The 72,089-nt window shown below is 36.1% G+C and overlaps 5 protein-coding genes across 11 annotated transcripts in view; all 5 read left to right on the forward strand.

The window, feature by feature from the left end:
• Positions 1–6,493, forward strand: part of LOC106078890 (probable 28S rRNA (cytosine(4447)-C(5))-methyltransferase) — an 18,948-nt gene extending 12,455 nt beyond the window's left edge. Inside the window, exons 14-19 of one of the 2 annotated variants that reach the window (XM_013239954.2) lie at positions 339–428; positions 1,655–1,777; positions 3,005–3,102; positions 4,011–4,135; positions 5,042–5,122; positions 6,255–6,493. In XM_013239954.2, coding sequence (XP_013095408.2) covers positions 339–428; positions 1,655–1,777; positions 3,005–3,102; positions 4,011–4,135; positions 5,042–5,122; positions 6,255–6,427 — 690 coding nt within the window. In that variant the 3' untranslated portion in view covers positions 6,428–6,493. The remainder of the gene's footprint in view (positions 1–338; positions 429–1,654; positions 1,778–3,004; positions 3,103–4,010; positions 4,136–5,041; positions 5,123–6,254) is intronic. The other variant, XM_013239955.2, reaches the window with a different exon arrangement.
• Positions 6,494–12,836: 6,343 nt separating this feature from the next.
• LOC106078891 (uncharacterized) lies at positions 12,837–27,172 on the forward strand. 3 transcript variants are annotated; one of them, XM_056014672.1, is made up of 4 exons: positions 12,837–12,993; positions 15,200–15,423; positions 22,331–22,486; positions 26,964–27,172. In XM_056014672.1, the coding sequence occupies exons 2-4, from the start codon at positions 15,204–15,206 to the stop codon at positions 27,122–27,124; spliced, it is 537 nt and encodes a 178-aa protein (XP_055870647.1). In that variant the 5' UTR covers positions 12,837–12,993; positions 15,200–15,203; the 3' UTR covers positions 27,125–27,172. The 3 variants fall into 3 exon arrangements, with proteins under 3 accessions (XP_055870647.1, XP_055870646.1, XP_055870645.1); XM_056014671.1 differs by having other exon boundaries at positions 12,846–13,089; XM_056014670.1 differs by lacking the exon at positions 12,837–12,993 and adding an exon at positions 14,313–14,356.
• Positions 27,173–36,367: 9,195 nt separating this feature from the next.
• Positions 36,368–45,791, forward strand: LOC106078866 (uncharacterized). Of its 3 annotated transcripts, none has more exons than XM_056014863.1 (4): positions 36,368–36,475; positions 37,418–37,641; positions 43,794–43,949; positions 44,979–45,791. In XM_056014863.1, exons 1-4 carry the CDS (start codon positions 36,453–36,455, stop codon positions 45,137–45,139), a joined length of 564 nt encoding a protein of 187 aa, XP_055870838.1. In that variant the 5' UTR covers positions 36,368–36,452; the 3' UTR covers positions 45,140–45,791. The 3 variants fall into 3 exon arrangements, with proteins under 3 accessions (XP_055870838.1, XP_055870839.1, XP_055870840.1); XM_056014864.1 differs by having other exon boundaries at positions 36,369–36,544; XM_056014865.1 differs by having other exon boundaries at positions 36,379–36,504.
• A 6,156-nt stretch (positions 45,792–51,947) lies between these two features.
• LOC106078873 (uncharacterized) lies at positions 51,948–61,906 on the forward strand. 2 transcript variants are annotated; one of them, XM_056013449.1, is made up of 4 exons: positions 51,948–52,731; positions 56,506–56,710; positions 61,343–61,498; positions 61,729–61,906. In XM_056013449.1, exons 2-4 carry the CDS (start codon positions 56,515–56,517, stop codon positions 61,884–61,886), a joined length of 510 nt encoding a protein of 169 aa, XP_055869424.1. In that variant the 5' UTR covers positions 51,948–52,731; positions 56,506–56,514; the 3' UTR covers positions 61,887–61,906. The 2 variants fall into 2 exon arrangements, with proteins under 2 accessions (XP_055869424.1, XP_055869423.1); XM_056013448.1 differs by lacking the exon at positions 51,948–52,731 and having other exon boundaries at positions 56,221–56,710.
• Positions 61,907–67,708: 5,802 nt separating this feature from the next.
• Positions 67,709–71,930, forward strand: LOC106078872 (uncharacterized). The gene is made up of 3 exons (XM_056014497.1): positions 67,709–67,939; positions 70,220–70,375; positions 71,740–71,930. Exons 1-3 carry the CDS (start codon positions 67,738–67,740, stop codon positions 71,907–71,909), a joined length of 528 nt encoding a protein of 175 aa, XP_055870472.1. The 5' UTR covers positions 67,709–67,737; the 3' UTR covers positions 71,910–71,930.
• The last annotated feature ends 159 nt before the right edge of the window (positions 71,931–72,089 follow it).

Below are 72,089 nucleotides of genomic sequence, written 5' to 3' on the forward strand. Positions count from 1 at the left end.
GCAAAATGTTTAAAAGTAGAAGTCATTTCTATGTTATATGACTATATATCTATAGATATTTATATGATCCTGGCTTGTTAATATTGGATATCAAAGTTTCAGCCATCAGCATGACTCTTTTCTCAACCATCACTTGGAATTTGTAGTAATTAAAGCTCAGATGGCATTAGGTCCATTACAAGGCCATTCTTTCCTATTAGGTTCTACCTGTATCTATTCTATGGTTACTAAAAGTTTGTTTTGACATTAAGCTCCAACATTTAATCTTTTAATTTTAACTAAGTAGAGTTGATTTTTCATCTGAACATATATGTTGTTGTTTGTTTTCCTTGCCACAGGTGTTTCACAGTTTTGACAGAGTTCTGCTTGATGCTCCTTGTAGTGGTACAGGTGTCATATCCAAAGATGAAGCTGTCAAAATAAGCAAGGTACATTTTGTCTTTTATCTATAGTATAATGCAGAAATTAAGGTGTGTCTGTGTATGTCCCATTTGACCAATCTTGATTAAATTTGGCATAAATGTTCCTTAGATCATAATTTACTTAACACTTGGGAAAGAAAAATTCTTAGGAAAATATATGGTGCCATACAGGATGAAACAGGGTGGAGGACACGCACTAACCATGAGTTATATCAATTATATGAAGACCCACCAATAGTGAACGAAATAAAAAAGAACAGACTACGTTGGGCAGGTCACCTTGAAAGAATGTCAGACAACAGAGGGGCGAAAATCGTATACAGGCAAAAACCAAAAGGCAGGCGACTCAAAGGCAGACCCCGAATGCGATGGATAGATGACGTGGAAGCAGATCTGAAGCAGCTTGGGGTTAGGGCGTGGAGACGAAAGGCCCAGGAGAGATCTGAATGGAAGGATGTGTTAAAGCAGGCCAGAGCCCTCCATGGGCTGTAGCGCCACTGGGATGGATGGATGGTTCCTTAGATCATGACAGATCGTATTGTATGTTTCATGTCCCTAACACAACTTAAGGGCCCTAAAAATAGAAAAAAATACCTGATTGTATCTCTATTAGAGAACTTAACTTTTTAACCCCTTTTCACAGTATTTTATATTAAATGTGAATATGTCTACATTTATTTTCGTGAAAAAATTAAAAAAATTTGATTGGGAACATTCTCCATGTTTGACATAGATCTAAATTCATTCCTCTAGGTCAGTAATACCCAAACTAAGGCCTGCGGGTCCTATCTGTCTAGAGTCAAAGTAAAGTATTAGAATTCTTGAATCTGTTTTGATCTCTTGTACTCTTTGTTGCTTTCCTCATTATACATAACCTCAGCTAATTATTCCTTGGCCAAGTTGTAGTCAGACAGCTGAGTTCAGACCAGGAATTTCTTACATCATCTGTACTCTCTTCCTTCTGGTCTTTTTGTTTAGTTTTCTCGTCCAAGACATTGCCATATCTACACTTTAATGTCTCAACTTGTATATGATTATTAGCAGAATCCAGAAAGATATTGTTCCACATTCTAAATACTCATTTTTTAAAATGTAACAACCTCTGTGGCTTTAACTTTGCTTCTGGGCAATGGGATTCTGTAAAGGGAAAAGATTGTTTCCTGATATGTAGAATGCCACTGTACTGTTTTTTTTTTTCTATATTTTGTAAATATATTAATGTTTGTGTACAGGATGAAAAAGATATCTTGAGATGTTCCCACTTACAAAAAGAGTTGTTGTTGGCGGCCATAGATTGCTGTAATGCTAATTCCAAAACAGGAGGATTTGTTGTCTACTCCACTTGCTCGGTGCTTGTAAGTACAAAATTAAATAGGGATTTTTTAGGTGGCGTAATGGCTATTTCACAATGAGTAAATGTAATTATTTGTAGTTAGAGCATTATGAGTTAACTCAGTATGTACAAAATGAGTGGTGAGCTCACTACTGGCATGAAAAGAATAATAAACTTCTTCTTGAACTATTTTGAAGTCATTTGACTGACTTGGGATCAGCCAACTGTCAAGGTGGGTTTTACAGGTTTAGCTAGGGGAAGATATAATTAACTGGGTTACTCACCTCGGCAGACTAATGCGTTAGTAAGTTACTAACAAACTCAAAATACATGTTAAACAAACATTGAACCTTAAATAAATGGTAAATGTTTGTTTAACATGATAACATTTAAAACTGAAATATGAATGTATAATGAATATTAATATACATTACAAATTATTTTACAAATGTGACTGGCAATTCATATAATAATAATCATGAATAAATAACACACCTCAGACACACACACACTTAAACCAGGCCGCTGGGTCCAGGAACTTCAACAAGGACACAAGCAGAAACATGGCTCTGCACTAATCAAAGCCTGGCTCAACCTGTCCAAGACATGGCTCAATCATGTCTCAAAGTCTGGCTCAATACATGCCCTAGAAACTTCAGCAGCGACTGGCATACCAAAGTGATATTTATATCTGTTAAATTACATACTGGGAAACAGTGGACTTAGTGGCATAGAAAAACAAGGAGCCCAGCCATCTTCTTCACAAGAGGAAATACAAGACACACACAAGATTTGTGACAACAAATCATGCAAAACAAACAACTGATTCATGTACCAAAAAACACAATTATAAAAAAAGCATTCACACATGTGAAACCAACCATTTCTGTACATTCATAGTGTCTCATCCCTTCCATTCTTTGGTGTCACCTGGTTGAATGCATAGATAATGTTCATATCATAATAAGTCAGCCATGTACCCACTGTGATACCCCATTGAACTAAAGATCCTGCTTAGAGAGTCTGCATTTAATGTTTCCTTAAACCTTTTTCATCATATTTTTTAATATTATATATTGTATCTCATCTTTGTTCATTCTTTAAAGTATTCTTATCTGACCCTCTTCCTTCTCCCTCTCTCTCCCCTCTTTCTCACAATGTTCTCAAATTGAAATAGTAAAAAAAATGTTTTTACATTTGTTTAAGAGTTAACACCAACTTCTGTTTTCTTTTCCAAAATGTATTTAAGGTGGAAGAGAATGAATGGGTCATTGACTTTGCTTTGAAAAAAAGAAATGTCAAGCTTGTTCCCTGTGGCTTAGATTTTGGGAAAGAAGGCTTTGTCAAGTAAGTTTGGTCTGTCACACTTGTTTTACTTAATAGTGGGAAGCGTGGTCGAGAGGCTAAGTGCGATTGAACTTGACTTGGCTTGGCTACCTATAAAGGGTGCTCGAGGTTCGACACCCGACTCGGGCAGAGTTGTGTTTACTGAGCGCCTAAAGGCAGCACGGAAAAACCTTTTCCTATATACCCCCCTCCCCCCACTGGTCCACACATGAGATTGGACCAAAGCGCTCTGAGCATGCTATAAGCATGAAAGTAGCGCTATATAAAATCCATAATTTATTTATTTTAATGATTTTGTCACACAGGCTGTTGTTTTAAATGTGCTCATAATTGCTGCTACTTCTTGTTCTATCCTCTAACAGTAATATTAGAAAGCTTATATTAACTCTGTCTGGTAAAAAGTTGTACATGTCATTTCTCTCACAACTGTTTTCAGATCAGGATGAAACTTAGCAAAATTATACATTGTCATAGGCATAGACAAGACATTAATCAATAAAATATAAAATAAAAAAAGTAGTCAATTAATAACTGGCAATTCATTTTTTTGTTTGATACAAACAAGGGAAATCAATCATTCCACATTCACAGATACAGCTAATTATGCAGGGTTTTGTCCCCCTAGATAATTGAACATGTTTTTTCTTCCACACCCATTCTCGTATCAAATTGAAACTTTTGACAATTAATTATTTATTGTACCTAACAAAACTTGAATAAATTAAAAAAATTAACAAATTAGTCTATTAATTATTAGTAATTAATTATTTTGTTTGATATTCAAAAAGGAAAATAACTTCTACATTATTGAGGGTTATATTTGTAAGTGCGGAATTCTTTCACTTAGATAAACTTTGTTTTTTAAAAAAGGATTTAAAAAATTATTTTGCTTTTTTTCTTCTATGTAGCTTTCAGCAACACAGATTTCATCCCAGCCTCAAACTGACCCGAAGGTTCTACCCACACTCCCACAACTTGGATGGATTCTTTGTGGCCAAACTGAAGAAGTTCAGCAACAAGATTCCTGGTGCAGGTAAACTTCATCTCATTCAACTGGACTTAATAGGTCACTGAACTCTATGACCTCCTTCATTCAACTGGACTTAATAGGTCACTGAACTCTATGACCTCCTTCATTCAACTGGACTTAATAGGTCACTGAACTCTATGACCTCCTTCAGCCACAAATTGATTGTGAATCATCTCATAGAAATGAGATGAAAGCCTAGGCTTTAGCTATAGTTGGAATGATGCCACCCACACGGTAGTTCCCCACCTCTGAATACAGCTTATGTGTCCAGTGGATGAGTGCCATTGCCAGGGTGTAGCACTGTATGCTTCAAGTTGCTTACGGATCGGCTGCTCCAGATTTATCCTCATGCTAGACTACAAAAGCTTTTCTCATTCTTCCACGTCCCTGTCGATAATCCACGCGCCTTTCCTCTAGGGACCATTTCAATAATGGAGAGTCCTGCTCGGTTAGCTTGGTAGAACATAGGAAAATGGCGGAGGTTCCCAGTGTGCTTGACCTTCAGCCATGTGTTCTAGTCCATGTGCCTGGAGTGCCAGATACATTAGAAATAGGGATGACTTACATAGGCATTGTCTTGCACCTCTTGTAGACAATGGTTTGTTTAAAAAGGCTTACATGTCTTGAGTTCGAAGAGCCTTCGGATCAACTTTAGGTTAGGTAGCTAACCAAAGCAGAAAAGCCACTTCTCCCCTTAGCTTACTGGTTTTGGCTTCAGTTGCTTGCCTTAATAGCTGTAGTTTCAAGAGAATAGAATGCTTATTTGGCCACTATGTTAAATAATTATGAGTTGCTGAGAGATAAGATATACAAATTTTTTTTTGCTTGTGCACACTCAGAAATGATATTAAATGATTTCATGAAATGAGATCTTTATCTCTCTAAGCTTTACGTATTTGATTATTACAGAATCTAAGGAGGAAAAGACTAAAGAAACAGAGGAAACAGAAAAACAAGAAAATGAATCCATAAAGGGAGATAATGCTGAAGGTAGGACAATAGTTGTCAGCTTAGTCAGAAATAAGAACCATATGTGTCAGTTCAGTTATAAAGTAGGTCAATGACAATGCAGCCCAGTCTAATGATCTGCCAATTTTTATCAATTAAATCTGTACAAGTAAAGTATACAATATCTCAGTCAGAAGGTAAGCCACAGGAAGAACTTATTTTTAAGCTAGAACAAGAAAACTTCACCCTGTTTAGAAGAATCTATGATTCCACCTTTCTCGTGGACTGAAGGGAATCATGTTGAATATCTCTGATTTGAATCCTGTTGGCATTGTTCTTAGCTATAATTTTGTGCTATTGATTCTCATTGGTTCTGTGTCAGTATGGGATGAATAACCAAACTATATCATGTCTTTACCTTTTTAAAAAAATTATTTTTTTCTATAAATTGGATCACACTTGGTTATTTTAATGCAACAAAAGCCTGTGTTTGCATACCCTAAATTTACAATGGAGCTATGAGTCTTTTCAAATTGTGGATATTTAGTTCAGGCTTTTGATCGACATCAGGAGCTACAAAAATTTGTTTTCTTTATGAAACCGATATTTGAGATTTAAATCATTCCACTTTTAAACTACAATTTAAAAGCACTGCCTCTCTATATTCATAAGGTGGAGGTACTTATTTTATAGAAATATTAATTATACTCAAACGCATGAAAGAGGATGTTCATCTTCTTATTAAATAAATGGATTGTTAAAATCTTGTGCACTGTAAAATAATTTTCAGAAGAAGGCTTAAAGATTTTTTTTTTTCAAAACCCATTAGCTTATGAATGATATTTGACAGGAGAGAATATAATACAGTAATTTACCCCTAATAAGACCATCTGTGATTATTTTTGTCCTAATAACCAGCTGGTTTATAACTGTTTTATGTTTATAGTGAGGTCTAATTTAATAAATTTCATCTCCTTAGAATAAGACTATCTATGCATTACTGAGCTATTACCTTGCTATAAATGTCATTCATTTATTGTTTTTCAATTTTTAAAACTGATAGTCTTTAGAAATACAATTTTCCTTAGAAACTTTTGATCTTATCCAGGAAGCATATGCAGCATTAGCATTACCTACAGACTTAACTGTGAAATACTTTTTTTGTTTCATAAAACAGGAGATTCCAAAGTGGATGAGAAACAAGTCACACAGTCTGCCAACAGGCAAACCAAATTTAGCAATGGGCAACAGAAGAAAAGTGACTTTAATGGACAGAGGAAGAAATTTGTTGGACAGAAGAAGAAATTTATTGGTCAGAAGAAAAAAGGAAAATTTCATAAGAAATAATTTCTTTTTTCTTTTTAGTATGAAATATATTTTTGTTCTATAATGTGATTAAATTCATGTCTTTTACATCATTGCTTTGTTTTGTTTTTTCAATGGTTTTTTTTTGTTTGTTTGCGATACAATTTTTAAAAAATTAATTGAAAATCTTTACAAAACAAAACATTTCGTTTTTATTTTACTTAATAAATATAGCAAGGAATTTTTCAATAATTGTTAATTAAAAAAAAATGAATAATGATAAAAAAAATTGACGTCTACACAATCTCTTTGGCAAATAAAGTTTGACGTCTACACTATCTCTTTGGCTAATAAATTTTGATGTGTACACAATCTCTTTGGCAAATAAACTTTGACGTCTTCACAATCTCTTTGGCAAATAAACTTTCATATCTATACAATCTCTTTGGCAAATAAACTTTGATGTGTACACAATCTCTTTTTAAATAAACTTTGACATCTATACCATCTCTTTGGCAAATAAACTTTGATGTCTACACAATCACTTTGGCAAATAAACTTTGATGTCTATACCATCTCTTTGGCAAATAAACTTTGATGTCTATACAATCTCTTTGGCTAATAAATTTTGATGTCCACACAATCTCTTTGGCAAATAAACTTAGAGGTCTACACAATCTCTTTGGCAAATAAACTTAGAGGTCTACACAATCTCTTTGGCAATTACAATTTGACGTCTGCACAATCTCTTTGGCAAATAAACTTTGACATCTATACCATCTCTTTGGCAAATAAACTTTGATGTCTACACAATCACTTTGGCAAATAAACTTTGATGTCTATACCATCTCTTTGGCAAATAAACTTTGATGTCTATACAATCTCTTTGGCTAATAAATTTTGATGTCTACACAATCACTTTGACAAATAAACTTTGACATCTATACCATCTCTTTGGCAAATAAACTTTGATGTCTACACAATCTCTTTGGCAAATAAACTTAGAGGTCTACACAATCTCTTTGGCAAATAAACTTAGAGGTCTACACAATCTCTTTGGCAATTACAATTTGACGTCTGCACAATCTCTTTGGCAAATAAACTTTGACGTCCACACAATCTCTTTGGCAAATAAACTTTGACGTCCACACAATCTCTTTGGCAAATAAACTTTGACGTCCACACAATCTCTTTGGCAAATAAACTTTGATGTGTACACAATCTCTTTGGCAAATAAACTTTGATGTGTACACAATCACTTTGGCAAATAAACTTTGATGTGTACACAATCACTTTGGCAAATAAACTTTGATGTGTACACAATCACTTTGGCAAATAAACTTTGACGTCCACACAATCTCTTTGGCAAATAATAAAGTTTGACGTCTACACAATCTCTTTTGCAAATGAACTTTGACGTCGACAAAATCTCTGGCAATTACAATTTGACGTCTACACAATCTCTTTGGCAAATAATAAAGTTTGACGTCTACACAATCTCTTTGGCAAATAAACTTTGACGTCCACACAATCTCTTTGGCAAATAAACTTTCATATCTATACAATCTCTTTGGCAAATAAACTTTCATATCTATACAATCTCTTTGGCAAATAAACTTTTGACGTCTATACAATCTGTTTGTGAAATAAACTTTGACGACATCACAATCTCTTTGGCAAATAAACTTTCATATCTATACAATCTCTTTGGCAAATAAACTTTTGACGTCTATACAATCTGTTTGTGAAATAAACTTTGACGACATCACAATCTCTTTGGCAAATCATATGAACACAATCTGTTTGGTAAATAAGCTTTGACGTCTACACAATCTCTTAGGCAAATCATATGAACACAATCTGTTTGGTAAATAAGCTTTGACGTCTACACAATCTCTTTGGCAAATCATATGAACACAATCTGTTTGGTAAATAAGCTTTGACCTCTACACAATCTCTTAGGCAAATCATATGAACACAATCTGTTTGGTAAATAAGCTTTGACGTCTACACAATGTGTTTGGCTAATTTCTTTTTTTTCGTTCTCATTTTTTATGTTGGAGTATTCAGATGACTAGACCAATACATGAGATGAACTGCGCAGTGGTTTCCATCTATCTCTCTCTCTCTCTCTCTCTCTCTCTCTCTATATATATATATATATATATATATATATATATATATATATATATGTAGGCCTACCAGTACTATTATCTTGGCTCTTTTCATCTAGCGATGATTCTCACGCTTGGTGCGAGTAATTACTTTTGTTTCAATGTTGAATATTATTTTGAATAATAAATCAGTACTTAAAAACAATATTACTTTACAGTGTAGTAACTTATTCACAATATCGAATGACAACAATCGTCACAACATGTATAAAAACTCGTGAAGTCAACTCCTAATTAAAACTAATATTTAATATTCTATAAGGCATCATTGGCCACATTAAAATCATGTACTAAATGTAATAAGTAATTGATTAATTTAAATTAATTATGTACTGTTATGACAGCATGTATGTTTAATGATCAAATAATACATCTAGCATGAATAACATACAACAAGGAGAGAAATAGTTTTTCCCCCATGCTCAGCCAGACCAACCCGTTCCCGCCTCTGTGCATACTCCTGGACCCAACATCACCAGGCTACATGAGTTCAACATAATTTGTCTGTCTGTCATTTGTGTAGACTATCGTCTGTCGCTCCTTTTCTAGCTTCTATCTATTGTCAATGATTCCTATCATAAAAATACTCAGGCTTTCTTTACTGACTCAAGACTTCACGGACTCTCAAGGCTTTCCATCCAAAGACTGTCACTCTAAATAAAGAAAAAAAACAGGATATTGCTAACAGCTAGCCAAAGCGCAATGTCTATTTATTCTTCATCAACTACCCTCTAATGCAATAACTAATACAAATCATTTTCTTACTCTGGTCCTTTAGAACTACTTCCTACATGCTACAGTGTCTCTAGTACACGACACACGCCCCAGCTAACACTAAATGGCTCTCTTCCTCACGCCTAAAACTAACATTAATAATTGGATGTGTCTGTCCCGACCCATGTATCAGTCGCTCTACAAGACAAACATCTAACTGACATTGCCCTAACCTTTGTCTGGTCTATGTCAATTCTATCGGTGAGTCTTGATAACATCGATGAAACTAATTAATATCATTCTCTCTCTCTATCTTATACACACACACACAACAAACACACACATATCTAAATATGAACGCCCGCAGGATTTTTGCAGGGGGGTTCAATCTGACACCTATGGCTCAAAGTCGTAGCATTTAATACACATCTCCAGTTTGTCTGGTTTCACTTGCAGTCGTTATTTTAAGATCCGACAGTCAGTCAAAGATCTCAAAGTTGAGACTTAAAGCTCGAAAGGATTCGTATTTTTTTAGTTCATTGTCTCACACAAAAGAGGTAAATTTAGCACCAACGCTATCGCTAGTGACAGGAAAATAAATGCTAGCCATCACGGGGCAGCCTTGGCCGAGTAGTTTGTCCATGTCTAGACTGTACAATGACGTTAGACACATGCAGTACGTCAGTCAGAACAACAGGAACTAAGCCAATGAAGTCGAATACAATCTCAATTATCGAACGTTCAAAGACATCTGCCTGAGATAACTGCAGTTTCATCTCTAAACTACCCAGCCAATGCAGTTAATACATGATGCTGCTGCTCGCATGTTTTGGTTTGTTGCTGCTGCTCGCATGTTTTGGTTTGTTGCTGCTGCTCGCATGTTTTGGTTTGTTGCTGCTGCCAGCGCTCCGTTTATCAAAATCAAAGTTTTGACTCGGACGATGGCATGTGAAAAACTTTCTTTTCTCTCTTTTTGTTTTTGTAAACTGGTGGACGTGTTTCACCTGCCAATTTATCGAGCGCTGACAACGAGCGCAAGACGTAAATACACGTACACTCTTAACTTTTGTTCAAAGAAACTATAACATTCATCACATTGAAAGATAACTAGCAAGGATTTCTCCTCCAAGGCAAAACTCTCACACACACAAAAACGCATCATATTCTAGACCTTAACTAAATATTATAAAAAATAATTGTGGCATTTTGCGTCTCGAGAGACAATTTTTTCACTTTTCAACTTCTTGTGTGACTAAAGAGGCCAATCCTGTGTACTTTCACCCTTCTTTCTACAACTGTTGTGTATGACATTTGCAATCCAGGACATTTCCTTTAATGCTCGCTCTTCATGTGGATCTATCCAGTGCCACCTTTTCCTAGCTGTTAGTGTCGATTTTGAAGAGCTTTAAAGTCGCGTTTGCACACATCAGTATACCTTAGCAGTGGACGACCAGCGTATCTCCTGCCTTATGTTAAATCACCTTACAGAATGTCTTGTGAAAGTCGACCTTGTGGCATTCATAATAACTATAGCCAGTTGCGTCACTAGGGTGGGTGTTACCCGGTGCAGCCCTAAAAAAAATTCATATTTTTTGTCTGTTGAGCCATAATACACATAATTTATAATTAACTACATTAATTGATTGTTAAACAAATATAAATGACAATTTATCTATCGTTCAATTTTGCAACAATGCAACCTTACAATGTTTTTTTCTTTTCTGGATTTTAAACTTCTGAACGTATCAATCACATAAATTGATGTCTTTAACGATTTTATTTTTAATGAATGTGCTCGCTGTGAAAGTGTCGTCTGTTCATTGTCGAACGAGTTATGCTTTTTGGTAAAGAAAAAGTTTAATTAGCCACCACTTTGTCAATAGTTTAAAGGTAGGCCTACTCTTATGTATCTTTGGCCTTCTAGTATAACTTCCCCGCAAAAAGCAAAGATAGGTAAAATAAAAGACATCTGGCAACAGATCTTAAGCTGCGCCTCTAAAGGCTATAATGTTTTAACGAAAAAAATTTTCAATTGTACCAAACATTTTAGGCCAAAAGCATTTTCTGAAAAGAATGTTGACCATATAAATTGAATGTTATACACATCTATTAAATAACTTTTCTGTTGGTTCTTAAAATTTCCTATACTCCTTTATGGCTTCATACACCCAAGCTGCATTTATTTATATCCCTGAGCTCAACATATCATAAATTCAAGTTAATCCCCTTTCTAGACATTTAGACTACTATAACTAAGTAAACCTCACCAGCTTTTTTCTTTCTTATAATCTTATAACTTATGAATCTGATCAATGTGCACTATGTCAGGTGTACTGTCAAACAAAATAAATGTGCTGCAGTAATTTTAACTCTTATAAATATATCTTTTACGTCGTTTGCTAAAACATGTATACACTTTTCATCATGATAGATACACTTTCAGTTATGGGTTTTATTCACACAACATTTCCATCATCTTATGAAAATTCTATATTCAATAAAGACTAAATAAATGAGAATTGGACCAGCTCACGTTCCCATTACAAGAAAAACGACGCCTATGATAGGCCTAAGCTATCTCGACATGACCGACTCAGAACCAGACACAACAGAACGAGACAACTTATGTTCCAGAAACTAAAAGTAGGAGGATCGTCAAAGAATGCTGACCATGTCCTTCAAAGTTGCATACTATATCAAGAGGCCAGAATAAAACTCTAACCCCAAAACCCTCCTATGGTGTAAAAACTATAATTGATGGAAGGATGACATGTTTGCCTCTGAACTATTCAATTACTTAATAAATAGAAGGATTTTAGTCTATTGTTTGTTTAATTTTTTTTGCAACTACCTTCTTCTTTACACAAGGCATATCTCTCCTTAGAAATTGACAGTTTATATGTAAAACAAATGTAATCAATTACCACTGAATCATTAAATCATTAAATAATTGTAAATTTTTTTATGTATTCATGTGCTGTTGTCGACAATGAATTCTTGTTTCAACTTGATTCAAGAATGGAAAAAGAAAATAACGCGTACAAAACGTAATAAGGGAAATAACTTATCTTATTTAATACAGACGTTACTTAAAAAAAAAAAAAAAAGATGATGATTACATCCTACACGTCATGCATCTTGTTATGAATGTTAACCAATGACGTAAATAATTTTGCCAAGTCCCTGGTTTTCCTGGCTGGCTCAGGCAACCCATTCCATGCTCTAATAGCACTAGGAAAGAAGAAGCATTTGTGCAAATTTGTCCTAGCATATGGAACGAGGAATGTGCCTTTATCTTTGTGTCTTTCTGAGTATTAATGGAAACATATACAGCTACATCTCCCAATAAGTTATAATTTATTTCCAATAACTAAATGACTAAGTGTTGTATCTTTTACCCATCCAGACAGACCGAGTGAGTTTTTTTTGTAAATTGTTAAGAAAGACTCGCGCAGGTGCAAGCGTGAGACAACTCAATGGGAACCGTCGAAGTTTAAAAGGCTATGTAGCTTGATTTATGATGCGATTATATCTATTTAATGTGTGTTAAGGAGCGCAGGTATTCACTTGTTACAAGGAGGAGTATAAGATACTTGTCTTGTTTTCATCCAGAAACGTGCCCCCCATCTCCCATTATATCAAGCAAGCGGAATTTACAATTTACTTTCATTATTACTTTCATGGAATTCTTATAATAATTGGAAAATTCATCCCTGCATGGTAGGTTGACTCACATGAGGTGTTCAGGTGACAGAATCACATTTTAGTTAAGAAAGGTAGATCTAGTAACAAGGATTAAACTACTTGATATTAAACGTATGTAAACAATTTATATATAAAAATTATATGCAGTTTGTTTTTCAAAGCGTGAAGTCTCTTTTATTTATTTTTATTCTTGCTAAAAAATTATTATTATTTTTAAACTCATTTTTTTAAAATTTCATCCAGTTTTCTCCAGATTCTAAGTTATTTGATAGATTCAATTTTTTTAAAACACTTGGAAAATATATAATAGTGAATATATATATAGATCTATATTTTACTTATTTTTCTGCACGACTTCTGTAGGTAAAGTTAAATTATTTATTCATTATACATTATCTATAATCATGTTCTTGTCATCTATATCAATTTAAATATCTGTATCAGTAATTAAAGAAATTTCTATTTCACAAAAACTCATTGATACTTATGAAATATTTATATATATATATATATAGGCCTATATATATATATATATATATCGAACTGTAGGCAGAGAGAAATTTTTTCGAATCGTTTGGCTGCTCATAACGTCAGTTTATATTGTTTACACGTTTAATACTAAATGGCCTTGTAATTGAAATGTCTCCTTCACAATGTCATGGTTGATCCGCTCGCGCCCACACTTATACACACGCAATGTCCATAAACTCGAAGATAAAAGTCCAATCTTCGTCCTGTTAAGGCGGATTCACAACAGCAACAGGCAGTTTGTCTCTGCTTCAGATTTACAGTCTGTCTCTGCTTCAGATTTACAATTTGTCTCTGCTTCAGATTTACAGTCTGTCTCTGCCTCAGATTTACAGTTTGTCTCTGCTTCAGATTTACAGTCTGCCTCTGCTTCAGATTTACAGTCTGCCTCTGCTTCAGATTTACAGTCTGCCTCTGCTTCAGATTTACAGTTTGTCTCTGCTTCAGATTTACTTGCTTTTATTTTAGTTTTAGAATGATCTTCGTTCTTTGCTGATGGCTGTCCTCTTTCTTTGCTGACGGCTGTTCTATTTGCTAATTGCTGTCCTCTTTGCTGATGGCTGTACTCTTTGCTGACGGCTGTTCTATTTGCTAATTGTTGTCCTCTTTGCTGATGGCTGTCCTATTTGCTGATGGCTGTCTTCTTTATTGATGGCTGTCCTTTTTGCTGATGGCTGTCCTCTTTATTGATGGATGTCCTTTTCTGCTGATGGCTGTCCTCGTAGCCTTAAATACCAACATTCATGACTGAACGCCACGTGAAGAGGCCCTAGTCGTGGACGTCAACTTAACATTGTCAGAGGGACCTCTTGAATCTGCTCATGGAAATAAGTAGTCTCTCGTTTTCTAGGTATTTTAATACACGATCTCAATTTCCAGGTATCGAAAATGAATAGAATCTATGTTTAAAATTCTGTACGTCTTAGTACACAACGATTGTATATGAAGTCCAGCCCTCGCCTGAAAATGATATGGACATGAGTTGAGTCTCATTTAACCTGTTTTCTTTGGGTTTTAATTTTTATTTTTTCTCTTTCACTCCGTTGTTGGCCATTTTATTTATTTATTTTGAAAACCATTAAATATTCACAAGCTGATTAAATTATTTGGTGAAAACTAGTCATAGAGTTATTAAATTTTGTATCTTTTACGTTAATAACCTTCCAAAAGACATTCAGTTTCATATCTTTCCGTAGAAATACTGTTGGAAGTCGCTATTCGTGTCGTGTCGTGTCCCAGATAAACGTTTGTGAAGGATGCATATCTAATTTAGATAACTTTTGTTCGTCGCGTCTGTCGTGCTGTAGCATGCTCAGTGCCTTCCATCTCTGTTGTGGACCTGTTGGAGTATCTAGGTTCTAGGAGAAGGTTTCCGTGCTGCCTTTAAGCGCTCAGCAAACACAACTCAAAATATATGAATTAAAAGTCTACATTTAAACTCTAACTTCCTTGTTATGCAGCTAATCTGTTCGCAGTAGGCCTACTAAACTTGAGATTTTGTGTCTGTTAAATGATGTCAGTCTCTATAACACCGTGTCATATACAAGATTTGTAGGCCTACAGTTAGAGAAAGCAGTTTTTCGCTGCTTTTTTTCTCATCTATTAGGACCGACCTAAAAAGCACACAGACTAACAACGTTTTTATTCGGTTGGATTTAACAGGTGTGTTTCTTTTATATTTGTTCCTTTTTAGAATCATGGGCCTGCCAGGTGGTTTCAGCGTCGTGCACTGTGTTGGGACAGTTCTACTTGGTATTGGATTGATACTGCACATAGTGGGACTGGCCACCCCAAGCTGGGCGTCTGGAACACGTACAGATTCAAGAGGTGTCTCTGTTACCAAGATGTACGGACTGTGGAAACTGTGCGATGGATCAGAGTGTAAAGATTTGTCTGACTATTCAACTAACATCCCAGGTATTTTTTTGTTAACACATGTTCAATGTTTTACATAAGGCATAAAGTAATCGATTCAATATATCCAATAGTAATGACTTGAGGTACTGTCTGAGGGAATTCATATGATTAACTCTTTCTCTCCGTAATTATTTACCACATTCTAGTGGAATCAACGTTGGTATCGTCATTTAGGGGAGAAAGAGTTAATAGAACAACTACAGAAGGTAACGTGGAATTGGAAAAAAAGCACATCGTCTTCTTAAAGTATGATACCTACTCTATTATTATAGCTTTTATATAGCGCTACTTTCATGCTTATAGCATGCTCAGAGCGCTTTTGGTCCAATCTCATTTGTGGACCAGTGTGTGTGGGGGCGGGCAGGGGGTATCTAGTTGTTGGTTTTCCGTGCTGCCTTTAGGAGCTCAGTAAACACAACTCTGCCCGAGTCGGGTGTCGAACCTCGAGCCCCCTTCTAGGTAGCCAAGCCAAGCCAAGTTCAAGCGCACTTGGCCTCTCGACCACGCTTCCCATAGACTGGGTGCAGATTTGTACCTCGGTATTTAAAAATGTATTCCGAATTCCATAGTTCGAATTTTTTTTTTCCCACCCATGGTAGACTTACTTAGGACTTAGATCCACCCGCGCCGTTCAGCGCATTGGGCGGCAAGCGGTCTCCACAAAGATCTGTCACTGGCAATGTCTGAAGCCTTTTCCCACCTGGTGTCCAGTGTTCTGAGGTCCTACATGAAAGTGTGGCGCCAAGTTATACTAGGACGTCCCTGTTTGCGCTTTTCTCGTATTGGCCTTCATGTCATCGCAACTCTTGGTATGTGTAATTTATTTTGTCGGAGAACATGTCCTACAAACCTTATGTGACGCTCTGTCACATCCTCACTAAGTGGTCGACTCCCAGTTCAGCATAGGATTTCCTTGTTTGGGACCCGATATCTATAACTGACTCCTAAAATCCGTCTTAGCCGTCTTTCATGAAATCAGTGGGCAGGGCATTTATTCTTCCCAGTATGCTATTAAATTATATCTCAGTTAAAAAAGAGCTGATGGCCTACACTGCTCCGTTTCAGTCACGGTCCTGGCCCTGTTGTGTTTTTTTGTTTTGTGGTTTTGTGATTGTAATGCCATCTCTTGAACTATCCTGTCAATGAACTTGTGTGTAATACGTTGTCCAGCTGAGAGAAATAATTTATTTCAAACCATAAGAAAACTATCATCTCACAAGATTCTTTTACCTTTACCTATCCGTCTGTTGGACCGTTGGGGCACCAGGCAAGACTTGTCGACCGTCTTTCTCCATTCCTCCCTTTTTTTTTTACCTTGTTTAGAACCTCTCTCAATGTCAGGCCCGTCCATTCTTTAATGTTGTCCTCCCATCGCTTTTTCTGTCTGCCTCTTCTTCTTTTACCTGGCACTGTTCCCTGAAGGCAGGTCTTTGCGAGCCCCGTAGATCTTGTAATGTGGCCATAGGTTTTAAGCTTTCGTCTTTTTACAATAGTTAGCAGGTCGTCATGGGCTCCGATTGCTGCAGTAACCCTGTCTCTGATTTCTTGGTTTGTGATGCGGTCTTTGAATGTGATGCCTAGGATCCTTCTGTAGCATCTCAATTCCATTGCTAGGATCATCCTCTCTAGCTTTGCATTCAACGTCCACGACTCGCAAGCATATAAAAATGTGGCCATGACCAGGGAGCGCATAAGTCTGATTTTGGTGCCGAGGGCTAAGTCCTTGTCTTTCCATATTTTTTAAGTTTTGAAAGGGCTGCTGTGAACTGTGCTATTCGGGCCAATAGTTCGGGTTTTGTTCCCTCATCTGAGACAATAGCTCCGAGGTATTTGAAGCTGTTAACACTAGTTAGCTTTTCACCTCCAATACTGATGCCTCTTTTAAAGCCCTGATGGCTATTGGTCATAATTTTTTTTTCGGCATTTATTTGCATGCCATATGCTGCGGAAGTCTTGATACTTACACAAACCATACACAAAACTTAGGCTACAGTACACAAACAACCGGAAACACTCTTTTTGATGCTAAAATTTTAATATAGAATTAAATTTTTGTCTGCTAAATACAATGGAGATACATTTTGAAATAAATTAGGACTTCTTACGTGCATTTACTTTACTTCAATAGTATTTGACTATCTGTAGAAACTTTTCAAAATTAATGTATATTTGAAAGGAATTATGGCAAATGATATGTCAATGATGAAGTTAGCTTTTGGATCCGTTACTCTGCCTTTAAGTCAGTGACACTGCTATTGTGTCGCTGGCGTCGCCTTTGAACGCATAATTATTTTTTTAACAAGCAAGATTGTAAGAAATCCCCACTAGAATTATTTTTTCATCGTAACTTCAACTAAATTCTATGTAACTTCTCTTTAGCGATAACTTGGAAATAATGGGTAAGCATTAAATACATGATAAGGCTGGCTAGTCGTTGATAAATCTTTTGTTAAAAATTGTATTTTTTTTTACCAAGAAACTAACCCATAATTCTGCATCTCTTCTGTACCGAAACTGTGTACAGCATAACAAAAAATACGAAACTGAAAGAAAGCGCATGCGCAGTCAAAGGATCATTCTGTTAATTATAAATTGCGTTAGCGCTGACATTACAGGCAGTTACACCAGGGCCGGCTGTAGATTACTGGAGGCCCCTAGGCAAAGTGAATTAGTTTGCCCCAAAAGGAATAGAAAAATAAATAATAAAGAGTGAATAAATAAAATTGTGCAATTTATTTTAAACATAGTGTACTCAACAATAACAATCGGCTCAAGTTTCGCTATTTCTTCTATATAATTTTTTTGCGAGGTCCCCCACATATCAGAGGCCCTGCTTAGTTTGTCTATGCCGGCCTTGATTACACAATCGAAAGGAAATGTTTTTTTTTTTAAAACTGCGAGCTAAATATTTCTTTATGTTATGAAGTTTATTGCTTGAGACATAGTATAAATATGTAGCTTATAAATATGTGGTTTAATAGAGGAGAATCATTTTCCTTTTTATTAGCTTCCTAGTAGTATAGATCTCAGCGCTACGTTTGTACATTTAACCACTTAACAACTAGAATTAAACAATAACTCGGCAAGTAGGCTACCTCGTTGTACTATTTAGAATAGACACCTTTTCAAATATTTGATCTATACTCAAACAAACTGAAACTAAAAAGGCATTATTGAAAAACAGGAGTCTTTTTTTTTTGAAGAATAAAATGGGCAAATTAAAAAAAAAGTTTTTTCATGTTTTGGATGCTCATTCAAAGTTGAAGATAATCTACTTTCTGGTCCAAACCTCCTGACGGGGATGGTAGCGAGCAGGGTATGACCGCAAGACAATCGAGAAGACCAATCGACACTCTTTAAGAAAATAAAAATATTTCTTTTATTTTGTACTTAGAAAATATGCCTCCGAAAAAGTGGAACAGATATCCCTATGTGGCAGTTGTGTAGCAAGGGATTTGGGGGCCCGGGGGACGTATCCTCATTATGGGCCCCTGCATTGTTGACATTCGACATCATGACATGAGATAAATATATAAGTCTAATGTGTGAAATACATGCAACATGGTCACTCATTTACATAACGACATGAATAGCAAGATAACATGGCAATCGCTTAATATTTAATGTAAAAAAAATCTGACACTGAGTTGGGGGCCCCCCCTTAAGTGGAGGCCCTAGGGGATTTTCAAATTTGGACCCCCGCCTCTCCTCACCCTAGCTACGCCACTGATATATGAAGTAGTTGATCTTCGTATCAACTCTCCTTGACTACCTATATGTTTTAAAATCACTGTTAAGTCCTAGAATCAAAGTGTAATACTTTTCCAATAGTCAAATTATTTTGTGCTACAAACGGAAGGACCTATACAAATCGCAGTGCTAAAAACAATTAAATTATACTTAACTCTTTCTCTCCTAACTGACGATATCAACGTTGATTCCACCAGAACGTGTTAAATAATAAAGGAGAGAAAGAGTTAATAAAAAAACACAATAAGTCTATTATAGCTAATCAACAGCTTCATTTTTGTACATCTGATACACTAAAAAGTTTGCTACCGTATTCATAAATGTTCCTCTATTTATGAAAATCTTTAACATGTAATGTTCAGACGGCTAATGGACTATAAAGTAGTGGCGTAAGGTAATGTTCCTGTATTTATGATTTTATTGTGAGCCAAATTGTATGTTTTGCTGTTTTACAACATCGAATTGTATTAAATGTTTCCACATGAAAATGAAAGGGACAAAGCAACTCTTAACTCTTTCTCTCCTAACCGACAATACAAACGTTGATTCCATCAGAATGTGGTTAATAATTACGGAGAGAAAGAGTTAATGCCACACTGACATAGGTCAGGAACCGAAATAAATCCAGTCCATACTATAATGTACCCTCCAATCCAAGATCACAATCATGTTACTGGTTGGGAGGGAAAAAAAACAACTAACTCCCCTCTTCACAACCCATACAGTCACAACAAAAGTGTCCAGCAACCAAGTATGTTTTGACAGGGCCGGCCTTACAAATGGCGGGGCCAAATTTTTACAATGACAACTATTACTATTTAGTAGATCATTGCATCAACATGTATTATACACCATGCATAGGAGAGCAATAAATACACTAGGCGCCAGTGGGTAATTAAAGTTACATTAATCGTACGATACACTAAATATGTTAATGTTGTAAGTCCTACATCTCTAAAAGCCTGTAACCAGAGCAATGATTGATAGTGATATGCTTAATGTAATTTGCGGGGCCCCTGCCAGGTGCGAGTCCCAGTTTGAAGCAACTGATAAAATCGGCCTAAGGATGTCCGTGTCTTTTGTTTACAAGTTCCGAACTCATTCCCCCTTCCCACTCCTCAGCCTACGTTACATCATGAACCATGAAACAACAGATTGTACAACCACTCAGTCCTACAACATGATATATCTCAGTCCTACAACATGGTATATCTCAATCCTACAACATGGTATATTTCAGTCCTACAACATGATATATCTCAGCCCTACAACAAGGTATATCTCAGTTTTATAACATGATATATCTCAGCCCTACAACAAGGTATATCTCAGTTTTATAACATGATATATCTCAGTCCTATAACATGATACATCTCAATCATACAACATGGTATATCTCATTCCTACAACATGGTATATCTCAATCCTATAACATGGGATATTAGAGCCCTACAACATGGTATATCTTAGTCCTACAACATGATATATCTCAGCCCTACAACATGGTATATCTCAGCCCTACAACATGGTATATCTCAGCCCTACAACATGGTATATCTCAACCCTAAAACATGGTATATCTCAGCCCTACAACATGGTATATCTCAATCCTATAACATGGTATATGTCAGTCCTCCAACATGGTATATACATAATTGAACTCTTAAGTATTGGTATCGAAATTGTATATGAGTAATTAATCGAAGTTTCAACACTATAGGAAATATCCCCTCAGATCAGCATTGCATTCTAGAAATGTACCAAAAACACATCGGCGCTTGCAAGCTGATGCAAAAGAAACTTAGCATCCAACACAAGGACCTCACTGATGTGATTAGTGGAGACTTCTTCTCAACCTTTACTGCCAGTGAATTGTAGTTCTTAACGGACGAGTTTAAGGAGTTGTCTAGAGTCTAGACCTCGGCGTTTTAGGCATAAACCAAAAGAGAGACATTATCACACACATATAAAGTTTGCAACATGAGCGCTCGTTGATTCAAGATACATTTCTGACCATTGAAAAAAGTGAGACCACATTTCAAAGCCAAAAAACCCAGCAACAATAACCTATAAACCTTGCTCCAAAGTACATGGCTTAAATTGAAAAAGAGGTGATGTGGATGGTCTTTGACTTATTGTACTAACTGCTGGCAGACAACAGTGTTAGCGTATTATTTTTAACTTGTAAAATTTGAAATAACTTTTATTACAATATAGACAAATTATAACTTGAGGTTAAATAAATAAATGTAGTAGTCTTTGGGAATAATGTAAAATAATATTTTGAACAAAAACTAGCTCACTACAAAAACATGTCTTTTCACTCTGGCAATCTGGAGTCGTCTGTCGTACGACAAAGCTGCTTCTCTTGCATCATTTACACTACCCCACCGTCACCATAGAAACACACACAAACAAAAAACACTCCAGAACAAGAGGAGGCATCAAAACTAAAATAGGCTAGCGGTTCTTAAAAAATAAAAATTCAGGATCTGACTTTGGGCTTAGGTATTGTGATGTTGCTTATTCAGGCTGTCTTGATGTCAACTATGGATGACTGTTGGATCTCAACCAATTACTCTGCAAGCGTTTGTGTGTAATTGTTCGGGTGTATTCCGTGTAGTTGAACAACAATCCATACATAATAAAACAACATCGGTTGTAACTAGTGAAGAGATGTAGTCAACACTGATGAACAATTTCACATAGATTTATTCTGATAAAAAGCCACAGTAGAAGTCTCTGTCACTAAACACGTCGTTACCCTGGAGTATTCTATCGCTAACTGATTTTCCGGTCTCTAACCCAACATATCCCAAACGTCACTAGTCCCGTTCAATATGCGTCTTCTTTGGTGCGTCGCTAAATAACTAAACTATATAAATAAGGTGTCTAACAGTATATAGTGTATATGAAATCTCTATATTTGTATTAGCTTCTTGTTTATAGTATCACTGGAGACATCATATTATCGTTAAGCGCATATATTTTAATTTCGCCTAAAATTGAACTTGATATGATTATATTGAACTTGATATGATTATATTGAACTTGATATGATTATATTGAACTTGATATGATTATATTGAACTTGATATGATTATATTGAACTTGATATGATTATATGATTATAGTTTTTCGACTTTTTTGGTTACAGATACATGGAAGGCTGCAAGTGCCTTTTCTATTCTGGGCATGGTGGCAGGAATAGCAGCTTTAGGTCTGGCTTGCTATCATTTTATTATGCGTGTTCTTGCTAAACCAGAAACGCAAACTTTGAAGTTCATTATAATGGTAGCTGGAATTTTAGCACGTAAGTAAATGTCTACTATAGCTATTGTTGTTTTGTGCTGTCTGTCTGTCTGTTTTTTTTTCTCAACCTAAAAATGCAATGGGAGATTTTTATTTTATCGCCATAATCTTGCTCGAATTTGAGAAATGACTAGTCTTGGTCTTCTGAAAAAGGTTTAAATTTTTGTGTGTGCATATTATATGCACATGGGTATAAAGTATTTGTAAAACAAACAAAATTAAAGCGTTTTTTCGTTGTTGAATTTTAGCCATAGGAAGTACATCCTTCAACATAACTATAATTATAAAGGAATCGAAAACTACAAAGATCCACAGTTTTCACCCGAAGTCAATTCTCAGATTAATTATTCGAGATACATCGAGCACATTTGAATGTAAAGATTGAATACCAACGACTCGGATGGCATTATATATTTGAAGAAAGCCATGGCCGGCCCTACCTATTGCGGTGAACTATGCAAAACCGATTGCGCAGGGCCCAGTCTAGGCAGAGATAAGAATAATATCAAAATAAATATTTTGTATTAGAAAATACACTTTGCAGGTTGTTGTTGTGTTTTTTATCGCGCATAGGATTGGTACCCTAAAATTGACAATTTTTCAGGAAATTTTTGAGTTTTCATGAGATTTTAATAATTTAAGGAGATTTTTGTATCCTTGAAATTACAGGAGATTTCAAGGAGGCCATGGAAAATGAAGAGGCCGCGGAAACCCTGTTAATATATATATATACTAGACATATGTTACCCGCGACCCGCGGGTCTTTATTTGCGCATTACTGTCGATATAGTCACTGAGAGTGTTTTGTAAACAATTAAACGAAATAATAATGTAATAAGTAAAGCGAATGTGTCAATGTAAAAATAGTGTGAATGAAGCTATCAAATCAGAATAGCTAATAGGCTTAAATCCATTTGTTCAAATTAAAACATTTGCTTGTAGGCCTACATATATTTGATTAAAATTTAAGACGAATAGACTTAATTTTGTATGTTCATGTGTTACAGTATAAAGTAGATCTTGAGGTAGACATAGATCTAAATCTACATTAATCTAGAGTTAAAAATTGGCTTTAATAGCGTTCATTCTGTGTTGCACATGTGTGACCTTTTTTCATGAATGAATATAGACCTATCTCAACACGGTTACGCAACTTTAGCGAACAGCGAACGAATGTATTAAAAATGCTTTAGAAAAACAAATTTGAATGTTAAATTGATTAAAATATGAATATGAATGGACAATAATTAGTATGTTTATGTGTTAAAGCACAAAACTATCTTTGCGAAAAGAAGTTTTATCATCTTAGAGTTCAATAAAAGTTTTAGACCTAGGCCTAGGAATAGACTCAGTAGAGAGATGTGTTAATCACTGTTAATGTGTAACCATTTGGTAATGTCTAATGTTCGCCAGACATTACCCGCGGCCTGCGGGTCTAAGTTTGTGTTTACTAATCTAGTGGATTGGATTTAGATGTATGTTAAACTTAACTAATGATCCTTTCAAGTTTTTTTTCTCTTTCGCTACGAAAATAAAATTAGGTTTGCGAAAATGGGATTACCCGAAGCCGATACATTCATATCTATTAAAAACGAAAAGAGCGATAGCTTTGTTAAATGAATGGGTTTATAAAGTAAACAATTAAACGAAATAATTTTTAGTACGCGATTCATGAATGAATATAGATCTAGGCCTATCTCAACTCTGCTTCGCAGCTTTCGTAAATGAATGTAGCTTTAGAAAACCAAATTTGAATGTTTATTTGATCAAAATATGAAATGAATGGACTTTAATTAATATGTTTATGTGTTAAAGTATAAAACTATCTGTGCGAAGAGAAGGTTTATCATCTTAGAGTTGAATTAGAGTTTTAGATCTAGGGATGGGATTATAAAGTAAACAATTAAACGAATTAATATTTAGTACGCGATTCATTACGGTATTGTCTAATGAAAAAAAGTTCGCCAGGAAATCTGTAGTCACAGATATCAGTAACTAATTTATGTAAAAAATGCTTTTGAAACATAAAATTGAAGGTTAATTTTATTATATAATGAAATCAATGGACCTTCCTTTGTATTTTCATGTGTTAAAGTAAAAAACTATCTGCGCAAAGTGTATTTCTTAAAATTAGATCTAGGTCTAAATCCTTTCTATCTTTTCTCATGTCAACATTGTAGACATGGCCTAGATCCATAAATTACTATAGCTGTAATAGAGTCGGACAACTTTATTTTTTTTGAGGGTCTTAAGTTTGTTTTAGGGCTACAATACATACACTACGGTCTAAGTTAGTACCTAAGGAACATTCCTGCCTAGTTTTATCAAGATTGGTCAAGCGGTTTTGATGTCTATAAGTAACATACATACATACATACACCACACATTCTACTTTATAATATAGATATATATAAGTAATAATGGTTTAATGTAATAATATACACCTAGAATTAGCGGGGTCCATTGCGACCGCATAGGTTGCAGTGGCCTAAAACCGGCCCTGAAGAAAGCTATTAATATGTATACAGAAAATATAATTTTAAAAAAATCTTTATCAGTCGATCCTCTCCTTTTAAATATAATTCAAGTCTTAAATTACTTGATGCGAACACTTTATTGCACCGATTGAAACACAATGGATGAATGTATTCTCGCTATTTGTATTTGTCTCATCGAAGTACTTAATCTTACATTGACTTGATTATTACTAAACTAGTTTCGGAACTCTAAAAAAGACATATTAAAGATGCGTATATCACAAGAGGGGATACCATGATTCCTCTTGTACTGTTCGCTTAGGAGAAATGCTTTGATTTTATGATAAATCTCTTATCTTATACAATACAGACGTTACTTCAAAAAAGACGTCCTACGCGTCATGCATTTAGTCATGAATATTAACCAATAACTTAAATTCTGCCAAGTCATTGGTTTTTCTGACTGGCTGGGGCAACCCATTCCATGCTCTAATTAGTCTAATAGCACTAGGGAAGAAGAAGTATTTGAAGCTGGTGAGGTGCAAAGTTGTATGTACTTACGAGGTTCAAGGTTGTATGTGCTAAAACGACAAAGAAAAAGCTTTCTATTAATTAATTAGAAACCGAAAAGGTAATTTAAAAATCTACACGTGTCAAAGTTTTCTCCCCTGATCTGCTAAAAATCCTGTAGCATTTACATCCTTCAGTTCTTCTCATGCTATAGCTTGAATTCTCGTCTTTATATTGTTACGAATCTCACTATCCAGGCTCTCTGCTAACTGCACCATACACCACCAACTTAAAGAACTTGACAAGTCAGGGCTCCAAAATAATGTAAAGGTTTAATGTCCATAAATAACAGCCAATACTGTACAATTGGCAGCACGTAGAACAGTACAAATAGCTCTGCGATAACAAATATCTCTCCAATAACACCGTTCCGCCGTATCAAGTCTTGCACTGGCCTCTCTGTCTCTTTTCGGGCTTGCACTGAGTTCAACAGTTCGGGACTGACTTCACACACTTGGGCTCGTTGTGTCGGACTCGATCACAGACCAAGATCAAGACGCCGTTCGTCTCAACTGTACTTGACAGTACTCCGCACTGAACCGTCGTAATGCTCCGTACAGGACCACATCGTTGAACTGTGCTGTAGTCGACCGTGTTCTGAACTCCTGTCGTAAACCCGCTTTCTGAACCGTCTTGACTGCGTCGCCTCCGTTCTTATATAGGGTCCCTACTGGCCTTCTCGAACCGGACAGAACGCCGCTCGACGTTTCTAGGTGGTCAGATGACTACAACTCTCGTGACGCTCCTGAGCTCTGTTCACGACGTCGATCCTTCCCGGACCGCCGTCGATCCTTCCCGAACCGCCGTGTTGACACTCGTCTCGGCTGACCGTCGTAACTCGTCACGGTTGACCGCTCTTCTAGCGCTGGCCTGGGGCGATTTGCGTCGGCTGACTACACACACACCACTACCCCTCTCTGTGCCACCACCAAGTTTATAACAATATTAATATAGAAAACTGACTGGCAGAAAAATAAACAGGATCTGTGTGTGAAATACTTCCATGGATGAGGAAACTATCTATCTATCTATCTATCTATCTATCTATCTATCTATCTATCTATCTATCTATCTATCTATCTATCTATCTATCTATCTATCTATCTATCTATCTATCTATCTATCTATCTATTTTTCTATCTATCTATCTATCTATCTATCTATCTATCTATCTATCTATCTATCTATCTATCTATCTATCTATCTATCTATCTATCTATCTATCTATCTATCTACTTGCTATTACTTTTCTTTTATATTTATCTCCCTCCCAAATTAAAGAGCGCTTTATAATGAGTCCCCGCCCTTTTAGCCAAAAAAAAAACAACACAAAATTAATTAGACAGTTATTATTTTATCATTTAAAGCTTGTCTGTTGATGACGTTACTTATTTTTTTTAAAGATAAAATTTGCATTTTGTTTTGTTTCAGTCTTGTGTGTTATCATCAGTACCAGTTGCTTTGGCGGAGGCGTGTATCAGAAGTATGAAATGGACAAAGCGGGTTTAGACATCGGGTACTCCCTCATCCTGAGTGCTGTCGGTGGTATCGTCATCTGTATAGGCGGAGTGGTGTTTTTTGTTGCCAGCTAGGGGGTGTGCTACTATAATGTCTCTTGAGTTATGTAGTTCCCCCCCCCCCCCCCCCAAATAAACACTATCTTCTCACAGAAACACTTACACAGTGTCAAACATAAAAACAATAATTTAGCATATGAGTTTGTCTGTAAGTCCTTTAGAGAGAGAGAAAGAGAGACAGAGACAGAGAGAGACTGAGAGAGAGAGCGAGAGGAAATGACAAAAGATGATTTATACTGCTTTTATTTTTATTTTTTTAAAACTATTCTTTTATTTCTGATCTATGTGTAATCCCGTTCAGATGTAACGTTTCTTTGTAAATTTTAATTAGTTTATGTACCTTTGTACTTTCGTGTATTTTTTATGCTCACTGATAAATAAAATGAATATATATCTAAATGCAAATTTTAATAAGTTTCTGTACCTGTAGATTTTAATGCATTTTAATGCTTACTAATAATTGAATAAACAAAGTGAAAACTAAACAATTTTGTTGCGAACGCGCATCTGTAAGAGGGGTTATTATTGATATCATCTTCTTGTTAAATAAGACAGTCGTCTTACTGTCATGTTGCCAACGATTTTACCAAGCCTATATCAACTCACTCTGTTTGACTGACTGGTCAAATTCTTTAGCAGGCTTATTTCTCCGACTTTCCATTCTCGGATAAAGTTAAGACTTTTCACAATTATTCATTGTCGATGACAACACATCAATCCATTCAAAATTATACAACTAAATTAGTCAATCAAATTATCTTTAATTAATTCATTAATTTTGTTGTATATGTGGACGAGGATGTACCTCCAGACAATTTTTACGACATGAACCACACAGTCGTTTTACGACTTCAGGATAGCAGCAACTACAAATTTGGGAAATGTACTGAATCACAATTTTAACTTACAGTTGTAAAACAAACAAGCTAATTATTATGAAGTAACAATGGACAAATAGATAAATAAATAAGTAATTGAATAGTTCAGGGGAAAAATACCTTGGCCCTGCAACAATAATTAACTCTTTCTCTCCGTAATTATTTACCACATTCTGGTGGAATCAACGCTGGTATCGTCAGTTAGGAGAGAAAGAGTTAATAACCATACTGAAAATAGTTATTCACACTTTGAAAAATGAATTCAGATTCTGCGTCCTCTCTCCTTCCCGTGTCAGGAAGTCGTGTCCTCCTTAACGCTACATTACTTGGTGAGGTGTGTGTGTGTTGAGGAGCACAGGTATTCAGCGTCACCAGGGGAATGAATGTACGTCTTATTCTCATCTAGACATGTAGTGACATGTTTTGTGGATCAAACCTCAAATTAAGCCACTAGGAGAGTACATTTTGGTTTCATTATTGCTTTCATAGAAGTGTATTTAGTCATTGGAAAACCTGTCTTTGTGTACTAAGAGAAGGAGGAGTGGCTCCCCTTTTAACTGTTTTATTTCAATGATATTCTAGTCCTAGATGATCTATATGAAAAGAACTTCAACTACTTGACAATAAATGTATGTAAAGTTGCAGTGGCGTCACTTGGGTGGGTGTCACACAATGTGGTCCGTCTAAGGTGTCCCCCGCAAAACAAACACACTTAAAAATATTTCCTTTTTTTTTGTTCAACCATAAAACCGGCATTGAGCTAATTACGTACTTTCAATGGTGGTTAAACAACTATAAAATGATTGTCCAATTTATTTTAATAGTTCGTTTTTTATGACACTTTACCAAATAGTTACTACGTGTATTAGTAGATCGCAAAGTCTGAAAAAGACACTTTACTTTACAAATTAAATATATTAAAATGTAAGATTAAAAATTAGAGACAGTCTTTACGAGCTTCTAACGGAATCTGTCGTGTTTGTAACGACGATTGAAACAATTCAAACTTTTGTAAAATGCATAACAAGGTGCAAAAATAATAAAATGCTCTTAAAATTAAAAGTTTTCTTCACTAAAATTCAATCTTATTGATAACTTCATAAACGCCAATATCTTTGCGATTTCACTTTCAATAGACACATTTACTAGATATGAAATTCGTGTAAAACACATGTCGATGCCCTTTATCTATCTTAATAACTTCAATTTTAATAAGCATTGATCACATGACGCCACAGCAGGCTTGGTGGCTGAGCAGTAAAGCGCTTGGCTTCCGAACCGGAAGTCTGGTCTGTGGCATTTTACGTCTCGAGAGATGATCTTTTCCCCTTTCCAGTAGAAAATCGTTGGATATGATGGAGCCAAGATAGCCAAAATGGTCAGCAATTTCTAGTGGTTGACCATTAATAGTTACGTTAGGTGCAGTATTTGTGTTCTGAACTAGTATCTTAGTCTTGCTTTGACTAATGTTTAAGCCGAACTTCTGGTAAGCAGCAGATAGTTTGTCAACCAGGAACTGAAGCTGAGTATCAGAGTCTGCCACAATAGCTGCATCGTCAGCATACATGAATTCCCTGATAAGTGCCTTCCTAACTTTGGTTTTTGCCCGCAACCTTGATACTGTAATAACTTAAGTGAGGCAACTCAACGAGACATAGACGTTTATTTACACGACATCACAGGTACACAAAAACAACATCTTTCTTAGGCACAGTCTTTTCACTTCAGCTCTAGACTTGGGCGGAAATCGTTCCCTTCTCTTCCTAATGTTGACATCCTTCTCAGTCTAGTTTATCACAGTGCGCACATTCTAGCTTAGATGGCGGTGCGCATGGCAGAGTTATAACAATACATTAAAGAGTTTTCCAGAAGATCCTGTATGGAGAAATACATCTTCGTTGGTGTCGTTGTTGGCATAATACAGTAAGCAGGAGAAGAAAATGCCAAACAGAGTAGGTGCGAGCACAATTCCCTGCTTGACACCACTGCTAACCTCAAAAGGTCCTGATTGGGCTCCATTGAATTTCACTGTACACTTTGTTTCCTCATGAAAGCACTCATTAAACAGTAGTTTGGGAGGATAACCTATTTTCCTTAGGAGTTTGAAAAGGCCACTTCTGCTGAACAAGTCAAAGGCTTTAGTCAGATTACAAAAACGATGTAAAGGGGTCTGTCTCTCTGAATTTCTCCTGCAATAGTCTTAGAGAGGATGTTTTTGGTGGATCTGCAACTCCTGAATCCACACTGAGACTCTGGATAGACTATAGAAGCTATCACTTGCAGCCTGGATAGTGCCACTTTAGCAAAGATTTTGCCAACTATGCTGAGGAGAGAGATACCCTTATAATTGTTTCAGTCACTCCGGTCTCCTTTGTTCTTATATATTGTGACTGTCTTTGCGTATTTTTGAGACATGACCTGCTACCGCGCAAAGGCGGAGGAGATTTAAGAGTTCAGGGAGCAGGCGAGTTTCGTTGACCTTGACTACTTCCGCTGTACTTAACGAAACATGAACCAATAAACAAAAATACTCAATTGCTCAATTAATTATTTGTAATACTAATTATTTTGTTTTATATCGAATAAGGGAAATAACTTGTGCATTATTGGTAGACATAGTTTTAAGGACGGAGTTCTTCCTTTTTACATACATTTTTTGCTTCCGAACCGAGGTCCCAGGATTGAATCCTGGGGAATAGTGGGATTTTTAACTTCGGGATACTTGGGCGCCTCTGAGTCCACCCAGCTCTAATGGGTACCTGACATTAGTTGGGGAAAAGTAAAGGCGGTTGGTCGTTGTGCTTGGCAAAAAGATGTTCAGGTAGACTTTTTTTCTTCTTAAAATTTATTAATTCTCATTCACTCTTTTCTTATATATTACCGACGTTACTTCAAAAAAAGAAGATAATTACGTCCTATGCATTTTATGTGTCAATCTAGTCATGCATGCTAATCAATGACTTAAACTCTGCTAAGTCGTTGGTTTTCCTGACTGGTGCAGGCAACCTATTCCATTCTCTAATGGCCATAGGGAAGAAAGAGCACTTGTATGAGTTTGTTCTAGAGCAGAGGTGGGTAACCTTTTCCCATCGAGGGCCGCATTACAAAAGTTTTGGGAATCGGGGGCAGCATATATGTATATGAAAAATGTAATTACAAATCAGAAAAATAATATGCTAGCTAACTGTGTAGGCCTATATCTTTTAATTCACATTTATACTGTGTTATACATTACTTTTCTTTTTTAAACTTCCAATTGAACAATCAAAACATTAGCCATTTCTGAAATTAATTTGATGAATTTTTTTAAAAAAATTTGCTATAGTGTTTTGTTTTTTTTTACATCACGAAATTTCACGACAATGGTACAGTACTTGTACAGTTGTACTTAATGTGAAGTATTTCACTGTTTACACTTGAGCGTAATGTTCCGGAGATGTGGATCTAGCTTACTAGTTGTTATCCTCGTGACTGCTGTCAAATTACAGTCAGTCAGCACCAACCTATGATTACCCTTGTTTATTTTCAAACAAGAAAAAAATTGTTCTCAGATGTAATTTCTCAGATGTAATTTCTCAGATGTAATTTCTCAGATGTATGTTCTCAGATGTATGTTCTCAGATGTATGTTTTCAGATGTATGTTCTCAGATGTATGTTCTCAGATGTAATTTCTCAGATGTATGTTCTCAGATGTATGTTCTCAGATGTATGTTCTCAGATGTATGTTTTCAGATGTATGTTCTCAGATGTATGTGGACCCTATTAATGTGAACGTTTAGCAACAACGTTTTCTTTTAAGTGTGGAAATATTTAGATTCTGGCACACATAAGAAGAACTGACAGGGACTTTTCTTGTAGGTCGTAATTTGCTTGGAGGAATGTCCTCTGGAGCTGAATCAGCTTCTGCACCAAATGGTGAACTGAGGGTATTGAAAACTGGTTCCAAGTTTCACCTTTCAACAAAGGAAAATGACAAAGCCTGTTTTCACTTGCTTGCCTGGTGAAATTGAAAACTTTTTGTTTGAAAAGATTTAACATGCACATACATTTCATGTAGAAACAACTCATTGGAATACTCCCGATGTAAAAAGTGAAGTCTGTCTTCCACTCATCATTACAGATCAATGTCTTTAAAAGAACATAGTTTCTTCCTTGAGATACCATATTCTTCTCAATACCATCTTGTCCATGCCTGGCCAGCAGTTAATACTGTGATATAGAACATCGGAATGTTATGTTTCCAAATCTATAAGTACTTCTAGGAAATACCTGTGGTTAATTCCCTTAGCTCTGATAGGTTTGATCACTGATATGAATGTGTTTAATAAACATGGTTCATATTCAATGCAGCTTTGTGCAAACTTTCCAGTTAAGAGTTTATGGTTGGGATATTGTTCTATTTTTCTCAGTCAAAGCACGGGCTCAATCAGTTGTTACTAATGCCATCTTGTTCCAAGCTAACCCAACACTTTCAACACAGTTCTTCATAACATTAATTAAATACTGGCCTGTGTATTTATTTTTAATGGTTTGAAATATTGTCAATAAGAATAATCTTAGTTTACTTTAAACTTTTTAGCCTTATCCTCATAAGTGATAAGAATCAGAACTTTTTAAAATTTATATAGATATTGAGAATTATTTATTTTGAGACATATTTGCATTTTTATATGTATAAATGTGGGCACACTTGATTCTTTAGGTGTCCGCGGGCCGTACAAAGGCTTTGGCGGGCCGAATGTGGCCCGCGGGCCGTAATTATTTATTTTGAAACATATTTGCATTTTTATATGTATAAACTGTGGGCACACTTGATTCTTTAGGTGTCCGCGGGCCGTACAAAGGCTTTGGCGGGCCGCATGTGGCCCGCTGGCCGTAATTTGAGCACTCCTGCCTAGAGTATTGAATAAGAAATTTGTCTCTATCTTTGTATCTTTATGAGTATTTTATTAGATTTTGTTTTTCTATTTGTAAATTATGATTCAATGTTTATATGTATTATAGCTACTTTACTTTTAATTCTTCTATTTTGAAGTGTCTTACTTTTAGAATGCTACAGACATTTTTTTTTGTATAGCAACGCGTACATCTACACCGTGTTTACGGACCAAACATTAAAATGAAACTGAAAGAAAGCAGTGCTATGACCTGTCACTTATTATTAATTGATCTTAATTTCTGTAATCCAGGTAGATACACACACACAATGGGAAGAAATGTTTTCTTCCTCCTACACCTGCGAGCTAAATATGTCGCCTCAACCAGACACCTCAGGATACTTCGTAATAGTTGGTGAAATATGTCAAGGTAGTGTCAAAATAACTTTCTGGGTGAAGGTCAAAGCACTAAGTATGTATAAGGTTAACGTGAACTTAACATTTACCGAGGAGATGGGCTACCCTCGGTGTAACTTTTATAAGAATCTGAGAGCTGGTACTACATAATAATGGGACTAACAATCCATCTATAGAAGTATGAAATCTTACAAAACGTTTTATAAACTAATGTTCAGGAACATTTTGTGCCGTTATCAAAGTCTAGACCTAATGGTCTACCATTAGAATATTTTAAAGTTTAGTAGATTTATACAATCGTTTATTTTTTCTCCGAAAAGGGAGGGAATGTTCAATATTTAAAACAAAAGCGCTGTTCCAGTTGCTGCCCTTCTATGCAATAACTTTCCAAACAAAAGAATAACAAATGTTTACGTAGTTGCCATTTTCATAATTTCTTTGCTCTAGATAGGAGAAATATTAAACATGCGTTTTACTTTCACATAGGGCAGTGATTCTTATAATGAGTGTTTGTACCTCGGGCGATAAAGTCATCAGAAGGGTAGCTTAAGATTTACACATAATTAGGAAATATATTCATTAGGCTTCTTCAAGTGTAGAGGGACGAGGTCTTAGAACTAAAAGACTTACGTGTATACAATGTTCTCTATTGACATACGTCACAAATAGCCCCTGACAACCAGTCCAATTCTTCAGGTGTGGCTTAATTGTGTCCGCGGAACTGTTGTCACTAACAGGAGAAGGGGCGAAAGTGAGTAACTGGCGCCTAAATCAGTAACCTTCGGACAGGAGGGGCTCGTTGGCTATGGCTGGCTACCCACCTAGGAAAAGAACAACTCTGAATCCAAACCTCCGCTACCTTGCAGCTATACTCAATCATGGGAAAACGGGAAAGGTTTTGGGAATCAAACATGAGGAAAGATTAGGAGCCGTCGACCCTTTGGCAGTTTGCAACACCCTAGCATAGAGGATGTCCCTAGGATTTCTTCTATCTGGCATACGGGTGACATGTCCGAGCCAACGTAGCCTTCTCTGGGTGTAATTTTCAATTCGTATTTCGGGTATTTCTGCGACTTCTTGTGCTATTGTTTCGGTCTTGGAGAGGGTTATTATAAGGCCAAATTCTTGACATTCATCCGCAAAAGCATTTACGTCTTAGTAATCCTTCTTGTGAATGGGAAATGAGTGCCGCATCGTCTGCTAACAGCAGTCCCCGAATCAAGAACTACCGTCCTTCGTTCTGGCCTTAAGACAAGCCAGATTAAAAAGCTTTTATATTTTATTTAAAACACTTTTGTTTTTTTTAAGATTTTTGTGAGTGTATAAATGTTACAAAATAAAACATAAATAACAAAAATAAGCATATGCATTACAGCTCATCACTCTGTATAATTTATTATTGGATTCTCTAATTATATTTAAACTACATTTTTTAAAAAAGGTTTATTTTTATGAGAAAATGGCTAACATAAATAATTTTAAAATTTAAACAATCGCTTTAAAAAGAATTTTGAAAGTTGCGAAATATCATGAGATTGAATTGACTATACTTTAGACGGACAAAGGGACATGATACAACACACACATAAAATACATTTAAACGCGGATTTCCTTTAAAGGGGGTAAAAAAAAAGCTAATCGATTTGGGAGGTTATCATAGGAAAGATGCGCTTTAGTCTATCACACTGTATGTAAAAAGTATCTACTCTAAGGCTTATACTGGCTTACAGAATGGAACAGAATAGGGTAGACACCAGATTGTAATTCATTTGAAGATATTGTGTATTGACATATGGCATATAAATATGAGCTTCTCATTGAAATTATGATAAAAATATTGAAATATTGCGTTTTGCATATCACCAATTATGGTTTGGAAGAGTGATTTGGTATGGCCTACGTTATTGGACCTTCACTTTATCTGATAGAATTAAAAAAAAAAAATTTGTTTACCACTTATCACTGGTAACTACCACTCTGTTTTTTTTTTTTTAGAGACATTACTGTCAGAGATGGAGTGACCTCTCCATAGCTGGAAAAAGCCTGGACCGTAAATTTGCGTGTGCTGGGCTGCCCACACGTCAGCACTCGCCTCTCTTCCATACTGACCAGGTCCAAAGGGATGGCAAGCCATCGCAATTAGGGGTCAGGTGGCTGCTGGATAGAGCAGTAGTCTTACCACTGTCCCCCAGTTACGGGGCTCCATACTTGATTTTCTGTTAGGGTTTACTCCCTAAGCCTTAGAACTTACAGGGACACACACACAAGGCAGTGCAGCTAATAACGTACAGCTAGGGGATGGTTTGTAGGAAGCAGGACTGCCAGACATCTTGCAGCCAAACCTCCCCCGAGACCCTTGCAGATTAGCATGAGGCTTCACAGCCTCCGTTTCCATCTGTCACCACGAGGAGGTACTGCATATGATTTGCTGTGGAGAGGTTATATACTGGCAAGAGAGACTTATAAAATTGCTCCCCTTTCACAGATGCTAGCCAGCGGTGGCAACAAGTTAAGCTACCACACTAGACGCTTCACACAGCCTTTGTACAGACATCTAGAACTTTAGACTAACAATAATAAATGTGTGCGATTGGAGATATTTGTATTCATTGTTTTTATTCAATTAACTTTAACGATTATGGTATGCTCAGTGTGCTATGGTCCAATTTGTTTTTCAAACTACCTAATTCGCTACACTAGGCTTATCTCCCCTTAGCTTAGTACATTCAAAATTTATTTAATTATAACTAAATCATTAAATAATTGGTTATGTTTAAAACATTTATTCATGTGCTGTCGTCGACAAAGAGTAACTGGAAGAACGGGAAGAAATAACGTGTACAAAACGTAATAAGGTAAATAACTCCACATATACAGCCACATCTCCCAATAAGTAGCATTTATTTCCAATAATTAATTAACTAATAGTTGAATATTCCACCCACCCAGACAGATAGAGTGAGTTTTTTAAATGATTAAAAAGACTCCCGCAGGTATCTAAGTGTTAGACAACTCAATGGGAACCGCTGAAATATGAACGGCTATGTAGCTAGCTTGATGATTTAAGTAGATCTATTTAAGATGTGTTAAGGAGCGCAGGTAATCACTTGTTACAGGGAGGAGTATAACATACTTGTCTTGTTTTCATCCAGAAACGTGGTAGCTGGTGGATGGACGCACATGATGTGATCAGGTGACAGAATCATAGTTTAGTTACGAAAGGTAGATCTAGTAAGAAGGATTCAACTACTTTATATTAAACGTATGTAAACAATTCATTAAGCAATACAATTCTATGCCTTTTTATGTTCAACTCTTTTTTGTTTACTTTTCTTGTCACTAAAAGAAATAATAATTTTAGATTTATTGTATAACTACAAATACAGAAGCTTATTTCAGTTTACTCTAGATTCTAAGTTATTTGATAGATTAAATCTTTTTTTTAAATATGTCCTACACTATAAGATGTCATGTTTTGATTATATAAATATATATTTAAATATTTTCTTTAGGCCTACGACTTTCCAATCGTCTTTTCGGTAAAGTTAAATTACTTATTCATTCTACATTATCTATAATCGTGTTCTTATCATCTATATTAAGTTTAATGTCTGTTTTAGTAATTAAAGAAATGTCTGTAAGAAAAATAAGGGGACGCCTATCAATATCTTTCCGTAGAAATACTGTAAGTCGCAAATCAGACGACGTGTCCAGATTAACATTTGTGAAGGATGCATATCTATTTTAAATTATTTTTTTCGGCGCGTCTTTCATTCTAAAGCATGCTCAGTGCCTTCCAGCTCTGCTGAGGACCTGTTGGAGTATCTGAGAGAAGGTTTCCGTGCTGCCTTTAAGCGCTCGGCAAACACAACTCTTATATCTGAATTAAAAGTCTACATTAACATCCTTGTTATGCAGCTAATTTGCTTGTAGTACTAAACTTTAGATTTTGTGTCTGTCAGATGATGTTGGTCTCTATAACACCTTGTCATGTATAAGATTTGTACTATTAGAGGAAGCACATTTTTGCAGCTTTTTTCATTTTTTGGGTACGACCTAATAAGCACACAAACTAGCAAGGTTTTCATTCGTTTGGATTAAAGAATGTATCTCTTTTATAATTGTTCTTATTTAGAATCATGGGCTTGCCAGTGAGATTCAGCGTCGTGCACTGTGTTGGGACAGTTCTACTTGGTATTGGATTGACAATGCACATAGTGGGACTGGCCACCCCAAGCTGGGCGTCTGGAACACGTACAGATTCAAGAGGTGTCTCTGTTACCATAATGTTCGGACTTTGGAAAGTGTGCTTCGGACCAGAGTGTAAAGATTTGTCTGACTATTCAACTAACATCACAGGTATTTTTTTTGTTAACACATGTTCAATGTTTTGCATAAAGTAATCAATTCAATATTTCCAATTGTAATGAATTGCGTTACTGTGTGAGAGAATTCGTGTAATTAAAACAAAACAATATATGGTAACGTGGAATTGGAAAAAACACATAGCTTTCTTTAAGTATGATACCTACTATAGACTGGGGCTCAGATTGGTGCCTCCACGGTAGACTTACTTAGACTCTTCCCCGCCGTTCGTCACATTGGGCGGCAAACTGTCTCCACAAACATCTGTGATTGACAATGACTGAAGCTTCTCCCCAGCTGGTGTCCACTGCTCTGAGGTCCTCCATGAAAGTGTGGCGCCAAGTTATATGAAGTCGTCCATGTTTGCACCTTCCTCATATTGGCCTCCAGGTCATCGCAACTCTTGGTATGCGTAATTCATTTTGTGGGAGAACATGTCAAGTAAACTTCATGCGACGCTCTGTCACAACCTCGCTAAGTAGTTGATTCCCAGTTCGGCATAGGATTTCCTTGATTGAGACCTGATCTCTATAACTGACTTAAATCTGTAGTAGATTTTAAATTAAAAAAAATTGTGATAGGGCATTAATTCTTCTCAGCATGCGTCAAAATTATATCTCAGTTCAAAAAAGAGTTGATGATCTTACACTGCACCGTTTCAGTCAGTCACAGTCTTTGCACTGTTGTCTTTGCCCAATTGTTTTTTTTTTAAATTGTTTTTGTGATTTTATGCCATCCTTTAAACATCCGTGTGAATGAACTTCTGTCTAATACGTTGTCCAACTGCGAGAAATAAATTGTTTCAAGCCTTAGAATAACTATCATCTCACAATATTCTACTTATTTCTAAAGTTCATTAGTTGACTTTAGAGTTTGAATTTTGTTTTTGAAAAGAAACTTAACTTATAGAAGAAGGAGTTGTAAAGGTTTGATGAAGGTACCTTTAAATATTTTGTGGCTTACAAAAACATAGGCTACACAAACACTGTTTTTAATGCTAAAATTTTATTATAGAATTAAATTGTCTATTAATTACATTGGAGACTCATTTAGAAATAAATTAGGACTTTTTATATTCTTACTTTTGTACATACGAAGTAAACTATCTCTATTCTATGGCCTTCTTCAGTCGCGAAGCGACTATGGATCATCTCATGGAAATGAGATGAATGCCTGGGCATTAGCTGTGGTCGGAATGATGTCGCCCACACATCAGTTACCCCCAATCCACGCAGCTGATGTATCCAAAGGAACGGCATTGCAGATACAGTTTGGGGTCAGCGGCATCGCAGGTTCTGACAGAGTGTAGCACTGGGTGCTGCAAACTGCCTTAGGGTCGCCAGCTCCTGATTTTTCCTCAGGGTTGACTCCCGAAGCCTTTCCCTTGATGGGGTATAGCTAAACTATCTCTATACATAATCAATGTATGTTTAAATGTATGTTTGGGTCCGTTACTCTGCCTTTAAATTTGTGTTGCTGGCGTCGCCTTTGAACGCATATTTATTTATTTAACTAGCACAATTGTTGGAAATTTCCACAAGAATTTGTTTTCCAATTGTAGCTTCAACTAATTTCAATGTAAATTTTCTTAAACGATAGCTTGAAATATTGGGTAAGCAGTAAAAACATGATAAGCCGAGCAAATCAAGCTGATAGAACTTTGTGAAAAATTGTATTTTTTTTTTTACCAAGAAACTCATCCATTGTCTAGTAATACTACATCTACCAAGGAAGAGATTCAAAGCGCAATCAAGCAATCGAGGAATGTCAAATCTGCAGGACCTGACAGCATGCCAGTTGAAGCTCTAAAGGCAGACACTGACACCAGTGTGAAGTTACTCTACCCTCTCTTCTGCAAGATATGGGAAAAGAAGAAGTGCCACCAGAGTGGAAGGAGGGCTACCTCATCAAACTCTCAAAGTGTTCCACCGCGTTCAGCTAAACGGCATGAAAGATGCTGTAGATCCACATAGCCGTGACGAACAAGCCGGCTTTCGAAAGGAGAGATCATGCACAGATCAAAAAGCGACACTACGCATAGTTTTGGAACAGTCCATGTAATGCAAGTCCCCTCTCTACGTCAGGTTTATAGACTATGTGACTGCGTTTGACAGCGTGGTCAGACTTTTGAGACACTATGGAGTGCCTGAAAAAATTATAAATGTTTCACAGACAGGCCTATATATATATATATTATATCTAAACTGGAAATGGAAATCTTTTAACTCTACAAAAAATGTCGTGAAAATCTATTTAAAAAAAGGCTGAAACACGTATAGTAAAGTCACTATTGCGGAACAGTTTGCAGCTACTTTTAGTTTTGAATTTTTTGCTCCGTAATTGTTAGACCTATGGAAAAACTAAAAGTATCTAGGCGTTGCCCATCCATTTTCCGATAAAAATGGACACATTGTTTAGTTTTTCAACACATATTTAAATTTTAAAATTCAACTCGACTGAGATATGGTCAGTCACAATTATGGAACAGGATTTTTTAAGAAGTCACAATTGCGGAACACAGTAAAAATGTCGGAACAAAGTCTTATATAATACTTGAACTCCTTATTCTTTACATTTTTTTAAAAAATTAAAGCTAAAGACACACATTAGATCTAATTTAAGACTCACATTTTAGATTCTATACCTCTTCTTTAATTGTAATTGACGTCACACTACTCTGATTTTCCTTACAAGGTTTATTTTCCACATTTTTTTTTGTTATATTAATATTATATAGGTCTATATGATATTTGATATTATGATTTGTCTACTTTTTTCTGGACGTCTGGTAATCATAAATTCTATATTATATCTAATATTATTCACTAAATGTTTTTAAATTTATGTATACTAATGCAAACTCATATTAAAATTCCGAAAATCCAAATCACCATGTAAATATTAAGCTAAACGCGCAGGTCAAATAAATAACATCTATAGTGTTCCACAATTGTGACTATCTTTAAAAAGGTAAAACCTGGGTAAACACCTCCCAATTTTTTTAAAATTCAATTCCGGAAGGATAGCTATGAAATTACGTTTTTTCACATCCATTTATAAACCGAAAATTAGGTGTATCATGCAGGTGATGGGTCATTATCATTTTTAAAAAGCCTTAAGCCTTGACCTATGCGGTTCTCCTGGTACGTGAAAAATAATGGACGATTCCAGACCTGTCAACTTTAACCTGGAGTCAAAATTAATTTTCTGCTGTTAAAGGAAAACCTGTATATTGAAAATGTAGAGAAATGGACCATGCGCAGTTCCATTAGAGTAGTTTAGCAGAAAATTTCAAAATAAAGTAGATTTTAACTAATTTCGACGAGCTGTTCCGCAAACATGCCTGTTCCGCAATAGTGACTCTACTTCTATATGTAGTAGTTATGTAAAGTAATTATAAGTGGTAAAGTTTTTTCCCAACCCTAACCTATGTAACATATCATTTAATGTTTAGATCTAGATCATAGACTTATATATACTACTCTACACTGGACATGGAGATTTTTAACACTACAAAAAATGTCGTAAACATTATTTAGAAAGTTGAATCAAGGCGTTGTTTTGTAAAGTAGTTAAAAGAAGTAAAGTTGTTGTTTTTCAACACTAACCTATTTAACATTTAATTTTTAGATCTAGATCTAGTAATTAAACATCGAAAATAAGAGGACTCTCGTCTCATAATTATCATTTTGCAATTTAATTTTTAGATACATAATCTAAAAAGATATAAGTACTCAATGTATTTAAATGCACATAAGATGACTAAAATCAATAGACGTGAATTATTTCGATCAAGGATTTTCGGAACATTATCTTAATGGAAACTAACAGGAAATGGCTTTAGTTCATAAATTTGATTGAATATTTGGTGATTAATACATTACAATCTCTATATTTAGGTCTGTGAGTTGATCAATCTCGGATAAGAATTTGTTTCTGTTTTCCAGGTTAGATATAATATATATAGGTCTGTGATTTTACATGTTTTAGATGTTTCTTCACAAGTGAAGCTTATCTACTTCCTAGACCGAACCTGCTGCAGTGCGACGGGAAAGGCAGCGTGCAGGGTATGGACCTAAGAGCATCGAGGCGATCGAACGACAGCCCAGCGCGCATACCGCAGGATAGGCCAGCGAGCATACCGCAAGACCGATAAAATACAGACGTTACTTAAAAAAATAAATGATTACGTCCTACGCTTCATGCATCTAGTTATGCATGTTAACCAAGGACTTACATTCTGTCCAGTCACTGGTTTTCCTGGCTAGCTTAGGTAACACATTCAATGCTCTAATGGCATTAGGAAAGAAGGAGCATTTGTACAAATTCGTCTTAACATATGGAACGAGGAATGTGCCTTTATCTTAGTGTCGAAAATTCAGGATCCGACTTTCGGCTTACCTCTATGAAAACGAACTCTTCATTTATATTAGCTTCTTATTCATATTATCATTGGAAACATCGTGGTATTCCCCCCCCCCCGACCCACCCCCCACCCCCGGCGGAAAAAAATTATATGTATGTATATATATATATATATATATATATATATATATATATATATATATATATATATATATATATATATATATATATATGTGTGTGTGTACATAATAATCTTTATTACATTCTGACCCTTTCGGAAGACGTTTATTGTTTATTGTAGACTCCCCGCCCTTGCTAGCAAGGGGGTCTGGGGGAGTTCGCAGCGCTCCCCCAGCGCGGGGCGAAGCCCCGACGCCGGGCACTATTTCTGGTATTGAAAGCCAACAAAATGCATATTCTGAGGTATCTACAGTGCATTATCTTGCTATTAAAAAGTTTTATTTCAAAAACCTAATGTGCTATTCTTACTGACTTAGACCCTCTCGCGCCGTTCGGCCATTTTCCGGCAACTCTTATTTTGCGTAATTCATTTTGTGTGAGAACATGTCCCGCAAAACCTCATTCGACGCTCTGTCACAACCTTACTAAGGATTCGACTCCCAGTTTGGCATATGATTTCTTTGATTTAGACCCGATCTCTATGACTGACTCCTAAAATCTGTCTTAGCCATCTTTGTTGAGATACATTTATTGATTTTCAATTTCGGCAGAAGACTATTCACACTTTATTACTGGAGCCCAAGCCACTGGTAGAAATTTGTAACCTTTCTTGACTACGCTCTTGGAATTACATGCCTGTATTTCGCTTTAGATTTTATATCGAAAAGGAAAGTTTTTTCGTCAAATCATCTGTTGAGGGGTTTTAAACTAAGAAATCGCTGGAGTTTTTTTTGTTTTGTTTTTAATTCAAAACCCCATTTAGCTACGATCATAGAATTTGGTGACTATAGTTTGGTTTAAAATAATATTGAAGAAAGAGGTTTTCAACTCTAAACGCTCTGTAGGGGAATTTTAAACTCAATACCATCTGGAGGGGTTTTAAACTTTAAAGAAAAAGCCATCTGGAGGAGGGGGATTTACACTCAAAACCCCTTTGGCTACGCTCATAGATTTTATAGTGTGTAATTTGCTTTTTTTTTATATTGAAGAGGTACTTTTTAGCTTCAAACCCCAACTGGAGGGGGGGGGGTTGAAACTCAAAACCCCTTTGGCTACGCTCATAGAATTTTGAGTGTGTAATTTGCTTTTTTTATTTTGAAGATGGGGTTTATCGTAAATTTTTTTTTGGGGGGGGGGGTTTAAAATCAAAATCTTCCTCAACTGTGCTGTTGGAATTTGGGGATTGTTGTTTGCATTTTTTGGGTTTTGTTTTATAGAAGAGGGGGATTTAACTGCAAAAACCTCTGGTAGGGGGTTTTAAACTCAAAGGCCCCTGGTAGAGGGATTTGTATATCAAAACCCCCTGATAGGGTTTTTTTAAATCTCAAAACCCCCTGTTAGGGGGATTTAAACTTAAAACCCCCTGGTAGAGGGTTTTTAACTCAAAACTGCCTCGGCTGTACTGTGGTAAGTGATGATTTAGTATTAAAATCTCACCTAAAATAAACAAAATGAAAGCAAAAATCAGTCACTTAATTCCGTTCCCCCCCCCTGCGGGGGGGGGGGGATTTCATTTCGGGGGGGGGGGGTTTGAACCCCAAGAACCCCCCCCTGGCTACGCCCATGTGATTATAGTTTTATAACTTTTTTTAAAATTACAGATGCATGGAAGGCTGCAAGTGCCTTTGCTATTCTGAGCATGGTGGCAGGAATAGCAGCTTTAGGTCTGGCTTGCTATCATTTTATTATGAGTGTTCTTGCTAAACCAGAAACGAAAACTTTGAAGTTCATTATAATGGTAGCTGGAATTTTAGCACGTAAGTAAATCTCTACCATAGCAACATTCGATGGCAAAAGAGTTATTGTTGTTTTGTGCTATCTGTCTGTCCTTATGTTTTTTTTTCTCCACCTAAAAGTGCAATGGGAATTATTTTTATGTTAATATTGCCACCATCTTTCTTGAATTGGAGACATGATAATTTTTGTCTTCTGAAAAATGTTTTGAATTTATTTATTTTTTCTTGTATATTTATGCATAGTCGTGTTTGTAAAACACATACAATTAAAAAGTGTGTTCTATATTTTCTTATGGGAACATTAGGCGTATTGATCAGCATAGCTCTAGGTATAAAAGAATGCAGTGGACAAATTCAACTATCTTGGCAGCACACTCTCCAGAAACGGAAAGATCGATAATGAAATCGACCTGCGTATCGCCAAGTCCAGTGCATCCTATGGCAGACTTTGTAAAAATGTCTGGAACAGACATGGTATCACCGCAAATAGAAAGCTAGGGATCAATCGAGCCGTCATCCTCCCTATATTGCAGTATGAGGACAGTATACAGAAAACATGAAAAAAAAAACCCAACAACAACAAAAAAAAAAACTGAGCCACTTCCACATAACATGTCTATGAAAAATACTGAATATTAAATGGCAAAAAAAAAAAAAAAAACTTTACAAAACCAGATACTGAAGTCCTTCAAAGAGCGGGCCTACAAAGCATCCACACAATCATGAAGCAGTCCAAGCTGCGATGATCAGAACACGTCTGCAGAAATGAAGACCACCGCATTCCTATACGTCTCCTGTATGGCCAATTAAGGGAAGGAAAGCTCTCACAAAGTGGACAAAGAAAACGCTTTAGGGACACCTGAAGTCCTGATACATATTAATTAAATTTAAATTTTATAATAGAGTTTTGCTTCGACTCAGTTTTACACTATTTAGTAAACAGGTAAAATGATCTGAGTACACGCGACTGTATCAAATGTGAGACCTGATAGGATGAAATCGTTACTTAAAACAAAACTTTTTTAAAATTTGCATTTCTTTTTTTTTCAGTCTTGTGTGTTGTCATCAGTACCAGTTGCTTTGGCGGAGGCGTGTATCAGAAGTATGAAATGGACAAAGATGGTTTAGACATCGGGTACTCCCTCATCCTAAGTGCTGTCGGTGGTATCGCCATCTGTATAGGCGGAGTGGTGTTCTTTCTCGCCAGCTAAGGGGAAATATTAGTCAAAAATAAGTAAAGTACCCCTTTCAGATCTTGTGATCTATAGGGCCGATGATGTTAAGGTGGGAATCTTAGTGCTACCATAATGCCTCTTGCGCTTTGTACCCCCTCCCCCTCCCCCCACTCACCGAGACCACTCGTTATACAAGGCCTCATCACTGACATGCAACGTCACAGTCTGTAGGCAGTTTAGATCAGGTCTGTACGACGTGGCAATGAGCTATTGGTCTCAACTGCCCACAGGTTGTGACGTCGCAAGTCAGTGATGAGGCCTTGTATAACGAGTGGTGACGCACTCACAGACAGAACAACACTCTGTCAAACCTGAAAACAATAATTTAGTGTATTAGTATATCTGTAAGTCTTCTAGAGAGAAAAAGAGACATAAAAGAGAGAGAAGGGAGAGAAAGAGATAGAGAAGATAGAGAGAGAAAAAAGAAAGAGGGAGATAGGAAAATTACAAAATATGATTAATATAATTATTATTTTTGTTTATTATTCTTATATTCCCAATCTATTTGTAATCATCGCGCACACACATGTCAAATTTGTTTGTAAATTTTAATTTGTTTCTGTACTGCTGAATTGTATTACATTTTAAATGCTTATTGATAAGTAAATAAATATATTGCATTGGCTGACTGGTGCTGTTTCAAACGCACATCTGTAAGAGGCGTTATTATTGGGCTAAGTAAGACGTCCTCTTGTTACCAAGCTTGCATCAACTCTCTCCGTTTCTCTGATTGGTCAAATTCTTTATCACGCTTCTTTCTCCAACTTTCCATTCTCGGATGAAGTTTGGATGTTGCACAATTATTCAATGTCCATGACCATTTAAGCATCAATTAAAAATTAACCAAATTTAGTTAATTAAATAGTCTAAATTAATTCATTAATTTTGTGGACGGGAATGCCTCTAAAAACAATTTCTACGAAATGAACCATAGTCTACGACTAAACGAGAGAAGCAACAACATATATTGAAAAATACCAAATCACATTATCCCCACAGCTCCCCCCCACAAAGAAAGAAACAAACAAGCCAAATATTTTATATAGACTAAGAAAATGAATGGTTCAGCGGGAAAACACGTTGGCTTTCCATCAATAAGGGTCGAGTTCGCATTCAGATGGGGTCAACTTTATTTTTCTAAAATTGCTTTTAAAAAGACCGTAGAGACCACTTTCGCTCCAAATTGCTTGACAAAAGTGATTGAACCTTAGCTCACTTCACAAGCGGATCCAGAAGTTTGGAGTTGGGGGGAGGTCGAAACCCCTTAACGTCAGGTAAACCCTAAGCATAAACGCGCGTACATCTTTCTCTCTCTCTCTCTCACATACACACACATACACACGCACACACACACACACGTGTGCGCGCGGAGTGTTTCTCTACCTTCGTAAAAAAACAAAACAACAACCCTGTTGAGACCTTTGTTTTGACAGTTATAAGTGGTCTGGGGCAGCATTCTTCTTCACATTCACCTGACATCTACAGCTCATTATTCATCCCATTAAAAAAAAGGACCTTTTGAATAATGTTTTACTTGAAAAATATTCTCATATGAATTTACAGGTTATTACTACATTGCAAATACAACCGATTAGATCCTTGAAAAGATAAGATACCTCACATATTTAGATTAAAACTTTGAAGATCGCCGCCGAAAAAAAAAATTATTCGAAAAATAATATTTTTTAAAAAAGCTCATTTGTAAGTGATACATTTTGTTCAATAGACATGTTTGTAACTTTGTTTTGTTACAGAACTAAAGCTCTAAACAAAAAAAAAATCCGGAAGTGGGAGGAGCAATTAAATGGACACATAAGATTCTACTCTAATTTTTTTTTTGCATTTTCAGGATTCAAATATATATTGTGAGCTATAGTTCCAATTTTTTTTATACCATAGAAAAATATCAGTATGAGTAAAGTTTGGAAAAAGGTGACTAGGAAAATAGTATTTGGGTTCAGAACTCATCTCAATTGTTACTCTCATAATGAAAAAAATTCGTATGAATTCTAAATTTTCCAAGACGAAGTCTTTCTTAAAATAACTAAGATAAATTCGAGAGCAATTACATAAACTCTGTCGCCATAATTGACTCTTCTGTTTTAAAACGTCATGTTTTCGTCTGGAAAGGGGAGAGTGCGGTAGATTAGAAAAATTGATAAATAATTTTTATTTTGATTTCAACAAGAATATCAAACACTTGACACTATATCCTAAGCGAAAACGCTAGACCGTAATTTTCACTATGTAAGAGCGGTATGGACTTCAGCACTGCTTTGATATCTTCGACATTGTGCAACCTATGAAACCGCAGTGGGCCCCGCATTTGCATAGGACCCGCACTAATTCAAGGTGTATAAATTATTAAATTAAACCATTTATTACTTAAAACAGATTTCCCGCGCCCTTCTGTCGATTTACATGGAGCTCCTGGAAATCTCCCTAAATTGCAAAAGATACGAAAAAGTCCTTAAAATATATGGAAATATATTTAAAAAATTGTCATTTTGGGGTGTCATTCAAAATGGAAAACGTCAATCCTACGCGCGATAAATAAAAACGGCATTATGCATTAGCCGTAATTGTGTAATCTGGTGAAAGAATATTCTCGCGCCTCAAACTAATGACGAATTACTTGAGGTCAACAATTCTCAAAGATAGATTGAAACATTTGTTAATTCTTGTTATTGAGCGGGATCTATGTAGGAAACAGAATCATTATGATATACTGTATGAATTTGCTACTCGCAAGGATCGTAAAGTAATTCTGTACTTAGTAAAGATTGAATAAAATGCATAGACGAATTTATTTACTAATTCAAACTCTTAAATTTCATTTATTGTCCGCTTCCCTACACAAACTTGGCCACGCGAAATCCGTTTCGAATAGGGCCCCTTAATGCTTAAGTCCGGCCCTGCTATTTAGTGTTTGTTATATGTCTGTTTGTAAAATGTTTTACATGTTTCTGATGTTCCTTCAGAGTTGAAGAGTTTACTTTTTAGTCCAAACTTCTCGCAAGACGAAGGGGGGATGGGAGCGGGCAGGGTTTGACAATCCAGCGCGCAGCCATCCGTATCGACGTGTGAATACCCACGCGTTCTCCCCCCCCCCCTCTTGTTTTTCGTGGGGTGACTCCGCAGAAATAAGAGAGTGATCCTTCCTTTACTTCTTGCTTCTCGTCCAAACTGTTGAGGGAAGAAGAGAATTATATATATAAATAGATTTATCGGAGTTTCGATCTCTCAATACCTATACAAAGGCCTTACCTTCAAGAAACTCAAATTTTTACACTTTTAAAAATAAAATATGCGTATTACATGTTAAAAAAAAATGGAAAGTGAGATTAAATTTAGCATGTTTTTATATATAAGTATTTTTATTTATAAGTGGATTTTTGTTAAAGTTTTTGAAAAACTGTAGGGGCCTACACACAAAAAATAAAATATTTATCATTTATTTTTATTGTTATTTTGACAAATGATCAAATTTTATGCTTAAAAGTCACCAAAGCAAAAAAAAAAAGCAAATTACTATTTCCTAAAGTTAATATTATCTCTCGCGGTCCACTAAAAATTCATACTACTAAAACTGAAAGAGCTTTTTAGTTTCTTTCTGAACAATAATTATTACATGTACATAAAGGATAGTTATTCAAAGGTTTCAAATCTTTTATGGAAATTACCCATACCCTTTAATTTTCTGCTTTTATTCTAAATAGAACAAATAAAAATTACAATAATATTATATTTCAAAAATACAAATGTATGTAACGTCATCGTCGCAACAACAGCCGTTTGGAAGTGAGGTCGAAACGTACTGAATAGACGGACTGCACAAAACCGAAAGCGGCTTTACCCAAAAGGGAGGCGCTTAAAATAAGGCTAATATTTATAGAAAGGCGTGTAATCCTCGCTATCGAAAACGTAACTGCCCTCCCCCCTCGGCACTTAGTGATAGTTGAAAAATAAAAAGAAGAGTAAACAAATGTCTAGCCGCTAGAAATAAATTTAAAATGAGAATCGCTTCCTAACAGAAACACACACAAAGCACCTACCGGAAATTGAATTGCGTACTACAAATCAAGCAGTGATTCTCAAACTATTTAATAAGAAATACTTCAAAAATGATTACAGTAGAAGCTGAAGAAATGTTGTTTTTTTTAATTTTAGATAGAAAGTCAGATAATAATACATTTTTTCTAATATTATCCTTATTATTATTTTTATAGCTTTTATATAGCTTATAGCATGCTCAGAGCGCTTTTGGTCCAATCTCATTTGTGGACCAGTGGGGGGGGGGGGGGGAGGGAGTATCTAGGAATTGGTTTTCCGTGCTGCCTTTAGGCGCTCAGTAAACACAAATCTGCCCGAGTCAGGTGTCGAACCTCGAGCCCCCAAGCCAAGCCAGTGACAGTTCAAGCGCACTTAGCCTCTCGGCCACTCTTCCCATTCGTGTTGCGCCGTCCCATTTAAATCTAACTTGGGCGCTAAGAAAATCTAAATCTTACCTTTGGTTTTACAGTTTAATAGGAGGACTGTTAAGTTACAGCTCTAAAACCAGTCGCCACCCCATTGTTTTTAGAAAGCTTATATCAACTCACTCTATCTTTATGTCTGGCCAAACGTTTGTACACGTCATTTCTCCGAAACCCAATCTAGGATCAAGCTGAAATTCTGCACAATTATTTCTTTTACCTGACAGCACAAGAATCAATTAAAAAAATTAACCAATTATTTATTAAACTATTAGGAATAGATAATTTTATTTAGTATCTCAAACAAGGGAAAGAAATAGTACTTTTACTGAACTGGTGGTATAAACAAAATTAGTCCCCCATTACAAGGGAAAGAAATAGTACTTGACTGAAGTGGTTGTATAAGCTGAATTAGTTCCCCTTATTAAATACTTAATTACATGATCCAAACTAATTAATATACATAATATAAGCGTTGTTTTTTTTAAAGTATTTTTTTTTTTAAATATATTTAGAAATGATTGCGAAATTTTATTATATACTGTACAATTCAAGAGCAGTTTACTATTTGAGATACGATTTTCCAACTGATTACATCTCATGTGGCTACATAAAGGTAATTAGATGCACCGTAAGTGTAAGCAGGAACTAAAATATTTCGTGAAAACTCCCAATGGTGAAAATGAATACAAAAGAAAAAAAATGCAATTGCGAATAGAACTTTTGAGTGAGGGAGAGGGCGATTTCTTTCTTAACCCTAACACTTCGTTGGAAGGGGGACTATCCCCCCTCTGGATCCGCCAGTGAAGCAGAAATGAGGAGAGAATGTGTTACGAAACTAATAAAACCTTCGCTGAAGGTCAGACATGCTCTTATATAACGTCCTACAAAAACTCCATCCCCTAGATCGCACTCACAGCTGTGACAGTTAATGGACCGACGAAAGTGCAAAACTAATGGCTTCTTGCTAATAGAGTCAACAGTGGCGCCCCAAAGATCTATGATATTAAGGGGTAGAAGAAAAACAACTGTCCCCTAAAGCTACCATTTTCAACTAGCTAAAAGAACAAGGACAACTTTTTGTCATAGAGTTACTTCCGTGTTTAACAACTGTCGTCTGCTACTGTCAGACGCCTGAATTCCTTCAAGTATTAGTCCAAACCATAGATGGATAGATATTGCATCTAGACTGTTATGTAGATCTTTGAAAACTACAAAAAATGTCCTGAATTTTTTTTTTAAAGTTGAAACAAGGCGTTGTTTTGTAAAGGGGCTATGCAAATTAAAGTTCTCGTTTTTTCAACCCTAACCAATGTCAAATATAATGTAATTTTCAGATCTAGATCTAGTAACTGAACATTAAAAATAAGAGTACTCTCCTCTCATAATTGTTATTTTGCATTTTTTAGATACATAATCTAGAAAGATCTAGGTAATTTATCTATTTAAATGTACATAAGATGATTAAAATCAACAGGCATAAATTATTTTGATTTAGGATTTTTGAAACATCATCTCAATGGAAACTAACAGGAAATGGCTTTGTTTCATACATGAGCGTGAATATATAGTTGTGTGATTAATAGCCCATTCTAAAGAAAATCCGAGAAATGATTTTGCATTATTTTTAAACTTTTAAAACTAAAGATCCTTACTTTTCTAAGACAGACAGGATTGATTGGGGCGACTTCCCTTAGAGCTTGCAAAAGAGTTACATACATAAAAATGTATATATATAGGTTTGTGAATCGATCGAATTTGTTTCCGGTTTCCAGTCTAGATATAAAATGTAAGTCTATGATCCAAACCTTCTTCATGATTAGAAATTCAGTAATTTCTTTTCACATTTTTTTCCTTATCCTATCTAGCTGAAATTTCAAAAAATAAACTCTAGCTACGTAACAATACGTTTAATAAAACATTTATTAAAACATTTATTAAAACATTTATTAAAACGTTTATTAAAACATTTATTAAAACATTTATTAACATTTAAGAAATATCTCTAATTTTTTAAAAATCTAAGCAATACTATTTTTGTTTTACGGGCTTAAAATCTGCAACATATGCATACATGGGCAGCGTGGCCTCGAGGCTAAGTACGCTTGAACTTGGCTTGGATTGGCTACCTATGAAGGGGGCTCGAGGTTCGACCTCCCAACTCAGAGTTGTGTTTACTGAGCGCCTAAAGGCATCTGAGCATGCTTTATGTTAGGATGAAAGTAAAGTTATATAAAATGTATAATTATTATTATTTTTATTACATTTATGATTACAAAAAAAATTGGAAGACATATATAACAAATAGCCATAATGAACATAGAGAATCGGAGGAGAGCCAGGAAGGACTTCCTGAATTTTACTGAGACGGAAAAAAACCCATTGAGATGGGAGGAAGACAGTAGGTATTCATAGGGGAGACGCGGTGGCTGAGCGGTAATGCGCTTGACTTCCAAACCGGGGCTCAAATCATCCTGGTAAAGACTGGGATTTTTAATTTCAGCATCTTCGGGCGCCTTTGAGTCCACCCAGCTCTAGTGACATTTGGGGAAAACTGAAGGCGGTTGGTCGTTGTGCTGGCCACATAACACCCTCGTTAACCGTAGGCCACAGAATCATCTGCCCTGAAAGGGGAACTTTACTCTTTTTTTTTAGGTACTCATAAGCGCTTGTGTAATGCAGACGGAGGTAACACTCAACGAAATCAAAAAAAAAAAAAAAAGACAAAAGGCCGAACAAATAGAAGATAGTCGACGCTGATACTGAATGTCGAACAAGAAGTTTAATAGTAGGCCCCCTAACGAATGTCGTCAAGCTAAATCTACGCTCCTAAAAGATCCTTATCTCTAAGACGCCCCAAAAAGTAGTCTGTTTATATTTTGCTGTTCTTTCTCAAAACCTAGTCTAGTTTTTATTAGTCGAGTCGTTGTCTCTAGGTAAAAACTTCCCCTATTTCCGGAACAAATAATGAATACCTAATTGTGCCATAAAAAGACTCATCCTAGCTCACTCTTTAAGGTAACACGGATCTAGGAAAGGAAAAAAAAACACAACAGGTTCTTATGTAACGCTCAGAGGAAAAAAAAATCTAAGGTATGTGCCAGGTTATTTTTCATATAAAGCGAAACTATCATTAAGTCAGCAATAATTTTAATGCTTTGAGATTAAATTATTAAAACAAGATGGTAAAAAATATATGGATAAAATGTATATTTGATTTATTTTTAATTAAGTTTCATAGAAATGCCTTCACGTTTGATACTATAGTTCTCCAAACTATGAGAGAGAAGATTTAATAACCTAAAGAAACAAAAAGCTAGGTCAATTTTAAAAGGTTACAAACTAGATTCCGATTCTCTCAGAGTAAACAAGAGTTTCATTTTTTGTTATATCCATTCCTTCTGTCTGTCTGTGTAATGTATACATTTTATTTCTACCACTCCCATTCTCGCATCATTTCAAAGTTGAAACTTTACACAATTATTTATTGACGTAGACAATAAATGAATGAATGAATTGACGTAGACTATAAATCAATCAATCAAATTCAACATAGACAAAACAATAATCAAAATTTTCTACACAGAAACCATCAGCAGTCTAATTAACTTTGCCATCTCCTGCTGATATGGTAATACTTCACTGGCACAAAGACTTAGACTAAATAGACTAATTAAAAAAGCATCGCATATCACTCAAATACAGCTACCATCTCTTGAAGAGCTTTTCCAGGAAAGATGCCTTTCCAAATCACTCGCGATTCTTAAAGACAACCTGCACCCATAAAACCACTGTCACGAGTCGAGTCTTGAACCTATTTCGACCAGTTTCTAGAAGTTCGATGTAAAACCAGTGCAAGTGTTAATTTTAGGTATTCAATCAAAGAAAGAGGTTAAGGGAAAAAATAGCACACGTCAGCTTCTAGAAGGTCAAAGTTACTAAAATAATTAGGGGAGAAGTTTCCATGATTCTGGAATGTACGATTAAGAAAGGTATAAATTAAGGGAAAGTCAGTTAGACGGGGTCCTCGCTTAGTCCTCGATTAGTAATGGTGGTTATAAGTTTTGTGATATTAGCGGGTCCATTAATTAAAGTTTTATTAGTTGAAGTTGAATGTTATACTAAGTGAAGTTTCATGTATCTTTAAGTTTTATTTTGAAGTATCAAGTCAAGTTGTTATTGAATTGAGATGTTAATTTGATGTGAAAGTTGAAGAAGTATTATTAAAGAAGTTTTGGAGAAAATACAGAGAGATGTTTCTTTCTTCATTTCATTGAATTGTCAAGTTTGATAATATAATCCCAGGCAAGTGTGTTCGTCACAACCACTGTTACATAAGATCTGAACGAAGTGGTCGTCTCCTTTCCATTAGGATTAAAACTGAAAGATTCAAAAAATCCTTTATCCCACTTTCGGTCAGAGTGTTACAAGATCAGCTGTCGTCATCGAGAAGTACATAGAATTCAAATTCATAAAGCGTTGGTTGTGAATGTGTATGTGTTTCGTGTGTGAAGGCTCGAATTTTTAATCAATATTGTTTTTGTAAAGTAGTTTCGCTGAGCTTGTCTATTGTAGTCAAACTGAATTTCCATTAGATTGGATCAATAAAAATTATCTTATCTTATCTTAATTTTAAAAAAAATTACCTGTTAGCCAATTCATTTCTGGCTTTTAATTATTTTGTTTGAAAGCAACAAGGAAATGTAATCTTTCAGTATTGACATAGTAAATATGTTGGCGTTGTTCTGCCAAACGTATTCTAGAATCAGATTGAAACAAAGTTTATATCAACTCACTCTGTCTCTCTGTCTATCTGGTAAAAAAGTTTGTACACGTTATTTCTCCCACACCCAAACTCAGAGCAAGCTGAAATTTTGCACAATTATTTCTAGCATCTGACAACACAAGAATCAATAAAAAATTAACCAGTTAGTTAATTAACCATTAGTTATTAATTATTTTTTTTGGTATCTGGAGCAAAGGAAATTCGAAGTGTAGTATAATCTGAATTAGTCTCCTTTATAGGTCTTCGTCTGAGACTTAGTTAACACAAACACTAAATAGGACGATAGATACCCCGTTCATTCTCCCCCTACCCCTTTGCAACTGGTCTAGACCAGGGGGTCAGTAACCTTTTGAGTCGGAAGAGCCAAAAATTACAATTTATAAAATTTCAAAGTTTTTAAAGAGCTACAACATGTTATCTTCCATCTATAGATAGTACTGACCATAGACATATATGAGTACTACACACTTTTTATTTCTCAAAAACAAGAATATATTTATTCATATATAAGTAGTGTTTTTCAAAACAAATTAGATTCCGACGGACTGACAAGTGACGACCCGTGTAATTGGGGAGGGGTGTGGTGAAAAGCGAGTACAAGTGGCCGAGAGATCGCATCGGCGCCTAATCATCGTTAAAAGATTCAGAACTATTTTTAAAAATGTTTCGATAAAATAAATAATATTTGCGTATGGAACTAAAGAGCCGCAGCTTCACATCCAAAGAGCCACATGTGGCTCGCGAGCCGCAGGTTGCCGATCCCGGGTCTAGACAAGTGATAGGATCATAGCGCATTGAGAAAGCTATAACCTGAAATTGCACTAAATAAAAAATGATAAAAATATTTGTAATCACAAAGATTTACTTTTGTTAGTTTAGATCTAGTAAAGATTTAATTAAATTACACTCAATGTAAGCTTTGTGTTTTTCTGAAAGTAATATTTTTTTTGTATTTTGCTTGTTTAACTTTAAAAAAATATTTTTGCATGTTTTGCATGTTTTAGATATATTAGTTATTCGCATGCTTAGAAATAATGATTTACACTTTTTACTTTTAAAATACCCGTGCTGCGTTCTGGTTGAGTCCCCTAATATAGATTATGCACCAACATTTATTAGGCCCATTAGTTGTGGCTGCATTATAACACCTCTACCATACACAATAGAAACACTATTTTTTAAATGATAAGCTTCTCCCCAAACGACAAAATTTTTGGACATAACTTTGTTGGCATCCTCCAATAGAAAGCCCTCATTCCCAACCACGAACGTTTAGGCTGACCCATTTTTTTTTTGCACCCCAAGATTGAAAAGCCGGTAAAGAATAGTTTTAAACAAAGCAAATTCTTCTTCGAATCCCCGTTGCATCCTAGCAGATAATAGCACCCCCCCCCCCACCACGCACCAAAGAGATTTTTTACCCGTAAAATATAGAAGTACTAATGAATAAATCATTGAAGCTTTGCTCTTCTCACGGAACAGTTTGGACCATAAGAAACACCAAGTACATGCAGAGCTTTGTCCAATCTTAACAACATTTTGAGGCGCAGTGGCTGAGCGGTGCTTTGCTTGGCTTCCGAACCGGGGGTCCCGGGTTCGAATCCTGGTGAAAACTGGGATTTTTAATTTCGGGATCTTTGGGCACCTCTGAGTCCACCCAGCTCTGGTGGGTACCTGACATTAGTTGGGGAAAAGTAGAGGCGGTTGGACGTTGTGCTGGCCACATGACACCCTCGTTAACCACAGGCCACAGAAATAGATGAGCCCTAAATCTGCCCTAAGTTTTTTTTTTACACATTTTCATAATTCTAGATTTACAGACGCTCCTTAATTAGAATAACCCAGCTTCCGAAATGCATTATAGGAAAACAAATTTCATTGTAGTGATAAAACAGTCTTTTCTGCAGCAGTTACTCCTGTCTGGCTAGTAACACTAATCTAATTATACTGCTGTATGATTGAAAAATATAACTATTGAGTTAAAAAAGAAGTACTTTATACTTGACCCATTTTCCAATCCATGAAAAATCTCCTAGGACCAGGTAATGATTTATTTTTTGTGAATTCAATTATTTTTCCAGACTACTATTATGGCTCTACCGAATGGGATCTCCTGGTTGCACTGTGCAGGTGCAGGCTTAATTCTTATTGGATTGATTTTACATATAGTGGGACTGGCCACTCCTAACTGGACAACGATTTCTACTCCTAGAGCAACAATTACAAATGGTCTGTTTTCTGTCTGCCTAGATACATGTGTCTATATACCAGCAATTGATAGGATTGGTACGTTCACCTTTAATTTAATGTAAGATACGTACGATATAAATATTAATGATGAGTTATCAACTAATATACACTTGGAACCTTCTGTTTTTTTCGATTCTTTTTAACAAAAAAAAAAAATACATTTCTTATCTTATTTTATATAATACAGACGTTAATTAAAAAAAGATAATAACGTCCTACGCGTCATGCATTTAGTCATGCCAAGTCATTGGTTTGCCTGGCTGGCTCAGGCAACCCATTATATGCTCTAATAGAAGTAGGGAAGAAGAAGCATTTGTACAAATTTGTCCTAACATATAGAATAAAGTATATGTATCATTGTATTTGTGAGTATTTCTGAGTATTTGACTAAATTTTGTTTTTGTATTTGAAGATTATGATTCAGTGTCTTATGTATAATCGGAATATATCAGCTTAATAGAATTATGCACTAATTATTAATTCTAATATTACTTTGTACAAAAACAAGTAAATATAAGATGTTTCATAAGATTATAAGGACAAATTGTTTTGTATCTAGATACTAGCAATGATAACATCCTATTATCAATAGTGCATTCACTTTTTTGAGATCTTAACGTCAATGGCCGAACTTTTTAAATCGATCTGATTGCAAAACGCAGATACAAAAAAAAAAGTTTTCCTTTAAGAGAAAAAAAAAAATTTCATATGCATAAAAGTGGAACATAATCTAAAATAACAATTAATAAGTAGATTTTCATATTATCACGTGTACTACGGCACTATCGACCACTGGCGGATCCAGGGGGGGGGGCGGTAGGGGCGATCGCCCCCCCCACTCGGCCGACCCCCCCCCCCCCCGAAGGGGGGGGGGCGGACGAATTTTAATATAGAAGTCACACAATTTGTATACGAATTTATTACTTATGTTAATAATATATACCAATTATTTATATTTCAAACTATTTTTAGATTATTTCGCCCCCCCCTCTAGTATGTTGGCCGATTAGGTGGGGTCGGGAGGGGGCGATAGCATCAATCCGCCCCCCCCCCCCAAACCATAAACTTTTGAGTGGGGGGGGCGGTCCAATTTATTTGTAGAAATCACAGCTTGCCAAAAGAATCAATTAAATATCTATATGATTAAAACTTGTTATTGATATTTTAACCGATCTTTATATTATGTCGTTCCCCTGTTGTCCGATTGGTGTGTGTGTGTGGGGGGGGGGGGCGAAACCTCTACTGCCCTTCCCACCTAAACCCTTTTAGTGGGGGGGGGGGCGGTCCTACCTTTATGGAGAAATCATAGTTTGTGAGCAAGATTAGTTGCATTGATATATAAATTTGATATTATGTCGCTCTCCCTCAGGTATCTTGGCCGATTCGGTGGGGTAAGGGGGGGGCGATTGCATGTACTGCCCTCCCCGCTCTAGCCCTCTGAGTAGGGGGGGGGGCGGTCATATTTTTATGGAGGAATCATAGTTTGTGAACAAAAATAGTTGAATTTCTATATAATTGATATGTGAAACCATTTGTATATTATGTCGCACCACACTCTAATCTCAAATTTTATGATTAGTAAATATAAAAGGAAAAAGGTGGGAGGGGCGATACATGCCATCTCCTTTCCCTCATCGGACGAAGCAATAATTTTTCTTTTTGTATTATAGTTAAGAAATTACAAAATGTAAAAAAAAAAAATCAGCCACTAATATAATTTATATATGCTATAAATTAAATTCTCGTATCGAGTGGCCCCACCCTTATTCTTTAATGCCAAATGCAATCATTAGCAGAAATTATAAAAAGGAGCGAGGATAAATCGTTTTCATTCTACCGCCCCTCCCATTTCCAGACAGAGTTTATGTAATTTTACATGAATTTATCATAATTATTTTAAGAAAGACTTTGCTTTGGAAAAGTTAGAATTCAAACAAAAATTTTCAGTATAAGAGTCACGATTGAGATGAGTAGCCTTTTTTGCAACCTCTACTCAATCTAATATTTTTCTAGTTAAATTTGGGACAATAACTCACAATGTATGCTTGAATTTTATTGAATATTATTTATCGATTTTTTTTTCGGCGGCGATCCTCAAAGCCTTAATCTAAATATGTGGGGTATCTGATCTTTTCAAGGAACAAATCGGATTTATCTGCAATGTATTAAGGGCGTATACATTCAAATTAGAATATTTTTCAAGTACAACATTATTCAAAAGGTCCTTTTTTAATAGGATGAATAATGAGCTTTAGGTAAGGAGAATGCGTTTCTTCAGCGAAGAATGCAGGAAAACGCTTTTAGCGTCGGGGCTTCGCCCCGAAAATCACTGATGAATAGTGAGCTGTAGTTGTCAGGAGCAGGCGTTTCTGCAGTGAAAAATGCAAGAAAACGCTTTTGGCGTCGGGGCTTCGCCCCGAACTCCACTGATTGATAAAGAGCTGTAGATGTCAGAAGCAGGCGTTTCTGCACTGAAAAATGCAAGAAAACGCTTTTTGACGTCGGGGCTTCGCCCCGAACTCCACTGATGGATAAAGAGCTGTAGATGTCAGGAGAATGCGTTTCTGCAGTGAAGAATGCATGAAAATACTGAGAAATACTGCTTATTTATTCTTATATATATATATATATATATATATATATATATATATATATATATATATATATATATATATATATATATGTGTGTGTGTGTGTGTGTGTGTGTGCTGCACGTTTATGTATAGGGTTAGGGTTTACTGGGCGTTAGGGTTAGGGTTTGGAAAAAAATCGCCCCCCCCACTCCAAAGTTCTGGATCCGCTAGTGCTATCGACACACTATAGGGGACATCTAACTAAAGAAACTTTTTTTTTTAAGGGAAATGTTTTTTTTTTTTGTTTTTTTTTTGAGGCTTTGAATAAGAGATTGAACCTTTACAAAACAATTAGATCTATTAGATAATCATTATAGGACGAAGTGTTTCACGAGGCCTGAATAAGTGTTTCGCCAGGCCTGAATAAGTGTTTCGCCAGACCTGAATAAGTGTTTCGCCAGGCCTGAATAAGTGTTTCGCCAGGCCTGAATAAGTGTTTCGCCAGGCCTGAATAAGTGTTTCGCCAGGCCTGAATAAGTGTTTCGCCAGGCCTGAATAAGTGTTTCGCCAGGCCTGAATAAGTGTTTCGCCAGGCCTGAATAAGTGTTTCGCCAGGCCTGAATAAGTGTTTCGCCAGGCCTGAATAAGTGTTTCGCCAGGCCTGAATAAGTGTTTCGCGAACTAATGGAATAATTCACCAGTAAGCAGTCACGTTAATATCTCTCTCTCTCTAAAAAAAAGAAAAGTGTTCCGCTAAATCCTCAGAATGTACGAAGTGTTCCGTTAAGGCAAAAGTTTGGGAACCACTGGTATAGGGGAACCCCCGAAGGCAAAAGACACATGTACATGTGGGGGAAGAATGCAAATGTGGGCTAGTGACTAAATGCACTTTGTTACTGAAGTGAGAGGAGGGTTTGGAATTTCAATAAAGACTAGAAGATCTTAATTTTAGTTTAAACTCGAGCTGAGTTGTTCTTAGTGAGAGCTTAAATTCACCGTGGAAAGAACGAATCACCGGTGTGTTAATTGCCAAAAATAGAGAATGCAGTGTGTGATATATGCCGTAAACGTTCATTAAATTTTCTGTGTATTGATCTAGTTGTTTAATTGTTTTATTCGATAATTACAGCGGAACCTCGGGACACCTAGACGCATCGAACAGGTAGTTGTCAAAGAGTTTTAAGTTGATATTTAAAAAAAAAATTGTGTACAAGAAAAAGTGGAGAAGAAGCAGGCTCACCACACAGCATAATATTTCACAGCGGCTTTCGGGGCACAGCCCTGGCGCCAAGCATTTTCCTGCATTTTGAAATTTAGTATTCCCCTCCCCGCCCTTTTTTTCATACTAATAAAAAATTAAAGCAAAAAAAAAAAAAAAAAAATGGGACAGGCTGATGCTGGAGTGTTTTCTTGCAAAAGCACAGTATTCATCCTAGTGTTAAAAAATCGAGAATCAAATAAAGAGTAATGAAGAAAGACGCAGTACTGGCCAATCAAATAAAGATTAATGATGGATGACGCAGTACTGGCCAATCAAATAAAGATTAATGAAGAAAGACGCAGTACTGACCAATCAAATAAAGATTAATGTAGAAGGACGCAATTCTGTTTCATAATCATATAGCGCTAGTGCATCTGTAATGGGTGTGATCGTGTTCAGATCATCATCGTGATAAGTAAGACGCTTGGCGCAGAATTTTTTAATTTTCATCACATAAATGGAAGCGCTTTTAAATGTCTTCTTCAAAATGTTTTGAGTCGCTATTGTTGACTCTCTCTCTAAAATGGTACATATTTTGAAAGGTCTTATTTGAAGACGAAACGAAGTTTAAATTCTTCAATGTGTTAAACATTGTTCATAATGTCATTTTATTTGGTTAATCAATCAAACATGCATTAATAAATACAATGTAAATACATTGTTTTTCCCCTTAAAAAATAAATCCAACGGCACCGCGCCTACCTTTTGATCAGGACGTCAGGGCGCTTTAAAGGCTCCCTCCATTGGGATGCGCCCCACAGTTTGAGAAACGCTGCTGTAAGCAATATGAATATTAACTTGCATAACACTTGATTTTATTAGTTTCTTAATCAGGTGAATGGAGCACTGCTGGTGCATTTGCAATATTGGCTTTGATGCCTGGACTTCTAGCTTTTTATCTGTCCTGCCTCCATATTGATAGGCACATTCATGGGAGACCTGAAAATAGTTATACCAAGTCGGGTACTTTGGCAACTGGAATAACAGCAAGTGAGTTTTCGATATGTTTTGCCTTTACAGTGCGTTTCATAACTCCCCCTGTATCTTATCTTCTTATCCTATGTAATACTGTAGTAACTCCAGTGGCGGAATGAAATTGGGTGTCGGAGAAATAACGTGTACAAAATTTTTACCAGACAGACAAACAGAAAGACAGACAGATTGAAGTAGTATAAGCTTTTTTTTTTTTAAATGTCTAACTCAATATAATTATTTTTCAGTTCTGTGCGTTTTTCTCAGTTGCTTTGTCTATGGTGCTGGTGTTCATAAAAAGATAGCCGAAGTATTCGATGCTGATATTGGCTACTCCTTCATCATGAGTGCCGTTGGTGGCGTCGTTTTCTTTTTAGGGTGTCTTCTGTTCTATACAACTGTGTGAATAAACTAACACAAAAGTAACACTTGTTCTAATAAGTTTTTTTTTCTTTATTCCAATTCTTGTTTTCAAAATTGAAAACCACATTAACATAATTAAATTGCGATTGTTTCAAACAAACAGTGGTAAAATATTTCAATCGCACATATGTATTATTGTTTGTTTGGATCTATTACAAACTTAATGACATGACTGATCCCAACATAATTAATTGATACAGCTACGCTTAATATGAGCTATTTTGTTACATAGGTATTTTAAATATTTCTCTTGTTTTTAGATTTATAACTGTTACTGTTGCTATAATTCTGGTGATTATGCAAATAGGGTGAATGTTGTAGCCAGCTGACACAAATTACACAGGCCAGCGCTAGAAAAGCGGTCAACCGTGACGAGTGGCGACGATCTACCACGACGAGTGATGATGACACGGCTACTTTCAGGAAATATCCGTGTTGTGGACACAACTCCGACCAGTCGCGTCATGTGATCAACAGTAAGAGTCGAGAAACGTTTCACCGATTTCCAGAAGGCTTTGCAGACCCACTATAAAGAGCAAGGCTTTGCAGACCCACTATTAAGAGCAAAGGTGGAACAGTCAAGACGGTTCAGCGGTGTGGTTCTGTACGGCGCATCATGACGGCTCGGTGCCTAGTAGAGTTTCACCTCATGACTAGGAGACGAAGTCATCATCTATGATACAGCGAGCCCAGTGGCTGAAGTCCGTCTGGAACAGTCGGACCCATTGCAAGTCCGGAAAGAGACGGAGAGGCTAGTAGAGTTTGATACAGCGGTATAACGATACAGCGGTACAACGATACAGCGGTACAACGCATTTTGTGTGTGTTCTTTTCAAGTGTCATAACGTGTGACGTAATTTGTGTACAGACTTGATTTTGTGAACGACCTCCTTGAACTGTCTACAAGGAGGTGACAGCGACCATTTATGAACCAATAAAAGTGCAGAACATATGGCTTTATGCAATTAGAGAGTCAACAGTAGTGCACCAAAAATCTTTGATAAAGGAATGGTAGAATAGCAACTGCCACTAAAACTTTCCATTTCTGACTATCAGTAAGTTCAAGGACATCTTTTATTAGCCCAAACTTTCTTCACGATTGGAAATTCAATAATTTCTTTTGACAACTTTTTAATATCCTATCTAGCTGAAATTTCAAAACATAAACTCTAGCTGCGTGACAGTGGCGTAGCTAGGTTGGAGGGGGGGGGTCTAAATTCGAAATTCAACCCGGACACATTCATCCAGATACCCCCTTCTTTCACCTCTCTACCCATTCACCCCCCCCCCCCCCCCTGGTCCAGACAAGAGATAGGATTATAGCGTACTGAGAAAACTAAAAACATGAAATTGCGCTAAACGAAAAGAATTGGTAAAAAAAATATTTCTAATCGCAAAAGGGAAGGGGTGCAGAAATAACATGTACAAGATTAGTACGATACAGACAGATTGATTTCATATAAGCTTTGTAATAAATGCAATGTTTATTTTTAACCTAAAGATACGTCTATTTTATAATGGAAATATATTATAATGTCAATAAAATCAAATAATTGTGACAAATTGATAAAATAATTGGTCAGTCTTTTCGATTCATTCATGTTTTTTATGAGCAAAGAATAATTGTGTAAAGTTTCAAATAGATCCGAGAATGGGAATGTGGAAATCAGAAAGCATGTAGGACATTCCAACCAGACGGACAGAGTGAGTTGATATATGCCTAATAATGAACAGAATAATAAGTGCAGTTAAGCCAACACAGCTAACGCAGGCGTTAACCGAACTGTGAACTGTTTATAGTAACGTGGGTCGACGCGGCAACGCCTCAAGCAAAATCTATGTTCGAAACACTAAACATGCTATTCAGGCGATGATCATTCAGAAGGAGCGTCGGTATTCTCTACTGTTTTCGAGAAACCCTTATTGGACCCTTTATAAAGAGCGAAGGTGTCAGATTCAAGACTATACGCAATCCAACACTTCAAGATTCACGATCTATGTTTCACGGTTCAAGATCCAGTCCGGTACAGTGTCCAGTGTGAAGTCGGTCCGGAAATGTTTAATTCAGTACAGGATGAGGTTAAGAGGACAGTAGAGTTTGGTACAGCAGTACAGAGTTTATATGGCAGTTCGGTTATCTACGATGAAGCATTGGTACGGTCACACCACGAGTACAGTAGTTGCTGTGATATATAGGACATGAAAGAGTTACGTTGTTTTGAGCCTGAGTTATCAAGTTCTTTGTTTGAAAGGAACCCGGATAGAAGAGTCATAAATTTTCTACCTTTCTAACTCAAACAGATTGTGTTCAAACTCTATGAAACTTTGCACAGTTCAATCTTTTTATATCTTCTATTAGTTTATCTAAAGACTTTAACATCATTTAATAAAAGCAAAATTGAAAGGACCTAATTCACATCATCACCAATTCATAAAAAATGGCCAACATAATTTATTTCAGCTGAGCCACTGCAGACGTCTTATGTTAACAGACTGACATATTTCTTTTTCTTCATCTTCTTCACAGTTCTCATTGTTATGTTGGAGTGTTCAGATGACTAGACCAATACATGAGATGAACTGTTGGAGTGTTCATATGACTAGACCAATACATGAGATGAACTGTTGGAGTGTTCATATGACTAGACCAATACATGAGATGAACTGTTGGAGTGTTCATATGACTAGACCAATACATGAGATGAACTGTTGGAGTGTTCATATGACTAGACCAATACATGAGATGAACTGTTGGAGTGTTCATATGACTAGACCAATACATGAGATGAACTGTTGGAGTGTTCATATGACTAGACCAATACATGAGATGAACTGTTGGAGTGTTCAGATGACTAGACCAATACATGAGATGAACTGTTGGAGTGTTCATATGACTAGACCAATACATGAGATGAACTGTTGGAGTGTTCATATGACTAGACCAATACATGAGATGAACTGTTGGAGTGTTCATATGACTAGACCAATACATGAGATGAACTGTTGGAGTGTTCAGATGACTAGACCAATACATGAGATGAACTGTTGGAGTGTTCAGATGACTAGACCAATACATGAGATGAACTGTTGGAGTGTTCATATGACTAGACCAATACATGAGATGAACTGTTGGAGTGTTCATATGACTAGACCAATACATGAGATGAACTGTTGGAGTGTTCCTATGACTAGACCAATACATGAGATGAAATGTTGGAGTGTTCAGATGACTAGACCAATACATGAGATGAACTGCTCTTTTTAAAAGAGCCATTTTCCAAGATTCAGGTCGACTTCCCTTGCAGCTTTAAAAAGAGTTACGCACATAAGGACCAGAGACGAATTTGTCTTTGTTTTCCGGTCTAGGTATAATATATATAGGTCTGTATTTCAGACCTAAATGGACGTCATAGAGTAGCAGGAAAAGCGCCTAGTAGTGTCCTCTGGCTTAGCATGAGCATGAAAGTAGCGCTATATGAAAGCTATAATAATAAAAAAAAAACAACTAATTAACAAGCACAAATTAAGAAAACTCTTGCTACAGCACCCAAATCTATCTAGATTAACGCAATCAATAACGCAACAGATATATCCAGCAGTAGATTAACGCAGAAGTAAAATAACTTGTTGTAGCAGACTACACAGCAGGGATAACCACCTTCAAAATGGACTATACAAATATATAAGAACAAATTAAAATGATCCAATAGTTGAATATCAGTTTTATAATCATAATAAAATACACTTCAGGCTTAAAATATTTACCTTCATATAGCAATGCAGGAACATAAATCTAGCACACATTTAGATCTAGCCCTAAGTATATAGTAGTATATACTACTTGCGATGCGCTAGGCAATCAGCGGCAAATTCTTCAACCCAAACAGCAAAATGTAAAAAAGATTGAAGTTTAAACTTAAGCTTTCTTATTAGATTCTTAGTGGACTAAGTGGAGGCTGGCTGGCCGTAGCACAGTGCAGGACAAGCCACTGTCCTGTTCGCTCATATTTTTCACGGCTATGGCCAAACTTTGACCTACGGTGCCCGCTGCGGTAAGAAGAGGAAATCGTGTCTCATCTTTTTTGACCGTCCCAGACTTTATGATCTTCGTCTGGGAAACAAAAAAATTCTCGACCTGTACGAAAACATGTATTCACTACGCAAAACAGCAGGTTTCTGTCCAGGACTTTTGTAAGAGAGGATTTGAACCTCTCAAGCGCTCACTCAAATGGATTTTGATGATGATGATGATATTAGAGACATTTTCACATTTCTGCTATTAACTCACATTTCGTCGTATGCAGAATTCGGAACCATTTATTTTGACAATTGTCCTATCGAGCTCAAACAGAGCACATTAACTTATTCTGCTTGACAAAATGTTAGTTTGAAATTTCAGACAGATCATTTCGTTTATTATGAATTATTGTACAGATCTAGTATAGAAAGCACGGTCTCAAGCATACTTTTTAAAATATTTTAACGGTACGTTAATTAAAACTTAGTTTCACAATATTCGAATTAAAATATAACAATTATTTCAAAATATAACAAGTTGAATAATATAAAAGGTATTCTTAAAAATAACATGACATAGCATTTCCTTGGAGAGCAAGGCTAAGTCCAATTTGAATGCTGTTGTTTGTACAAAGCTTACATTAAACTCACTCTCTCTCTGGGTGGATTCTTGTACACGTCATTTCTCCCTCTTTCCATTGTCGGATCAGGTTAAAAATTGCACAATTATTAATTTCGATGACAATCCAAGAATAAATAAAAAAAAAAATTACCGACTAATTTATCAACTAATTTTAGTAAATTAATTTTGTTCTTTGTTAGCTAAAATATTGAACTATAGACTTTTTAAGGCTATAAAACCTTTCATTGTGTTAAGTACTTGTATAGCTCATTGGCTAACGCGTCAGCCTTCCATCATGGTGGCTCGTGACCCTAAGTTCGGTTTCAAACGAGAGCAAAAGAAAAAAAAAGCTTTAAATAACAAAGGAAAAAAAACAACAACATAAAAAACTTATTTGAAGCGTAGTTGTATCAATAAGTTTAGATCAGTCATGTCATTAAACTTGCAATAGATCTAGACTAGCAATAATTAGTATATTGTTTTTGCCAATTGTCTTGTTAAGCGCAAGTACATGATATTAGCATTTTCAATATCACTCGTCTGGACAAGCGGAGAAAGGGGTGAAGAAGAAAGTACGTCTATCTACGTCTATCTGCGTAAATGTTACCGTGATCGCTTTTTAAATGCATTAATCAAAATTAAAAAAAAAAAAAAAGTTTAGCGACCTGAACACCTCAAGCTAATACACATACCACTGTGCCAGGGTAGTGCTAATGAAAATAGATGGTTGTATAGGTATCTATTGTTAGGTTCAAGCGTTTCTCTTTATACTTCATAAAGGGGAGTAACTCAACTTTTACCACCTCATCAGTCAATTTGTCAGGGAAAAAAAAAATTCAAATAATTACACTAGGACCAATAAAAAATAAAGAGCTTAGTCAATGGGAAAAAAACAGTGTACCACTTAGAATACATGTATAGAAGGATAGAAGGAGACGTCCGAAAGGATGCTAAAGAGACCACCGACAGACAACGGTAATGTCCGCGCTGGATGTATCTAAGAATGCATAGCCACGTGGAACAAGATTTGTCTTTGATACAAAAATTAAGTTCTTCTAGTCCCAGATTGCGACTTACAAATGATATGTAAATATTAACTATCAATGCTAAGTTTATTTTTCAATTAATAAAGTCACCTAGGAGTAAGTAGTGACCGCACTCTACCTGCATATAATTGTTTTTCCAGACTACAATAATGGCTCTACCGAATGCGATCTCCTGGTTGCACTGTATAGGTGTTGGTTTACTTCTAATCGGATTGATCTTACATATGGTGGGACTGGCCACTCCGAACTGGGCAACGATCTCGGCTCGTAGAGAAACGCTTACACTAGGTCTGTGGAAGAGCTGCGTAAGAGATATATGCCTTGTCCTACTACCAGACTATTCAATGGCAGGTAAGTCTACGTTTTGTACAATGTAAAATGCTCAACATGATAAGATTATAAATGATGAGCTATCAACTGATTTACACTTAGAACTTATGACTTCGATTAACCGTTTGGTATGAGATGCTGATTATAAATCATCTAGGCTTCTTAAAAAAATACTTAAACCCTCAACATATGAAATATAGAAGCGTGTTAGAATTTTGTTCTGATTACTAATTGTAATATTATTTTCTTAAATAAAAGGAGAAGAAATCTCGTAAGGCCAGTGGCGTCACTAGGGTCGGTGTTCCCCCGTGTGGAAAGCTGGGTGTGTCACCTTCCCAGAAAAAAAACAACTTCATGCCTCCCAGGAAAAAAAATAATACCTCTCTCCCCTTTCTTTATGTTAAACAATAAAAATTGTAAGCTAATTAATTGATGGGTTACACTCGGAAAATGGTTTTCGATCCTATTTTAAAATGAGGTTTTTTTGACATTTTATCAATAGATAAAAATATTACAAAGATTAAATTGTTAAATTGATTGAACTGAGAAACTTTTAATTGAAAATATTTTTATTGGAGATTATGCACTGATCAAGCACTGAACAGGATTACGTCCTGCAAAACATTGTCGAGCAATGCCTGGAATACCAACAAAGGATACCGATTAGTTTTATAGATTAACAAAGCGTGTTATAGCGTCCGTTGGAACCAATCTGGAAAATACCAAGAGAATAATGCATCTAGCACTAAGTTGTCCAGATTCAGCGACATCAAGGTGTTGTGTCACAACAAACGGTGGAATTAAATTGGTTCTGTAAAATCGAGACGGGCGTGAGATTAGAGCGTATCTTGTTCCCATTTCTTTTTCTTCTAGCCATCGACGATGTAAAAAAAGAACCACAACAAAATACACGTGGAAGCGTGGCCGAGAGGCTAAGTGCGCTTGAACTTGGCTTGGCTACCTAGAAGGGGGCTCTGAGCATGCTATAAGCATGAAAGTAGCGCTATATAAAAGCTATAATAATAATTAAATAGGCTGCATTCGAATTTCCATGGCGCAAAGCAAACCGAGTTTGATTTAGCAGACATTTAGCCTTACTTTGCAATACGAATTTAAATGTATAAACGAGATGATGGATAAAAACGCACTTTAAGTTGGGTGCAGGTTAGCAAGTACCTGCGTCAACATTAGCCATACAGGTCGGCTGTGATGGATGAGAAGAATCCTAGGAATACCATACCGAGATGTTACCATTAGAGAATTCTTTTCCCGCACAGGCATTCATCGTCTGAGGGAAGTGGCGACTTAACGTGAACGACAGTAATGAGATGCACAATTAGACGAGACAAAGTCAGCCTTAATATGAAAGCCAAAAAGAGGAAAGCAAAAACACGGCCGTCCGTTTCTAACATGGCGTCGCACCTTTTTAGAAGTCCGTGGGCATCAGCTGTGGGCCTTAGACCGATATCTGTGGAGAGAGTTTGATGCCCAATGCGTCGAATGACGTACGATGGGCTTAAGTCTATGTGTTACAATACAAAATGTTACGCTCGCTACTTAACTGGTAAGATAAGATGATTGGGGAGCGCCTTGAGCTCAGTGTGAGTTGTCTAGGGCGTAGCCCCTGGCGCCAAGCTTCTTTCTTCATTTCTGAGCTTCAGAAACTTTCTCCGGGCGCCTACAACTTCTTATTTTTCTCATAATAAGAAAATTACAAGTCAATAGAATTAAATTAAGAAGGTTTGGGACATGTTGATTCTGAACTGTGAGAGATATTCAAGGCAGTAATTTTTATTTTTAAAATTTGCATTTCGGAAAAGTGCATTCTCCCAACTTGGGATGTGTATGTGGAGCGTTTGCTTTTTATACACTACAGTAACGTGAGACAACATTGTTGTTTGTATACACTACAGTAACGTGAGACAACATTGTTGTTTGTATACACTACAGTAACGTGAGATAACATTGTTGTTTGTATACACTACAGTAACGTAAGACAACATTGTTGTTTGTATACACTCTAGTAACGTGAGACAACATTGTTGTTTGTATACACTACAGTAACGTAAGACAACATTGTTGTTTTTATATATTGTTGCCAGCTTTTCCCCCTTTACCTACAGATCAAATAGTCTCGTCCAATTCGGTTAAGGCAGTCGAATATTGTGACTATCTGTGTTATTAAATAAGTAAATAAGATATTTATATGTTAATTAATATAAGCTGATTATATATCTTAATATAAACTTTGTTTAAAAAAAGTAATTTTATATTACTGAAGTGATTATGTATGTATTTCAGATATATTGAATGCCACTCGTGCATTTGCTATTATGGCTATGCTAGCTGGAGTAAAAGGTTTGGGTCCGGCCTGCCTTTATATTGTTAGGCGCATTCAGGCGAGACCTGAAACACAGATTTTAAGGTTGGGTACTTTGGCTGCTGGAATAACAGCACGTAGGTTTTTAAAACTTCAATCAACTCAATGTTTTAGTCTGTCTGTTAGAAACTTTGAACACGTTAGTTCTCCTACAATCTCGGATGAAGTTGAAACATTGAAGAATTATATTTTGTACCCAACAAAACATTTGTCAATAAAAAAAAAAAGCAATTATTCAACTTACTATTGGTACTAAATTATTTTTGTTTATATCAAATAGGGAAATAACTTTTATATATAGTTGGAAATATAGAGTTTTCCCCCTTAGATAAGTATTTTTATATTTCGCTTGTGTAGAAAGGATTTAAGTATTAAACGTCTTCAATCAAGAGAAGTCCGATTCAAAATCCATAGAACTAAAAATTATATATTACTAGGGCAGAAATAAGGTAGTGGTAGGAAGCATGTGATATATCACGGGATAGGTCAAGATAGACCTTGTAACATCTGGTGAAGATTGGTGCCTCCCACTTATTGCCAATGAGGTCTTACCTTGCCAAGACCAAGCATGACGTACACTCAAGGTCTAGACAAAAGGGGAGGTGATAGTCTCGCCGTTTCGTGAAGATGAAAGGAGCTCAGATCGCCTCGCGCTAATGATACAGTCAAGAAAGTTGAGTGACGAGACACATGAGTAGAATTAGAGTCGTTACCCATATGGCAAATGTAAGTTCCCCTTTCAGACCTTATGGTCTATAGGGCAGATGAGGTAAAGGTCATGTGATTCTGTGGTCTACGGTTAACGAGGGTGTCATGTGGCCAGCACATCGACCAACCGCCTTTACTTTACCCCAACTAATGTCAGGTAACCATAAGAGCTGGGTGGACTCAGAGGCGCCCAAAGATCTCGAAATTAAAAATCACATTCTTCACAAGGATTTTAACCCGGGATCCCCGGTTCGGAAGCCAAGCGCTTTACCGCTCAGCCACCTCGCTTCCAGATGACAAATGTGGTGAATAGCAAAGGTGTGGTTTAAGAAGGTGATTGTGGTAAAAGAAAGTGGGAGAGGTGGGGGGGGGAATAGTCTGGATACACACCTATTCACGGCGCCTAATATGGCTAAAACAGGATAATTATTTTCTGCGTAATTTGATGAGGTTGGTTGTAATTTGATGAGGTTGGTTGTAATTTGATGAGGTTGGTTGTAATTTGATGAGGTTGGTTGTAATTTGATGAGGTTGGTTGTAATTTGATGAGGTTGGTTGTAATTTGATGAGGTTGGTTGTAATTTGATGAGGTTGGTTGTAATTTGATGAGGTTGGTTGTTTTTTGCTCAGCGGAAGGCTCGTCACAATTATGACTGGGATTTTGTCGAAATCTATCACATTAAAAAATCATAGCTAAGAAGAAAATGTCTAACTCAACATATATCTTTTTCAGTTGTGTGCGTTATTATCAGTTGCAGTGTCTATGGTGCTGGTATTCATAAAAAGGAAGCCGATACAAAAGATATACATACTGGCTTCTCCCTTATCCTGAGTGCCGTTGGTGGTGTCATCATCTGTGTGGGCAGTGTTATTTTCTATGTTGCTTGTTTGATGAAATCTTAGTTTGAGTAATTTGTTGTGAATAAATTAACATTCATTCTATTATATTTGTTTCTTTATTCCAATTCTTGTTTTTAAATTGAAAACAGCGTGAACCATAGACTTATATACAAAGACATAAATAAATATAGACTGGCCGATAATAGAGTTTTATGAAACGAAAATTTGTGACTTGCATTTCTG

Source organism: Biomphalaria glabrata, chromosome 16 (assembly GCF_947242115.1).
Source record: "Biomphalaria glabrata chromosome 16, xgBioGlab47.1, whole genome shotgun sequence".
Taxonomy (NCBI): domain Eukaryota; kingdom Metazoa; phylum Mollusca; class Gastropoda; family Planorbidae; genus Biomphalaria; species Biomphalaria glabrata.

What these genes read in the sequence shown, in the direction of transcription:
- LOC106078891 (XM_056014670.1), top strand. Translation starts at nt 14,328, where the DNA reads ATGGAAATAAGTAGTCTCTCGTTTTCTAG. An exon ending in CTATTCAACTAACATCCCAG is followed by an intron (nt 15,424 to 22,330) that starts GTATTTTTTTGT and finishes TTTTGGTTACAG; the next exon opens with ATACATGGAAGGCTGCAAGT. An exon ending in GGTAGCTGGAATTTTAGCAC is followed by an intron (nt 22,487 to 26,963) that starts GTAAGTAAATGT and finishes GTTTTGTTTCAG; the next exon opens with TCTTGTGTGTTATCATCAGT.
- LOC106078866 (XM_056014863.1), top strand. Translation starts at nt 36,453, where the DNA reads ATGGACGCACATGATGTGATCAG. An exon ending in GACGCACATGATGTGATCAG is followed by an intron (nt 36,476 to 37,417) that starts GTGACAGAATCA and finishes GTTCTTATTTAG; the next exon opens with AATCATGGGCTTGCCAGTGA. An exon ending in CTATTCAACTAACATCACAG is followed by an intron (nt 37,642 to 43,793) that starts GTATTTTTTTTG and finishes TTAAAATTACAG; the next exon opens with ATGCATGGAAGGCTGCAAGT.
- LOC106078873 (XM_056013449.1), top strand. Translation starts at nt 56,515, where the DNA reads ATGGCTCTACCGAATGGGATCTCCTGGTTGCACTGTGCAGGTGCAGGC. An exon ending in ACCAGCAATTGATAGGATTG is followed by an intron (nt 56,711 to 61,342) that starts GTACGTTCACCT and finishes TTTCTTAATCAG; the next exon opens with GTGAATGGAGCACTGCTGGT. An exon ending in GGCAACTGGAATAACAGCAA is followed by an intron (nt 61,499 to 61,728) that starts GTGAGTTTTCGA and finishes ATTATTTTTCAG; the next exon opens with TTCTGTGCGTTTTTCTCAGT.
- LOC106078872 (XM_056014497.1), top strand. Translation starts at nt 67,738, where the DNA reads ATGGCTCTACCGAATGCGATCTCCTGGTTGCACTGTATAGGTGTTGGT. An exon ending in ACCAGACTATTCAATGGCAG is followed by an intron (nt 67,940 to 70,219) that starts GTAAGTCTACGT and finishes TATGTATTTCAG; the next exon opens with ATATATTGAATGCCACTCGT. An exon ending in GGCTGCTGGAATAACAGCAC is followed by an intron (nt 70,376 to 71,739) that starts GTAGGTTTTTAA and finishes TATCTTTTTCAG; the next exon opens with TTGTGTGCGTTATTATCAGT.